Raw genomic sequence first — 62,175 nt, 5'->3', positions numbered from 1 at the left:
TGTGTGCCAATACCGAGAGGCATTTTGTGGGAGGAATATAGAATAGAGTTGCTTACGGTGTCTGTTCTCATGACCTTCTGACACTGCTTGACTTGAAACCTGATCTGCATGCCAGCCTGCGTCTCCTTCCAGCCTTCGAGCCCACCCGGTCCCTCTCGGGCTCGGTTTCAGCTCTCAGCTCCTGTGTTGTGCAGATGCACATCTGTCCTTGCCGTGGTGAGTGTGCTCTTTTACAGCTTCCTCACCTGCTTCACATGCTCTGCAGAGGCTGGAGGCTTATGGACGGGTTGGGAGGAGAGGGAGCGGCACTGTCAGAAAACGACATTCAAGAGGAGTTTCCAGAGTGGCCTTTGTTTGCTGGCTTGGTTTGCTTTGTTCCTTCGACCTAATTCCTCCGTATTTCTCCCCTTCCCCTACCCATTCCTCCTCCCCTCCCCGCCCCCAAATTGACTGCACGTGCTTAAAAGAATAAGCCTTCAGATAAAGGAGAGAATACCTGAATGGAAAAGGAGGATCTGGTCCAGAGCTCCAGGTGAACTTGAAAGAAGTACCAGCTTTGAACTACTATATTTTATATAATTTATAGCTGATAAAAGACTCCTTACTCTCTGTGACTGAACTCCTGAGAACTGCTAAGAGATAGCACAGTTCCTACCCCTAGGACAGAATTTGCTTTTTCCAGTTACTGCTTTGCCTAATCCCACATTATTATTGTATTATTATATTATTATTTCAAAAAAAATCTCTCCTGACCTGAGCTGGCTTTGATTCTAGCCAACTGACTATAGGAATATCCCCACCTATGTCTCCTGCTGTTTAAGTACATAAGGTAGGGCTCTTCTCAGACCCCTTTGGCCCACTGTGGACAAATAGACCAACAAAGGTCCATTAGTTGCTCCAGGCCAGTAGAGAGCCCAAGAACCTGAATTAGAGTTCTGGGACAGAGGTGACTGGAATAGTCGGCATTGATGGAGCCTAGGAACCAGGGTCTGTTTGGGTGGTCAGCTCTCTTTCAGGGACCCTTGGTGAACTCTTAAAGCTCTGGGTAGACCTGAGAAAGTCATGATAAAGCAGCCTTTCTAACTTCAAAGAAAAGCCAATCAGCTTTTTTATATAAGGCAAGGGAATTGTTCTTGGTCTCAAATCTTCTACTTTGATATATAGGCTTGACAAGTCTTTGTTACCCTTGGCCTTTCTAGGCTGTTTTTCTAGAAATGCATGCAGGAACCTATTTCATTTCTTCTTTGGAACAATGTAAAGAATCAGTCTGTTTCCCGGCACTTGTGGCCTTTCTAGCCAGACTTACTGTACACTCAGAGTGGGCAGCGGTGCTTTAGGGATGTTCCAAAGATAGTGGGCCGCCTGGGTGGCTCAGTCGTTAAGCGACTGCCTCCGGCTCAGGTCATGATCCCAGGGTCCTGGGATGGAGTCCCGCATCGGGCTCCCTGCTCCTTGAGAAGCCTGCTTCTCCCTCTCCCACTCCCCCTGCTTGTGTTCCCTCTCTCTCTGTCAAATAAAATCTTAAAAAAAAAAAGATACAGCTAGAAAAGAGTGGCCACAGGGCTTCCTATATAAAAAAAAGGGGGGGGGTGTGTTCAAATTGAGAGACTTGGTGCAGCTTGCTGAGCTGAGCTCCCCCTCGTCGGTGTTCTGAGTACAGGAGAAGCAGCTGCAGCACAGATGCCAAGCCGGTTTGCCTGTTTTCTTCTGGGAATGTGTAAGGGAGGTTGGGGCATCTTGTCTTGTGAGGTCTTAAAAACAGGGCTAGTTCTTGGCTTGCAGAGAGGTGGGACTGGTGTACTATTTGAAATTGTATTTAGGGCTTCGCTTTCAAGTCACCTGTGGCCTCAGGAATGTGCTGGTGTGGTCTAGGAGGATTTGAGTTTCCTCTTTGAAGTCACTTTTTTTAAGAGGCTGGTTTGATTTTAACAAAGTTGCCAGAGCCCCCCTCTGTACCCTCACATACACAAAGGGTGCATTGTTCTTGTACCCAGTGTGCTCTAAATAAGACACCAAATCAGATGCAGCAACCCAGTCTTGCATAAGCCTTAAAATGTAGTTTTTGAAACAACTAGGCCAGAGTGGAATTCTTTAAATGGGACAGATGTCGAGAGAATGGTCTCCTCTCGTACCCTTCCGGAAAAAAAGCAAGTCTGGGATTACAACTTCCAGTGGCCTACTTTAGATAGACACTACTCTGGAAGATGACTTTATTTATAAATATTTTTAAACATAAAATCCCAAAAATAGATCTCCGTGAACATTACAATGCATGGTGACTTGGGATCTGCTTGACCTATTGAAGTGGCTTTGCACCTTTTACATTCATGATGAGTTTGAGGAGTTAACAGTATTCTTAAACATGATAGAAACTGCTGTTAAAAAGGAGGCTGTAGATTTATCAAACTGGAGAGGATTTGTATAAAAATAGGAAGATACTTTAAGCACCCAATTAGCTTTGGGAGGAAAGGGTGCTATTAAAATGCTCTTTCAAGTTTTCTGATACCAGCTTATAAGAGAGACTCCGGTTTGCTTCAAAATAGGATGTGTGCTTGTGGAGTGTTGGGGTCTTTTCTCTCTGTGGGAGGAAGATGGAGCCTAGTGGTTGTGTGGGTATTTGGTGGCAGTTTACAGCCCATTCCCATATACAGGCTGGCCTGTCCCTGCATCACTTGTGAGGTCCGAGGGTTGAGGAGTTTACACATAGAGGGAGCTTATTAGCTCTTGTGGTTGGGGCTGGGCAGGGCCTAAGCCCCAATAGGGGAGTTGAGGAAAGTAATCTTTGGCTTCTGTTGATTGAAAGTCTTGAGAAAATGTGGGTCCCATGATAGCGAATAAGCCCCAAGTTTTATGGCTGTGGGTAAGAAAAGGAGAGTGTCAAGCTCTATTACTGAAACAGCTTATTCCTTAGGGTCAAGCTTTGAAAAATTTCGAAACCCAGTAAAAAGTATCTTTATTCTCATGTTAAAAAAGTTTTTGTTTGATGATGCATTAACAATACAAAAATATTTTGAACACTACAATAGTCCTTTTCTTTCAAGACTTCTTGCAACACTACACTAGAATATATGTTCTTTGGATTCTGAGAAGCCAGTGGCTAAAGTTAGGAACTAAAGGCTTTTGTTGAGGGATGTACGGGTATAGGAACAGCCCTTTTTCTTTGGATTCAGGCTATGTACAGTGAGGAAGAGGGGGAAAAAATTAAATTAAAAGTTTGTTTTTTTTTTTTAAGGCTCAGGGTTGAAGCTTGGCTCAGAAATGGGAAAGTAGGCTGTGGTGAAAACCCACTGACTACCACTGGAGGTTCTCTGGGCTCCTTGCTTTGATGGTGATGGTCCTTCCTGCAGCCCCATCGGGAAACTGAAGCTGGCCTGTTTCGTGCTGAAAGGTAGACACTGGCTGTCATGAGGTTTGCCCTCAGCTGCTCAAGAGCTGCCAAGACTGACACGGATAAAGCAGAAAATGGAGCTGTGACAGAGGCTCTTGGAGTAGGGAGGGATGCACACCGGGTTTTGGGCCATAATTTCTTTCAGCTGTTGAGTTCAGCCATTAGAGACAGGCTTGGGACCTTGGTAATCAGAGCTTCTGGGGAGGTTGAGTTTCTCTTGAAAACATTTCCAAGTAATCTGAACCAGAGCCAGGTAGGTCTCACTGCCCATACTTGCCTGATAAGGTAGTGTCCGGTCATTCCTGTTGCCTAGGGTGATAGGCCTAGATTTAACCCATTCCATTCCCTCCTTGTCTTGCAAGCTCTTGAGAACATGGCAAGAGGCTTCCTTCTGGTCCAGCTTAAGAATGATTACTCCTTTTCTGTCAATGGGGCTTCTCCGGGCCTGAGAGAAGCATTGTCCTCTTGAGCATGTGGTTGTGACCATGCTGAGGTGTTGTTTCATAAACCAGCTCATTCTTGGTCCATGAAGTGTCTGGTATGGGGAGGGTGTGGCAGTGGTGGGACTGGGGAGGTGTAGGGTACGGAAAGCAGCTGGGCTCAGTCCCGCCCATCTATGACCTATAGCAGAAAAGCAGAGGAGGCAGGGGGCATCTGGCCAGCAAGACAGGTGATAAAAGGAATAGATGCAGGCTGCTGTAGGCACAAGGGATGCCCTTAATCAGATGACACAACACCGATCTGATTCCCACCACTTGGAGCAGTTGGAATTGATGGCCCCAGGTTCAGGCAGAAGTTGTGCAGCCTCGGAAGTCTCCTGAGCCTGCTCCCTGAGAGGGAGGTAACAGGGCCCCTGGCCAGTGTCCACGTGCTTTGGGGCTCTGTCGCTTCCTCTCAGAGGATGGGCCCCTGGAGGCGGCCAGGTGTCCTGTGCATGCTAGGCTGCCTGTCTCTGAGATTCCTGTCGTTGCACCTGTGTACTCTGCAGGGTGCCGGGGAGGGCCTGGGGGGGTCCAGGGGGCTGGGAGGCTGAGAGCGGCTGAGACCCCTGGTGATGTAGGCGCCGGCTCCGCAGGACTAGCAAGCAGTTCTGTGGGGAGGTGGGGCAGCAGGAGGTATGAGGGCGAGTCCTGGGGGGCTGGGGACCCGGGGCAGCCTAGAGCACTGTCATCGGAAGGAACGGGGCTGGGGCAGCGGCCTTCTCCGGGTAAGTACCGAATGCATTTCTTTTTCCTCCTAGGAATAGTGAAGAGAGTTATCTGTAAACAGAGGGTGAATTCACAGTCATACACCACAACCAGAAAATGCTGTCCTTGCACAGGCCTAGCTGACCTCTCGTCCCCTGTCCCCAGGACTTGGGCAATGTGCCTGGGCCTTCAAACCTAGCATTGCAGTTCTGCTGGGCCTGGCCCAGACCCGGAACAGGTGTAGTTCCCAGCACAGCCACAGGGTGGCACAGGAACCTCTTGCAGGCTAGCCCTGGGGGCTGCCTCCTGTTTTCCAGGGGAGCCATCTCCTAGTTTGGGCCTTGGAGCCTCTGCTTCATGTGTTTGTGGGGCTCAGATCTGCAGTAAGGCAAAGGGCTGCACTGCTTGTGGATTCTTGGGTGGTGCTCGGGCAGAATAACACAAATGCGTCCAACATGTGTGTATATGCACACACTTACGGACTGCCCAAGTTCCTCTTTGCCCTTGGAGAGGGAGCATGGTGGACAGTGTGAGGGACTGGACAGTATTCCTTAGAGTCTGTGAGCTTACTGCCTGAGGTAGACACTCAGCCTTACCAGACCTAGCCTCCACCTCAGCCAGGCAAACTTTGGCCACCTGGTGGTTATACCTTCTTTTTTTAGCCACCTGGTAGGTATAGCTTCTTTTCACATACACACTTCTCTGTTGTATGGGGAAACACATGGGTTTAGTGCCACAGAGCCTAAGTACGGCCCTTTTGCTAGGACAGCCCAGGGGTAGCCCCTCTTCCTCTCTCCCTACCTCTGCAGTCCCTGGTCTCAGGTAGAAGATGAGGTACGTGACCACTTGGCATCCAGGTGGTTCTCTACCACAGTCACCTTGGTTTTTTTGGTCTTGTTTTAGTTTTTTAGATTTAAGCCTTCAGGATAACACAGGCAGGGATCCTAACTTGAAGAAGTGAGGGAACTGGTGGACCATGGTGAGTTGTAGGCCTGGTAGCCAGGGGCTCAGGCCACTGAATGGGGTACATGAGATTGGCCTGCTGAAGATCTGCTACACTTAGTCAGCATCAGGTTGTCACTAACAGAGGACCCTAGGCACCAGGGGCCAGAACTACCTTCTTGAGTCTGCCTTTCTTTTCTCGAACATTCTCCATTCTTAGGAGACATGGGTTCCCCAATCTGTGGGTATGCTATGGGACTGGGGGACCAAAAGGAGGGCTACAGGCCCAGCAGAACATGTGCAGAGTCAGGGAAGCAGCTTGAAGCAAAGGGAGGATGGTGGTGGGGACAAACCCACCTGCACGGACCACACCAATCCGTCTGCTGGTTGAGGCCAAAGCGAGCACGGCATTTCTTAGGCGAGCCAGGGTCTGCTCACAGCCATGCCAGAGGGGCAGAGCAGGGCAGAGGGCGAGCAGGCAGGCAGCAGGGCAGAGCAGGGCCCAGAAAGAAGAGGTAACATCAGTGTCAGCCAGTCACAGATTCCCCATAGGCCCCGTAGGCAGCGGGCCTCTCCCTGGCACAGCCAGCCCCAGTGGGAGCCCCAGGACCCAGAGCCAAGTTATCAGGAAAGCTGGGCACCTAGCTAGGTAGGAGAGGCAGTGGGAAGAATGGTGGAGGGAGGGAGGGGATCCTAGCAGGTTAGCTCCTCTGCCTGGCTGCAGCATGGGAGCTGCAGGAGAAAAGCCCAGGGGAGGCCCACGGGGATCCAGCCTCTACTGCCTCAGGGCTGCCCACCCCCCATAATCTCCCTGCCCACGTTACCCGGTTTTTCTTCCTTTTTGCCAGTGCTTAATCCACCTAGCCCATAACCCCCTCATGCTGTAGCTGAAGCCAGATGGACGGCAAAGTCCATACTTCAACCTCAGAAAAAGGGCAAGGATTCTACCCCGCCTCAGGCCTAGCCTCGAGCTCTCCTGGGTGGGGACCGCAGAGCTGAGATAGTCATGGATGTGGAGCCTGCGTTACCAGACTTGGGGCAAGAATTCCCCCACAGGGGGGAGACCTGAAGCAGTGTGTGGCTTCCTTGGGTCCTCCATACAGAGCACTTTGCACTGCCTAAATAAACAGGGATGGGGGTGGGCAGGTGACCGAGAAATGGCCAGGCACCGAGCAGCCGGCTGTGGGACTTCTGGGCCTAGGCACAGCTGCACCTCCACCCCCACAGCCCGCATGCCCATCTCAGCAGAACCACAGGCTCAGTGTCTCTGGCAGAGGCTAGCTGTGAGCAGGGCTGGCAAAGGTGCGAGGGTGCGGTGGGTCAGCACGCCAGTGTTACACTGTTAAAGGGATGTCGTGTAATTGTTCCTCACATGGGGATTTGACATGTGAGAAGTGGGCCTTGTTTCCAGAGGGCCCAAGGCCTGAAGGTCTGTAGCTAGAATTCTGCCCCTCCCTCTGGGCCAGAGCAGGGTGCTCATGAAAATGCAGGCTTGGAGAGCAGTCTCTGCTGCTGAGAGGAGGCCTCACCTGTGTTGGATTCCTGGTGCTTCTCCCGTGACCGCCTTTTCTTCTTCCCCTGCAGGGAACAGAGGGAGGGATTCTGCTCAGATCTGGGAAGTGGTCCCTTGATAATTCCAGTGAGTGTGTGGTTGGGAGACCTGCAGCCTTAGCCGGGCTGTTGCTGAGATTCTGGGTACACAGTTCCCTCCTCCCCAGGAGGCCTGGTGTTTCTTGATGGCACTTTTTGCCAGGGCACCATGGGGCAGTTAGAGGCTCCTCCTCCCTTTCCCGTGCGGGTCTCCCTTCTGAATGGAGGCGATGACTTACAAGGCCCCTCACTCCCCTCCTGCCTATGTGGCCAAATACCAGGCAACAGCCCTGTCGGGGGAGTGCATCCCAAGTGGAAGAGGGGACATGGGCCTGCCTTCAAGGGGCAGCTTCCCTTGCTTAGCTCTCTTCAGACCAGCCATGTGAGGCCTTGGGCCCCTGCACTCCACCACCTGCCCTCCTTGTCTCTACCTTCAGGACAGTGGTCTGGCTTTCCCTATGGAGACTGTGGCCCGGGGCATGGCCTCTTGAAGGTTCCCCTCCCCGTCCCTACTGTGTGTCACTGGCCACTCACATAATTGTCCCGCGCTGACCAGCCTGGGTACAGCTGCATGTGCAGCTGCCTCTCCTTTCGGGCCAGCTCATAATACTTGGCTTGCTCTTCCCGAGACAGCGCGTGCCACTGCGGTGGGGGAGAAGAGGTAGATATGGGGTGCACCAAGGAATCAAGAGCACCAGGGTGGAGGTGGTCAGGGCCCACTCCCGCCAGCCCACCTGCCCATGGCCTCACCCTTCGGCCTAGGATCTGGTTGATGGCCGCGCTCTCCTTGAGTGTGCACTCTGCGATGACCTTGGCTCTCATCTCCTTCATGTACAGCATGAAGGCGTTCAGGGGCTTCTTGATGGTTGGCTTCTTGGCCTCCTTCTCCACCTTGGATTCTGCCTGCGTCTTCCTGAGGGGTATATGTCCAGATCACTCAGGAGCCCCCCCGGTGTCCACCTAACGCTCCTGCCTTTTTCTAGCGTGTGTCCAGTGTGTGGGTAAATGCGTGGAAACGGAGGTTTTGTAAACGGTATCCTTCCCAGCTGCTCCAAAATGGGTGATCAGAGCTACGTAACCCTTCCTTCCAGGAATACTGCAGCTAAGAGGAACACGTTTAAGGACTTCTCAGCCCCTCCCCTGTTGGCTCAAACCAAATCTCTGTTCCCCACCCCATCCATCCCCTCCTCCTTCTGAGGATCAAAAAACACTGGCTGGGGGAGGTGGGGGCCGAGTGCTGGCTGGCTCACTTGGAGGAATCTATGACTCCTGATGGTGGGGCCGGGAGTCCGAGCCCCACACTGGGTGAAGAGATTGCTTAAGTAAAAAACAAAACAAAAACCAACAAAAAAAAAGCCCGAACAAAACACAGGTCAGCCAGTGGCGAGAACCACGAGATGGCTCAGCCGAGGCCGCCCCTGGCAGCCCCTGGAGCTTCTAGGTGGCAGGCGCAGAGCCGGGTGGGAGGAGTGTGTCTGGCTGATGGACAGATGGGACCCTGAGGTCTGCCCCCTTGTTCCCCTGCCTCCTCCACATTGGGCGCCTTCTCACTCACAGGCTGCGGTCATACGGCTGCAGCTCCTGCTTCGCTGAGGGAGGTATGATGGCCGGGTGGGGGATGGCCGCGGGGTGGCCAGGCACACCAGAGCCTAGCATCAGGGGTGGGTGGGTGAACCTAAAGGCAGAAGGAGAGTTAACACTGAGCCAGGAATGTATGGGCCACACCTTGGACACCTGGCGGCCCCTGCACAGTACACGAGGACGGGGGCACATGCCACCCCCACAAGCTTGCACACAAGGACACAGCTACACACAAATACCTGCTCCCAACACACCACACACACACTGCACAAACCCGCACACATGTCATTCAGGTGGCTATGAAGTCAGTCCTCAATAGCTTTGGAATCTGTCCCCTTACCTTACGCTTTCACCAGCTCAGCCTCCTGGGGCCGTGGCTGCCCTCTGAGTCTCCTTCCTCTCCTGCTTGAACCCTCCAGGCCTCTCTCCACACAACACGCAGAGTGACCTTTGTAAACGCCTGAGTGCTCTTGGCCACCCCTGCTGAAATTCCCCCGCAGCCCACCGAGTGAGACCCAGGATCCTCCATGGGACCTACCCCGCTGACACTATCTGCCCCATCCTTTCCCGTTTTCCATCACTTTACACCTCTAGCCGTCCCCGACCAGTGCTGTTCCCCTTGGCCGCTTCACTCAGGACATGTGACTCTTCGTGAAGCTCTCCCGGCCCATGCCCCTGCCCTAGCCCGTTTGACTGTTCGCGCTCTGTCCATACCTCCTGCCCTGGCCTGTGAACTCTAGCAGGGCTGGACATATCTGCTGAGCTCTTGTTCCGTCCCTGGCTTAGCTCTGTCACTGAGGGAGTGAGTGAAGGGACACACATACACACACCTGTCACTTCACGTTTCTGCTCTTCTGGGGAAACCACCAGAAGGGCCCGCGGTTGGAGACACATGGAAAAGGTGGTGCCTCGGCGCGGGCAGAGCTCACGGAAGGCCCAAGAGAGCGTGCCTGACCCGCCCTTCAGCAGGGAGGCACAAAGGGGTGAGTGCACGCACACGTGCACTTGGGCGGGCTCCCGCACGCACAGAAGCAGGAGCATGAGCGCACACGTGCCTGCACTGTCCCTGGCTGCCCCAGGGCGCTTGGTTGCAGGGTATGGCCCGGCCTCAGGCCCCTTGCTCTCCCCCTGGCTTCATTCTCAGGCACAGCGCAGCAGGGGGCTGCAGAAGGACGGACGGACGGCTGGACAGACAACTAGCACAGGGCAAGCACTGGCCTGGGCACGGCCTCGTGTGGGCACTGAAGCCTGGGCAACAGGAAGCAGGAGCCTGGCTGCAGGGTTCGGGACTCACCTGGGGTAGGGGGCGCCAGGGGCTGCAGTGGGGGCAGGGAAGTGCTGTCTATATCCGCAGGAAGGGGACAAGGGGTAGAGAGGAGGGCTGGGCCTGTGGTTGGGAGAGACAGCTGTTAGCAGTCTGGCTACCGGCCAGATGTGGGGCAGGACCTCCCCACCGGGTGCAGGGGATCGGCCTCTGCTAGGACTCTCCAGAGTGTGTACTTGGCATCTGCCACCAGAGGGCACCCGTGCTCTTTGCTCCACAGACTGCTCCTGGCGCTTAAGGGGCAGAAATGGCAGCATCCTCCTAGGACCCAGCTTAGGAAGCGCGACACCCCCCCCCCCCCCCCCTGCCGCGTCAGCTCACCTCCAGCCTTATTTCCTGGTCAATACGGGGTTGACATCTGCCTTAGGGCTTCTGCATCCACTGTTAAAATGACTGGATTATTTTGCCCCCTTTTGATTCCTGGCCTGCCTTCTGGCCCTGCTTGGCTAAATGACCTTTTCTCCTGAAAGCCCTTGAAATCCCAAGCTGGGTGATTACAGTCCCCACTGAAAGCACTAACACGGCCCTGTCACGGTCAGGCCTCTGGCGGATCAGGCCCCGAGACGGCAGGGGCCTGAGGGTCGGCCCGCGTCAGCAGTGCCGCGCTGGCGTCCAGAACCCCGCCCGGCCAGCTCCAATCCTGGGGGCATTCCTAGGCGGAGTCCTGATTGGTATTCAGAGTGGGGCACTGTCTGAGGAGAATCAGGCAACGGAGTGAGCTGAACACGGATAAAGAGCACGTGGAAAAGGGCAGGCAGGTCTCAGCGTGGGCCTCTGGCCTTCCCTTCCTTCCTGGCAAACCGTGCTTTCCTGCTGTTGGGTGACTGCCCCAGCCCAGAGAGGCTGCAGACCTGTCCACCTCACGCTGTGGGTCACGAGCAGAGGGCCAACCAGCCTGTCGAGGCCCAGCTCCGGCTGAAGACGGGCCCTGTGGCCCACAATTGGGCCTGCTGACTTAAGGTCCAGGCTGCCTCGGGCCGGCACAGTCTTCACAGACTCCAGGGCTCTCTAAGCAGCTGGCCAGGGGCTTGGGCTTGGGCTCGAGCAGGTGCCAGAAGGGGGGCGCAGGAGAACTCTGCTCCTCAGGGAGCTCGGCCAAGGGACCGTCGGCAGGAGGCACTGACGGGAGAAGGAAGTAGCCCCTTGCCCACCACGTGGCTGAGAGGTAAAAGCCTGTCTCGTGGCCACTCGTATTGTCCCCTCCCTGCCCAGGCAGGTCTCCCTTTTCTTCCTTACCTACTCTTAGAACCCTGGGCAGCTCGCCGTGCCCCCCACCCCCACGCCACTCGAGGCTCTCCGACATGGAGGCAGAGTTCACGTGCGGCTGGACTGAGACCAGGAGTCAAGGGGAGTGCAGCGGGCCGCCTGGGGAATAGACAGAGCTGCTGGACGGCCCCCAGTGCCGACACAGGGCTGGCAGCAGAGTGCCGGCAGAGCAGGGTGCAGGAGGAAAGGGACCCGGCCAGTATGGGTCTCCCCAGCGCGAGGCGCCCCCTTCCCGCCGGGCCCACACTCACCAGCTCACAGTGTGGGGGAGTTGTCCCATGCTGCCTGAGGTCAGAGAGTAGAAGCCAGAGAGGTCAGGGGTCTGCAGAGGCCTGTGAACTCCTACAGGGGAGAGGGGCCGAGTGAGTGAGCTAGCCTGACCTGGGACTGCACCCTAGAGCCTCCTGTGGGGCCTCTAAGACCCTCCCTCCATCTGCTGGAGGACCAGACATACCGGTTTGTTCAGGACTATGCCAGTGTGATGACAGTGCCCCATTTACAGGGCAGAGAGGCTGGGTGACCAGCCTTAAGGATACTGGCTGGCCAGGGGAGAGGTGGAGACACTGAGGGGTGGGCTGGGCAGGCCAGGCCTCACCGGGCCCTGGTCCACGGCTGGTCTTCACCTGGGGCCTCTCGGCTGGGGGCTCTGGCCTGGCTTTGTGTGCAGGACGCAGGCCCCCTGGCCTGGGCAGCCTGGGTTCCACCCACCCCCTCTGCCCCCCCAGGGTTGAGTCAGCACGTTTCCCACAGCCGACAATGGCTGATTTCAGAATGACTTTCCCTGAGGCTGAGGTGAATCAGCCATCACAACCACCACTTTCCATTTTCTCACTGGGGGGAGGGAAAGGATCCAAGTTTTATTGTCCTCAGCTTTACACAGATGCCTGCTCCCACGTCCTGGCACTGGGAGGCCCCTCGGGATTAGGCTCCTACCTCAACCTGAAGCCTCCCAAGTTTGACCTGGCACCACCTGCCCTCAGGCTCCCCATCCACCTTCCTCGTGTTTTCTTTGGGCTTTGAGTTTGCCCAGCCCCAGGTTTTCCAGTTGTAAAAAGGGCCTAGCCCCTGGACTCAGAAGCTAGGGACTCGGCCCCCAGGCTCTGGGACTGCCAGGCCCCTCCCCTTCCCAGATCCGTACCTTGTTTCTGGCTGATGTCGGCTGGTGCAGGTGTAGGGTGGGGGCTGCTGAAATGTTCATAGAGAGGAGAGAGTTGTGGGACGCTGTGGGCTGGCTGGCTGGCCTTGTTGTGCTGAAAAATGAGGGGGGGGTGTGAATGTGGGGAGACCCGAAGGAGGAAGGCCCAGGGCTGGGGGCATACATATAGACAGAGCCTGTTTTAGCTGTGCGGGTAGCCCAAATGTCAAAGGAAAGTGGGGTGGTTAAAACCACAGGCCTCAGGGAGGGGGCACCACTCCAGCCATCCTATGTCCAGCGGCCCTGCCCACAGCCCCGCACGCTTTGCTCAAGCAGCCCTACCACCTAGAGAGCCTCTCGGTTTCTATACACTTAATCCCAGAGGCACATCTCCCCTGTCCAGGAAATTCTTTCTGCCTCTGGGTCTGAGACACTCCTCCCCCCGCCGGCCCCACCCCCTCATCCCCCGGTTTCTCTGAGGCCCTGGGGCTTGTCTGGGGGGCTGCTCACGGCCTCCAGCCCCAGACATCAGGTAATGGTCTTGAGACCTGGCTTACCCCAGGACAGCCTGGAGTTTTCTTTCCTCCTCCTCCAGCCCCCAGACTCAGGGTTTGGAGTCAGACCCACTATTCCACCTCAGGCTTCACAGGATTTGTGGAGACAGGGAAGGCTCCCATCCGCCCTTTAACTCAGAGCAGGTGGGCTAGGTGGGGCCAGGCTCCCTCCAGGGCCAGCCCACCCAGCCCCCACACTTCCTGCTTCCTCAGCAACACAGGACTCTTACTTTTCACACTAGTCACATGGATCTGTCATGAGATGACTCATGCCGGGAAGGGGGCTCCCCATGCGACCCAGCCACAGGGAGGTGCTGCTCGGGGCCAAGGCACAGCTCTGCATATCCCCAGCGCACCCCTGCACAAGCCGGGATCCTGGAGACATCATCTACCACTGAGGCTCAGCTTCCACTTGGAAAGTTCAGCTGTGGGGCTTCTGTGGCTAGGAGCACAGATAAGTGACTTCTGACTCATGGCACAGAAGCAGCAGGACATCTTTGGAGCAGCACAGTGGTGAGAGGTTGTGGCCTGGGCTCCCTTCCCAGGGTGCAATTTCCCACTGGGTGAATTCAGCCAGACTCCCTCCCATCTCTGGGCTTCAGTTCCCTCTCTCGTGTACTGGAGTTCGTGATCCTTCATCACCAGGTCTGGGAAAGCTGAGGGTAGCTCACGGTGAGGAGGCCTGGCACAGGTCCCCTTGGGATTGGCTGTTTGGGGTCCGGTGAGGCGAGAGGGAAGGCCAGGTGTGAGTTGCAACTCAGCCGAGGTGTGAGGCTTCCAGGTGGACACAGGCTCACCCCCTCCCCCTGGCAGCAGCCCTGGCTGCCCTGTCCCCCACACCTGCTGCCAGGGGAGCTTGAGGCGGGCCTACTGGCCGCAGCACCCTTCCCTCGGGGCCGCCACATCTGCAGTCCCCTGGCCGTTCATCGGCCCACGGGGCAGAGCCTCACATCCCGGGACTAAGCAGCCTGCGTTCTGTCCTCAGGCAGTCGGGGTGGTGTCCCGGCAGCACCACAGCCCCCTCGTGAGCACCCTGTGACCTTGAGGAGTCATCGGCTGGCCCCGTGGAGCTCCTGGGTCTAACGTGTGTGGCCTTCAAGAACGGACTACAGTATCGTGTCAAATGGAGAGGATCACAGGGTTGCTGTAAGGGCAAAGCCACACAATACCCAAGGGCTCAATTCCTCAGGTGCTGCGTCATGAGGAAGGGACACGCAGGGAGCCCCTCACGTGCACAAAGGAAATGCTCCTCACAGTCCTTCCCTGGCCCTGCGGTGCTGGCCTCACACGGGCCAGTTGTGGTCTGAATTTGCCAGGGGGGGGATCTGCCTGAGGGTGGAAGACCCACCTGGCAGCCCACTGGCAACCTCAGCCCTGGAGGCTGAGGACGGGGCCATGGTGTCCCCAGGCCGTGGGCGCGGCGACTTGCCCGCTGTTCTAAGGCAGGGCTTTCTGAGCAAGCCGGGAGGCTCCTGCCACACTCAGGCCTTCTTTATCCGCAGCCCGGACCCGGAGACACCACTGTGACAGAGCCAGAGTGTGTGTGGGAACGAAGGGTAGAACGGAGGCCCCTCAGGCTTGCCGGCAAGGGCTGGCAAGAGAGGGGAATTGGGCTGGGGCAGCTGCGGGGCGCGAGGACGCCGGTGGGATCCCTCGTGTACTGCGTGCCCGCCGCCTGCCAGGTACTGTGCCAAGCCCAGCAGCCTTCCCACCGGGGTCCCGACAGGCTGCCCGTTCCCGCCGTAAATGCTCCCTCAGCCACCAGCTCATGTCCCGCTCCCCTTTGTTGCAAAACGCAGCTGCGCCACCCCCATCCTCGGCTCCCGTTCTTCGTTCTCGTGCTGCCCTTCAGCCCAGCCGTCCCTCGCACCGTCGCTTCACCAGATGGCTCCTGTCGCGGTCCCCAGCGACTGCCACACTACTGAACTCAATGCTCAGTCTTCCTTCGGCCTGACCTCTCGGCGGGACTGGACACAACTCATTTCTCCTTCCTCCTTGAAACAGTTTCTTGGCTGGGCTTCCAGAATGCCACACAAACCTGACTTGCCTCCAAGCTCACAGGCTGCTCTCTGTCAGCCTGCTTCCTGCCTGCTCATCTTCCTGACCTGACCCAAGATGGGCCCTTGGCTTTCCATCTCCCCTCATTCCCAGAGTGCTCTCATCCAGGGTCACAGCTTTCCACGCCTTCATCTGATGACTGACATTCCGATCTCAGCCCCTGCTTCCTCTAGGGAACTGCACTCCCCAAACGCCTACTCACCACATCTACTCAGAAGTCTGAAATGCTCCCCAAACTCAGTATGTCCAAAGAAGAGCCTCTGGTTTCCTGCCCCAAATGCTGTTGTTCTCCGTCTTCCTCAGTTAATGGCCACTCCCTCCTTGCAGTTGCTCAGACACCCTGGAGTAGTCCTTGACTCTCTCACATCCCGCCTCCAGTCTGTCAGTCACCTCTCACCCGGGCGACTCCAGTGGCCTCCTGCCCCTCCACCAGTCCTCCATCCAGCAACCATGTAAATCAGATCACAGCACTCCTGCCCAGAGCCGCCCACGCCCTGAGAGAACCTCCAGAGCACCGTGTGGTCAGGCCCCACTCCCGCCTGCTCCTCCCGGCTCACGCCCAGCATTTCCATGTGTGCTTCAGCCTCCAGCTGGTCTAGTGATCGCTTTCAGGTGTGCCACGAGCGAAAGTGGGCAGGGGTGCTTAGGCTCTCTGACATTTATTTTAACCTTTTCAGTACAGGATCCTGGGCCAGTTTGCCCCTTGAATAATGACGATGAGAAAAGCAGCCCTGATGACCTCACTGACCACAGATACAAAAATTCTGCCTTATCTTGGAATTTGGGGGAGCAGCAGCCAAGGGCCTGGGAAGCTTCCTGGAAGCCTCCGGGGCCTTTTTATCCTGATAGGGTCCCCAAGAGAGTGGTAGCCAGACATCATCAGCCTTGAGCAGGCCTTGTGACAGACAGGGCCAAGGCCTCAGGGCCCATTCCCTCAAGAACCTGGGACTCTGGCCACCATTCGCCACCTAAGGGCACAAACGCCTGGAGCCCTGGCCCAGTAGGTGGGACGGAAACCCTCCACAGGTCCCTCCGGCCTGGGGGCTTTTGAATGTAAGCTCCTGCCTCCGAGAAGGCCTTGCCATCTAAGCCCTGACTCTGGCTCTTGGGCCCCCAGAACTGTAAGCCTGGCTGGTGGAGTGGGACCCCTGGAAGGAAGTCTTAGGACCAGAGCCTGGGGTCCAAGGTGCCAGCTTCAGGAAGACAGTCACAGAGTCCCACTCTGCCCGGGAAGTGGGTAGGGCCGGTCTGCTCCGAGGGAGGGAGAGGGTGGCCCCACAGCACATTTCTCAGCAACCTCCCCCCCACCCCCCGTCCCTGGGGAGGGCTAGCTTTGGCCAGGAAACCACAGAGAGGCCTCTCACCTGACGGAGGACCAGAGCTGACTGTCCTAGGCCAGGCTGGCTAAGCCTCACGGTGCGGAATCCAGCTCAGCCTACAGCCTGTGGCTGGGATGCATGTGTGGAACAGGTATTGAGGGGGTGGGAGGTAGGAGGCATTGCCCGATGGTCAGAGGGCTCTTTCTGTCCACCAGCCTTCCCTGGGAACTCGGGAAAAGCCTCTAATTAAACAGGAGTCTGCAGCAAAACCACAGGAGAGGTGCCAGGTGGGCAAGGGTGGGGCAAAGAGCCTACCATTCGCTGGAGGCGTCGGGGTGGCCAGGGCTCCGGGGCAGGGCACTGAGGGCCTGGCCAGTCCTTCCCACGTGGATGCAGGCTGCCCCTCAGCCTCGCTCCCCAGCCCCCTCCATGTCTGCGCTGGTAGCCAGGGGGAACCGTCTGGCACAGGGCCCTGTGCCCCACGCCCCCCTCAGCCAGTGGAACGTCCCGCTCCATGGCCTCAGCACAAGGCTGTCCCAGGGCCAGGCCGCCCAGACAACAAGGTGGGGTTGCCTGGGGCCTGGCATGTGTAAGGGGAGCCCCGGGACCGGCGCTCCCCCCGCCGCCTCCTCCTGAAACTGACTGCCCAGCCTCCACGGGAAGGGGGCAGGCCTGGGCCGACCATCCCCCCCAGGCCCTGAGCATCTCGACGCACAACCTCACCTGGCTTACCTGAGGGCAGGGTGCCAAGCACAGAGCTGCGCTCCCAGTAAGGGTTCACAACAGGGTGGAGTGCCTACACAAAAGACCCAACAGCAGTCCATGCTCCCTGGCCAGGACGCTGCCCGGCCCCGTGATCTGCCTCTGCCTGCGTGCCCCCATCTCACACTCGCACACACACCAGGACGCAGCGCCACACGACAGGTCCAGGACTCGGAGACCCTGCGGCTGGCAGGCCGGGTCGGCCAGAGTCTCGGCAGAAGTCATCCTTCCTGCTGGCGTGTGGCTTTTACTGCTTGGCACCCCTCCGACTCAAAATCCACTGTCCCGAAGGTGGTCCCCATTTTTCCGGAACACCTTCACTAGCCCATGGCTGGAAATTCCTCACTGTGCTGCCCTAGCATCGCTCCTCTCGTTGAGGAGCCCGGAGCCAGGAGGGGGATCCAAAGGCAGAGCGGGACAGGAGGAAGTGGAAATCCGGGACTCCGGGGGCAGGTCTCCTCTGCTCTGAGGTTGAGCTGGGGCCTGGCTGGGCTGCCCGCCCTCTCCCCCTCGCCCCCTTACTTCCTGCAGGCTCAGGTGAAAACTAAACACCGTCGGCATTTTCCTTGCAGACCGCAGCGGTCTGCTCACAGGCCGTGTGCACCCTGAGAGCCCTTGCTGCCGCCGGCAGAGAAAACTCCCTCGCCTCTGACGGTTGACTCTGAAAACCCCCAAACGCTTGAGCCCCACAACACTTTCCCAGCGAAGAAAGTTGCTGCTTCCTCTGGCCTCACGCATGGGGGTGGGGAGTGCGTGAGGCCCGACCAGGCCGGCCTCCCTGTGGGGGGGGGGGGGGGGGGGGGCGGTTGCTGTGCCAGGAGACGTGCCCCCCCCGCTCCCCCCCCAGATCCTCCACTGATCACCAGCGGCAGACACCGTCAGTCAGCTCGTATCACTGAGCGCCTGGGTGCCAGGCCAAACAACTGTTTCGGGCTGAGAGAAAAGCATTTCCTGACAGTAAGTGGGCGGCTACCATGTGTGAGGCAGGGTTCTGAGTGCCCTCCAGAGGGTAACTCCTATGCTCCTCAACAACAGGCATAAATATTCTCTCCCTCCGACAGAAGAGGAAACTGAGGCAGGCAGAGGCTGTGCAGTGGGCCCGAGATCCCACAGTAGGCGGCAGAGGCCTGCAGTTGTCGCACACGGACGTGGGGGCACAGAGGAGGGGTCGCGCACGGACGCGGGGAGCCCACCTGGTTTCCTTCTCCAGACTGCTTGCTCAGTTATCCGAGCCACTGCTTCCCTGACCCCAAAAATGCTTCAGCAGGCTCTAGCGCCGCTGGGATTGGGGTTCAGGCCATACCACCTGCCTGCCAGGGGGCACCGAGAGCCCCCCTGATGGCGGGAGCTGGACCTGCCAAGGCCTCGGTGCATGGGCACCCCGCTCATCCTGGCACGGCCACGCAGGCCCACCCAGGTGCCTAGCTCTTCTCTGCCTCGGTGCCTCTGCCCACCCCCTCCTCCGTCCCCTCACCATTTCCCACGCTTCCTCCTGCTCTCTGCACACCTCGCACCTTCTCATTCGGACCTGTCTAAGGGTCACTTCCTCGGAAAGCACCGTGACCTGGCTGCGGTCCCCCAGCCTCGCAGGCAGAGGTGCCCACTGGGTGCAGAGGTTGGCCTGGGGCTCCGGAGGGCAGGGCTGGCTTGTTAGTCATCTCCGCCTGTCCAGGTTCTGTCCTTGGCACGGCCACTAAGACTTGCGGAAGGAAAGGCCTCCAGAATCCCTGGTGCCCCAGGACCTCTGCACGCCCCACCCCTCATCCGCTCTGCCGTGGAGCGGACAACAGCCCCCCTTCTTCCCCATGCTCCCGAGCCGGAGCTGGAGAGACGCCCATGGGGACGAGCTCACAGGAGTGGCGGATCCACACCTCGAGCCTCGTGTTCCTTCCAGGGCAGGGGGGGCCGCTGGTGTAGTTACCGTTCTCTTCTGGGGGTGCAAAGAGGGGCAGTGAGTACTGTGGATGCCACGTGTGACAACCCATTCAAGAAAGGCATTCTTCCCATTTTACAGACGAGACACGTGAGGCTCTGAGGTTGAGAAGATTTCCTGTTAGCCATGCAGCCAAGTCCTCTCGGGTCCATGCTGGGGCCCCTTGATGGGCTCTCGGGGTCTTCGGTGATGCCAGACGGCCACACTGTCTCCCCTCCTCTCCTCTCCAGCCACAGGGGGCTGCTCGGCCCTCCCTCGAGAACTCCCCCGACTCGGCTTGGCCAATTTGCATCCATCTCGCAGGCCTCATCATAAATGAGACTTCCCCCTGGAAGCCCTTCCTCGCCTCCCCGTGTGAGCAGGGGTCCCCTGCTATGGCCCCCCGGCCGCAGCACTGACTACTGTGCTGAGGCGTCTGTTCACTGGTCTGTCTTCACTGCTTCCCCGAGATCGGAGATTGTACCCTGCACTGTTTGTTACCTCAGTTAAAGCTGGGCCCTCAAGGCTGGGTCTCTAGCGGGGGGGTGGGGGGGGAGGGTCCCAGCACGAGCCAGTGTTTAGGGAGGATGTGGCAAGCACTGGACAGAGCACCCAGGCTGGGGCTGGGCACAAGGTCACAGCAGTACCCGGGAGGCCGGAAAGAGTTGGGGCCACTGCTTGGAGTCAGGGACCTCCTGCCTGACACCTGAGACCCCACACGTCCTCCTACCCACCGCCCCATCTCCTGCCTGCAGTACTTTGGCAATCAGGATAACCAGAAAGTCGAAGCCAGGGCTGCTGCTCGTTTCATATGGAGCCTTTGTGCTCATTAGAAAAAGTACGTCTTCCTGTGGACAGATACCTGGGCCCATGGTGAGGGCACATGGCTCGGGGTGCATGAGTATAGGCTGGGCCTCAGCTCCTTGGCCCAGCTCCCCTGCAAAACCCCGCACATTGGCCATGCTCAGAAGTCCCCTCCACTTCTCACTGCTCTTCCCTGCCTTGCCAAGAGCCAGGCTCCATCCAGGGCCTGGCCCCGAGCATCCACTCTGGCCTTGATCAGTTCCTCCTGGCTCCTCTCTCACCTCTAGGGCCCACCAGGTAGTCCCACAGCTCCCCCAGACCCGTGTCTGGAGCTGGGAGCCACTGTCACCAGTGGTTGCTTAAGTGCCAAGGGATCTGGCCAGCTGCCGAGTGGGAAGCTCCCCCAAGGCCTGGGACACTGAGGGTCAGTTTCCGAGAAGAAAGCCCCCCAGACCTTCCAAATGGGACTTGCCTGCATATCAGCTGGGCCTCGATTTGTGGGTCCCGGCAGACCCTACCTCTGCAGACAGACCCTGGCAGGGCTCGTGCCATTTTATCCCCAGCCCCCACTCGGGGCCCTGCTGCCCAGGACATGGTGCTCTCCGGAGGACAGCCCGAAAGCTCCCCGCCCACAGCATGCCGGACACCTTGTGCCAGACACCCACCGCAGAGCACGGAGCCGTGGCCGTGTGGCTGGCTGAGCTGGAGGACTGGGGGATGGCTGGGCCACACCCTTGGGGACTGGGAGGCTTCGGTCCCACCTGCCAGCAGAGTACTGTTGCCATGGTTGCACAGAGTCCTGCCAGGTGTGTGTGGCCAGTCTACCAGCTGCCTGGCCTCAACATCAGATAACGGCCCTGCCACGGCAGAGGTGAGGACCAGAGTCCCTGCATGAGGCCTTGGCAAACCACAGGCCCGCTCTAGACCCAGCCTGGCCCCAAGGCACCCTCCGAGCTAGCTGAACCTCACTGAGCTGAGTGGCCTGGCCCACAGCCTCCAGTGGTTTCTGTGCGTTCGTTTACTTGTGCTTTCCTTCCTCCTCTTTGAGGTGAACGCCCCTCAGGACAGGATGTTTTCAGAGGAAAATAGAAGCTTCCGGGAGCTGCTGCAGCTGAGCTGCTCGTTGATGCTACTGACACACGGTGTGGGGACTGTGCAGCAGCCCCGCCCTCCCCAGCCAGGCAGTCCCTCGGCCTGCTCCTCTCCCGTGCCTGGCCGTTCGGGAGCCCGCCACGGGGCCGAGCAGGCCAGTACGACCTCGGAGCTCAGCCCACCTTTGGCAGGAGGGAGAGCACGGCTCTGCGGAGGGGGACCTGGGGAAGTTCAGGGATTTTGTTCCCCGAGGAGTAAAGCCAACAGGCTCTGTAGGAAAGGCAGGAAGGAAAGAGCAGAGTTAGAGACGGCAGCCCCCGCTAGGAACAGCCAGCGCCCACAGCCAGCGCCCAGCAGAGCTCCACCCCCGCCAGCATCCGACCAGTCTTCCCCCGTCACTTTACGACGCGCGCCGACAGGGAAAGCGAAGCCCAGAGAGGCTCAACAACTTGCCCAAGGTCTCATGGCAAGTAGCGACAAACGGGGATTGGAATCCAGCCCTGTGGGGTTCCTGGCCAGAGATCGTCACCGCTCAGGGGCAGACCTCGCAGACCAGCTGGGAGCAGGGCCAGCATGGAGACCACACATGGGAAGCCAGGGGTTCCCAGGTTCCCCTAACCTCACTCGGCGTCTCCCCAGCCAGACCTCCCGCCCACCGGGGACCTGGGATCTTAGACGCTGCTGGTAACACCATGCCGAGAAGCTTTCTGGCACTCACCGATGAGGCCTCTGACCCCCACCTAGCCCTACGTGAAGGGTGCCTTCACCCTGTCCTCACAGGAGCTGACTCAGTTTCTCAGTCATCAGTGACTAAAGGAAACCTGGGAGGTCATCCCTCCCACAGGGTCTGGCCTGTGCTCACCCCTCCACGTGTGACGGGGACTAAGGGCCGCTGCTGCCAATGGCAGCGGCTCTCACTGGGGCCTGTCTACAAGGACAAGCATGCTGTCTACGAGGGAGAGACCAGAGAGCCCTGGCAGCGCCTTGAAAGGCGGGGGGCTGATGGCACCACCGGGGTAGGCTGGGGAGGAGACCCGGAGATCTCAGCACTGCGTTTCTGCCCCGATTAATGTGAGCCAGCTTCTGAGAAGCAAAGTCAGGACGGGGGTTTCTGGTCAGCTGTCTGCACCAGCCCCAGGAGGACAGCCCTGCCTGGGCCTGTGGTCAGGAAGCTCCCTTGGGTCTCATCCTTGTAGCTCCTGCCACCCTTGGGGCCCTGCCTGGACAGAACCCAGCAGTTTACGCCAAGGGAAACAAGGCATGGAGCCGAAAGGAGCTGCTGCAGGCTTCTCGGCTCTCAGCAAGCCCTTCAGGACCAGTGTCCACAGAGGGAGCAGTGCAGGGCTGCTTCGGCTGCCACAAGGGCCCTTGGAAGACGGAGCCCCCAAGGAGGTTGAGTTAGACGGTTCCAAAAACCACACCAGACAGCTCTTACAGATACTCACCAAGGTGTAACAGTGTAAAAATACATGGGAGATGGGGAAATACCAAACTCCTGGCGGGGTGGGGGGATGAGGAGTGCAGAGGGAGGGGGTAGAGGGAGCCAAGGTCTCTTTTACCCCCAGCTAGGGCTATAACCCCCCCCTCCCCAAGAAGGAGTGGATAGGTATGTTTGTCTAAGAGGCAAGGAAGCATGGTGGTAAGGGCAGGACACACAGAAGCCTGGGTTCAAATCACTCCTCCAGCACTTAGAAGGTACAGGTCTCCCCAAGCCTTGGGCTCCTCATCTGTATAATGGTCCTATCTCATGGGGTTGATGTTGGGATTAAATTAATGAAGAACAAAATAAAAGAAAGAAAAAAGACAAAAGCAAGCACATCCCAGGCTTTTCAGGAAAGCTGGACTTTGTGCCAGGCTGGGTCCACTGGCCCTTGATTTCCTTTGGACTCCTGCCTGACTGCTATCAGGCCAGACTGCCGAGATCCTGACTGGCCTTCAGTGACCAGAGCTGGGGGTACAAGACAAAATTGCTCTTGAAATGCCCCAGCAGGATGTGCCCATGGTGGCGCGGGAGGCCACGCTAACAGACAGGACATACCATGCCCAGGGACACCTCCGCTTCCTTAGGCCATTCCCAGTGACTCAGAGCCTAGGACAACCTCCAGCCCAACCCCCCATCACATGGAGGAAGGCACCTACTCCAGAGAAGCCCGACCCTGAGCACCAAGCTAAGCCAGGACCGGAGCCACAAAGAGCAAAGGGTCCAAGAACAAACAGTTTTTAAGTTACATCCTGCACACTTTCATCAGGCATCAGACGTGACCGATCGTAAATGTTATTCGGAAATACTTTCCAGGGCAACATTCATTCTGGAAACCCTGGGCTCCTGCTTCCAACCACGAAACACAACCCTTGTGGCCCTAACAACGCTGACTTGTCAGATGTCCAGGGAGGAAAGTATCCTGCCCTGACCCAGGCCCAGAGCCGTGAGGTCATGCCCAGGAGGGGCATTGAGGGCCAAGTGTGTCCTTGGGGCCAGAGAACCCAGCTGGACCCAGCTCACGAGCCCAAGAGGAGTGGGGGTACCACGCAGCGTCGAGGCCTGCGGTGCCCCCATCTCCCACATTTGAGAGCAAAGCAGCAGAGCACCAAGGAGCATGGACCTTGGGGTAAGAGAGACCTAAGTCCAAGCCTTGCCTCTTCCAGGTCCTAGCGCATCCTTCACCTGAGCCTCAGCTTCCCCATCTGTGAAATGAGAGCAGTAACAGTCACCACTTTCTCGGCTTCCTGTAAGAGTCTTGATACTGGGACTTAGATACCGGGCATGGGCCAGCGCTTGGGAAGTTCTCGACACACGCACCACTAAAGCTGCTGCCACTCCCTCAACTACGGTTTGCTGAGCGCCTGCACTGCCCTGTGCCCTGTGCAGGGACTGAGAGGCCGGCAGTGGAGAGGACAGATAGGGCCCAGGCCCCGCAGACCTTCTCCAGCCCTTTCGGACCCAAACCACCGTCCCCGGAACCCCACCTCCACACGGCCACCAACCCTTGTGGCCTTGGCTTCGCAGCTTCATCCGTCCCTACACCCTGCGGACTATGGTCACCCCCAAGCCCCACCCATGGCCCGCCCACCACAGCTGGGCGGCTCCCGCCTGCACACTGAGCCAGCCGCCGCGCTGCAGGGTGGCTGCTGTAGCCCGGCACGCACGGAGCAGCCGCCCCGCCTGGGCCCCGGCTGGACCCAGCAGAGACCTCAGTGCTGCCACCACAGAGCTCTCTGCAGGCTGTCTCTCCGCGTCCCCAAGGGCCCACCCACCCTCTGCCCGCCTGGCCACTGGGCCAGCCACAGAGCCATCTGATTTGAATGAAACTTCAAACTTAATGACTTTCATGCTGGTTATTTAAAACGCAATGTAATTTTCTTAAACACCCTATTATTTCCTTTGATAGCTACAAAGCTTCCCCCAATCCCATAAGCATGTTTATTTTTAGGGAAAAGAGTGGTTTGCAGTTGGGTCACAGAGACCATAAGGAGAGGGAACCCACAGAAAGCAGGGCAAAGAGTCAACCCCAGAGGCCTGGAGATCTGCAGCTGCCCTGCCTCCCTGCTGGGGCCAGCCGTCCGCCGACACTACAGGGCCCGGGCCGGCCCCCACCCTTCTCGAGCCAGCACATCAGCCAGTGGCCCTCCTGTCCAGCACCTGACAGTGGCCAGTGCTCCCCCTCCACAGGGCCCCAGGGTCCTCATCTGTAAGATGGTGCCACTAGCTTCCCAATGAGTGTCCCACAGACATTCCAGGCATGTATGGGGCTGGGAAAGGGGTCCTGGGGCCACCGACACAGCCCCAGCTGCCTCCCTCCTGCTTCCTCCAGACATTCTGCCTTGGGTAAAGCCTTGGAGCCTGGAGCTTTGACCAGCCGGATGAAATCTGTGCCCAGATAGAGTGGCCCCAGGCAGGGGCTGCCCACACTGGGAGGGTGGGTGGGTGTGGCCCTGCCAGTAGGGGCTCCCTGTCAAGGGAGGTGGCCTGCTGGTGGGTGTGCGTGCCGAGGTCAGCTGAGCCCCACCAATGCGGGGCGTCCTCTGGGAGTGGCTATTTTTAGATTATAGGCTTTCATGTGGCCAAATGATGTGGAGTTTACAAAGCATCGGTAATGCGTTTCAGATGGCGGCCCAGCAGAACGGGAGGCTAGGCCTCTACCACCAGAGCCAGGTCAGAGTTAGTCAGAATGCCCTCAGCCTGGACTCCCATCACCTGTCATTCCCACCCCCTCCCATCTTCCTTGCCTGATGATGGGGAGGCTGGCCTGGAGCAGTCCTGGCAAGGCCCAGCAAGTGCCCCCTGAGGCCCACCTGAGCGGCAGATGCCTCTAGCCCACACTTATCTGAACCTCAGAAATCCTTCCTGGCCAGGGATCCCCACTCCCAATTTAGAGAAGGAAGTGGAGACCTAGGGAGGTTAACAGATTTGCTCGAGATCACACAGCCAGGAGAGACGGTGGCTCTGTCCTCTGGCTTCCTTCCCCATCACAGCTCCCTGCCCTCATGGGCAAACTGGGCTTTCTGGGAGGGGGAGACATGCCACCCTGGCTAGGCCAGCCCACACATGGTGGGGAGGGGCAGCCCTAACTGCCAATCCCCAAAGCCCACTGTTCCTGGGGTGGGCCATGTCCTGCCAATCCGTGCCTTAGCCACACATTCGTCATTTGGAAGCAGACAGTGCGGGGCCCCAACAACCTTCCTGTCCTGGAGAGAGAAACAATTGGTCATTTTCATGGGAGGGGTAGGGGAAGCTTATTTGGCAGAACGTCTCCTTCCTCTGACCTCCAGGGAGCTCTGGCTGTAGAGTTGGCTGTGCCCGAAAGCTCGGTCACCAGTCTTCCTCTGGGCTCCAAAGCCATGTCTGCTGGCAAAGCCTGGGCAGTCAGTCTCCACGGGACAAGCTACATGGGCAGCCCCCACCCCACGGGAGAGGGCCAGACTCACGCCCATCCTGGCCCTAGCCCAGGCCACAGCCCCTATCCAGCAGGGGCCATCCCTCTCCACCCGAGGGGACTGCACCAAGGGGAGCCCAAGGTTCTAGCGGGACCAGAACAGGCCAGACCCTATGACCAGGACAGAACCCAACCAGGACCCACCTGACAGACTGTGCATGCTAAGGCCACATCTTTTTAAGGGAGGGCGGTGGTGCCCAGGACCAAAACCCAAGCATCATGGATCTGTAAGCAGAGGCACCTAACTGCCTGAAGGAAGAAGCTACCAATGTCCTGGGTTCTCAAAGACCTTCCCCAGACTTGAGTCCTGCTAAAGACAATGCGGAGAAAAGGTACTCTCTATGCCCTGGCTAAATCACCAACGGGCTGAGGGTCCTGACCTCTGGGGTTCAGTTCCTCTCAGTCAACAGGAGGACAAGACCCTGGACTCATGACCCGAGAGAGAGACTGAGAGTCAAATGAAAATGCAATCGTCTACCTTCGAAGCTCTGTTGCCTTGCATGCGCCAGCACGCTGGGTCTCCCCTGCCCAAAACCCGCCCCTTCCCTTGGCCTTGCTCACACTCCTCCTCCCAGCTCGGGGTCTCGCAGCGTCCACCCTGCCCCGGCTGCTGGCCCTGTCTGCCTCTCCCTCCATGGCCAACTCAAACCATCTGCGACGGTCACCACCTGGCCCTTCGTGCTGCCAACACACCGTGTGTGCCCGCCAGCCACTCCCAGGCTCTGGGACCAGTGCTGCCTGCATATCAAGGTCACATGCTGGGCCCTCCCTGCTGGCTCTTCTCCAGCCTCACCTCGTGCTCACCGACCCTGGGCTTCGGGCTGCCCTTCCAATGACCAACAACATACTCACTTCTGTTCTCTGCTCAAACTGCCCCGCCCCCGGAGCCTTCTCTCACGTCACCGGTGCAGGGCCCCAGCTGGCCCTCTCAGGAAGCTCTTCTGGCTGGCCCCCAGCCGGCCTCTCCTTCCTCACTGCCCTTCATCCAACTTGGGCAGAACCGCGAAGTTAACTGTGAGCCCCCAGGAGAGTCTCTTTGCCTCAAGCGGACTGAGCTCCGGAGGGTAGAGACTACCACCCCTCTGTGCTGAGCCAAGGCCAAGCACGCAGGGGCTCGGAAATGCCATCAGGGGCCTGGAACCAGGGTTCCAGATAACAGCAGCCACGCTGTCAGGGGGCAGGCTGGACAGCTGCGCTCCATGGCGCCGCAGGGGAGCCGGCTGCTGAGCTGAGGAGGAGCAGGTGTGGGGGCTGCGTCCCAGCTCAGCTTCAGGAGCCCCTCCCCTACAACCTGGCATGGCACCCTTTGCAGGAGCTCTTCACCCCGGTGTTAGCAACCCACTCCCCGGTGCTTGCACTCACAGCATCGGCCACGTAGCTGGGGCCCCACACGTGCCGCCTCCTTCCATGCCCCAGGGACCCTCCTCCTTCTCCTTGTTTCTCGATGAGGAAACTCAGGCTTCCAGAGGTTAAAGAACTCACGCAGGGCCTCTCAGCCAACGAGTGGCAGATACAGTATTTGAGGGTGGGTCTTCCAGACAATGCCCTCCCTTTCCGTGCCTCTAAGGGGCCTTGGATAGGTCCCCTCCCTGACCTGGCCTTCCTGTCCCCACCAGTAGAGAAGGGTGGTTACCCAAAGATCTGCGCACTGTACTGTTGGGGAAGGGGGGAGCCCTGTGACCTGATAAAACACCTGTTTCCTCCACCCGAGTCTTGTTTGTACACAGCGGCAGGAAGCTACCAGTCACAAGGTGTGAGGGAGTGTGACTGTATGGCTTCAGGACCACAGGCCCCCGAGGAGCTCATAGGGAGGCCGTGACACCCCCGCCCCTCCCTGCAGCTGGACCCACCCTCATCCAGCCTGACCTCAGCAGTCATTTGACTTGAGACCAGGATCCCCCGAAGCCCAGGCTCACGGCTCAGCTAAACCTCCTTTGCTGCCGGGGCAAGGGGTGGGCTGTGGTCTCAGGAGACCCAGGAGGCCACGGGCTGCTAGCAGCCTCGAGGAGGTCACCACCAAGCCCACCCCTCTTTAGCTCCACTCACCAGCTGAGTCTCGGAGCACCTGGGGAGGTGGGCAGAGCTATGGAAGCTGGCTCGATGAAACCCTAGTATGACTGGGTAAAGACTACCCAGGCCTTGGTGACCAGCCTAGGGCTCTGTCAGCCCCTCCAGCCCACTGAGCTAGAGGAGTGGGCAAGGATCCTGTAACTACAGCCCCTGTGGATGGGGTGCGGTGGCGGCCTGCAGGAGGAGCCTCCTTTGTGGTGCCCTCCTGGCCCTGAAAGGCAGCAAGATGGGACCCTGAAAGTGAAGTCGCACCTTGGGGGCTGCAGATTTTCCAAACACCACAGCCAATACCACACAGCCTTCCAAGTCAGGAAGGAATGCAAGTCAAAATAACTTTTAAGTCCCATTTCCCACCATGAGCCTATTAAACGAACAACAGAAAAGAAGAAACTTCATGTTGGGAGTTTGCATGCTTCGACACTGCAAGGAACCCCACAGCAAACTGGGGCCAGAGGGAAGCAAAAGGCTGTAATTCTTCCTACCACTTTATTTTTAACATTTTATTTTTTTATGTAATCCCTACCCCCAGTTTGGGGCTCGAATGCACGATCCCAAGATCAAGAGTCACAGGCTCTACCCATTGAGCCAGCCAGGCATGCCTGATTCTTCCTGCCTTTTGACCCCATAATGCTTACGCGTATTGCTCCAAGAAAATAATCAAAAAGGAAACTAAAGAGTGATTTGGGGGCGCCTGGGTGGCTCAGTCGTTAAGCGTCTGCCTTCGGCTCAGGTCATTGATCCCAGAGTCCTGGGATTGAGCCCCAGCATCGGGCTCCCTGCTCAGCGGGAAGCCTGCTTCTCCCTCTCCCACTCCCCCTGCTTGTGTTCCCTCTCTCGCTATCTCTGTCAAATAAATAAATAAAAATCTTAAAAAAAAAATAAAGAGTGATTTGTACACAGCATCATTCCCACTGGCAAGGAAGGCAAGCTGTGAGCAAACAAGAAGCTGCCTGAGGGATAACAAATAAAGATGCTATATGTGGGCACCATCTGCGGGTGCAAACATGCACCCCCACACCAGGGGAAGAACTGGGGCAAGACAGGACGGGGTGCACACATGTATGACCATGTGAGCAAAGGTCTGAAAATGGTTTGGAAGCTGGTGACCAAATGGGTCTTTTCCCTATTTTTCTTACAAAAGAGCTTCAGCTCCGAACATCTTCCACAAAGGGCTTTTACGTGGCTAGGGAAGGGGGGGCTTCTTTCAGATGAATCTTTGAGCATGGCAGGAGAGGCTCTCAGGATGGAGAGAGTAGTGGGGCTTCCATCCTGGCTCCAAGAACTGTACTTCCCCTCCCAAGAATCCCTAGGTGAGGTACGGTAGCAAGAAAGGGGCCTGTAAACAGGGCGCCTGCGGGGCGGGGGGGGGGGGGGACGCTCAGTCATTTGACTGTCTGACTCCTGATTTCAGCTCAGGTTGTGATCTCGGGGTCTTGGGATCAGGCCCCATATAGGACTCACTCCCCACTCAGCAGGGAGTCTGCTTGAGATTCTTTCCCTCTCCTGCCCCTCCCCTGCTGGCTTACTTGCAAGCGCTCTCTCTCTCTCTCTCTCTCTCTCTCTCAGAATAAATAAAGCTTTAAAAAAAGGGGAGGGCCTGTACACCTGTGTTCCTGTCCCAGAGCTAGCCCCCAGGGTTCAGACCCCCAGACCCCTGTGGCCCAAAGTAGAGATACAACCTTCCAGATGGGAGTCTATGTGGGGCCTGCCACTGAGCCACCACTAGTCCCAAACGAGCCAGGAGAGCAAGGGAGAAGGGATCAATTATGGCCAAACCCCAACCTCCCGAGCCCAGGACACCACTGGCACCTTTCTGGGCACCTCCCTGGCACTGCTGCCTCCAGTCCACACTCCCAACTCTGGGAGGAGGGCTCACCACTCCCATTGTGCAAATGAGGACACTGAGGTAGAGAGATACTTTTGACAGATGGGCTGCCTTTGGTCTCAGTACAGCGAGTGCATTGTAAAGCAGGGCCACCCACTGTGGCCTGGAGAACCAAGGTGGGTGAGGCAGCAGAGGCCTGGGGGAATGACAGAGGGCCCCACTTGGATGTTCACAGGAGGTGTCTCTGGGGAAGTGATATTTGGATTCAGCCCTGAATGACAAATGAGAAGGCGGCAGCTCTGGGAGAGCTGGGGAAGAGAATTCCAAACTGAGGGAACAAGTGCAAAGGTCCTGAGGTGGAGAAGAACAGGACGGGTGTAAAACAGACAGAGACACTGCAGTAGCTGCTATTTAGGAAGAGAGGAAGAGTATGGCACAGGTGAGGAGGGGCTGTCAGCAGGGCCAGCCACCCAGGCACTAGGGCTGTGGTAAGTGGTTTGGACCTTACTCCAAGAGCAATGGGAAGCCACTGCGGGGTTTCATCTGATTGATGCTGGGCTGGTGTGTGGAGCCTAGATTGGGGGTTAGGGCAGGGGTTCAGAGGGGGGCCAAGGTTGAGGTAGAGGGAGCCCGGGGCGGCCGTTACTGTCTTCTGGGTGAGGGATGGTGGTGGCCTGGGCTTTAGGTGGAGACTGAAGTAGAGAAGTGGGAGATCTGGCATGTTTGGAGGGGAGCCCAGGTACTCTTTGTGCTCATCAGCTGGCCGACTCCGCATCTTCAGAAAGCTGCTCAGCAGACCCTCCTCCACAGCCCACAGCCCACGTGGGGGCCAGCTCCACCCAGGACGCCCCAGCAGGGCCTTCTGTGACAGCACTCCTCCAACCAGGGCCTGGTTCCAGTCTGTTCATCTGTCTCCTCCACTCAGCTAGGCACTCCCAGAGGCGGAGGCTGGTTGTGATCTGTCTTGTGCCCAGCCTGGTGCCAGACCGCTCCTAACAAGGTTCACTCCAACCGGGGCTGGTGATCAACCCTCACTAACCGTCCCCAGCAAGACCCGGCCACTCCCTCTCTCTGAGGCTATGGAGGGCTGGGTGGGTGCATCTCTGCAGAGCTTCCCTGGACATGGTGGCCGTGTGTCAGCAGCACTTCCTTCCTCTGCTCAAGTCTTGCTCATACCTGCACCTCCTGCTCCCCACAGGGCTCATTAGCACAGCCCTCATCTGACCTCAGACCTTGGAACCTGGGAATGTGAGCTCAATGGCCTGGAACCCAAGCAAGGGTCCACTGCCTCAAAAGGGCTCCCCCAACACTGGAACTGATGCCCGAGCCCCTAGCTTGGGGCAGGCACATACACCAGGACGGCTGTGGAGATCAGGCCTGGGGAACAGTCCCAAGTCCCTGCAAGAGCCAAAAGGCTCAGCCTTTTTATTTTTTTTCAATTGAGATGTAATTCGCACATCATAAAATTCACTGTTTCAAAGTATACTGTTCAGCGGCTTTAGTATATTCACAGGGTTGTGTACCCATCACCACTGTCCAATTTCAGAACACATTCATCACCCCAAAAAGAAACCCCATACCCATTAGCAATCACTCCCCATTCCCGCCTTCCCTCAGCCCCTGGCAACCACGCATCTATGTTCCATCTCTATAGATTTGCTTATTCTGGACATTTCATCTAAATGGCTAAAGGCTCAGCAGCCTTCCAGGCCATAGACTCCGAGTGGAGCCCACACAAGGGGCCACAAGAGCAACCGGGCCTCATCTCCTTTCTGAGAAGATTTGCGCCCGGCTGGCAGTCTCACACATCCAGGAGTCTGAGTTTCCCTAGGGAGCGATGCCTTACTCATCCCAGAAGTTCCTCAAAGTCAGGCCCAGGACGAGCTCACTGCTCCTTCCACCCCCACCCCCACCCCCAATCTCGGAGCAGAATAGAGCAAACAAAACAGAAACAAGGACTGGCTACTGGTCGAAGCCAGAAACAGTCTACAAGCCTACATCAGATGCCTCACAAACAGCAGCCATGAAATAAACTTTGACCTAATTCTCCCTTCCCAAAACAGAGTTCACAAGAAGGCACGTACCAAAAAGCAGCACGCTTTTAGGGGAAAAAAATCTCCCTCTGCCCCCTGGCAGCTGGCTGTGAGGTAGTCATTTGGTCCATTGCCCCTGGCAAGCTTTGAGTCTGCCCGGTTTGAGGCATCCAACATGGTAGCCACATGGGCGTGCCACCCACACGTGGGTGGAGGACACCTTGGCATGGGCTTTCCCCACTGTCTGGGGAGGTTAAGCGACTGGCCTTAAAAACCTGTCAGCACAACTGCTGACTGCCTGGATTCTCTGAGAAAGGGCAAAGGGGGCTGGGTGGCCTAGATCTAAGGCTCATGGGCAGGGGCTGGGCAGCCTGACATCTGTCCCCTGAAGAGGGGCTCAGGAAAGCAGAGCTTGGGAAGAAACCTCCAAAGGCAGTTTTTCCTCAGGGCCCTACAATGGACTCCTGACCCACTGTAAGAGTATCTTTTCTGATACTCTGATACATATGCTCCCAAAACATGGAGTCAATCAAATTTGCTTTTTAAAACCAACCATATTTTAAACGTTCACACAACTTTTCGGGTAACACAAGCCACTACTCCGACTTGCTATTTATTTTGAACTATCAGGTTTGCTTAAAAGAGGCTCCCCTATATTCATGGACATTTTCCTTACCCGGTGTCACCCCAACTTAGGCCCTTGCCTCTGTCCTTGTCCCCAGCCCCACAGAACAGCTGGTTCCAGCACACAGAACATTAGCTCCAGAGCCTGTCTTCCTCCTCCCATGTTCCCAGAAGCCAGGCAGTGGGAGGCTGCAGCTGGGTGGGGAGTAAGGCAAGGGGATTTACGTCTATAGGAGAGAGTATGATATACAGAAAAGCCTCTGCTATAGCTTAAGAAAGATGCCCAAGTTGAAAAAACAAATGACCGCAGGCCAGGAGAATAATGGTGTGCCTGCCCTCGGCCCCCACCCCCAATCCTGACTGTTGGAGTTGGCTGTCTGTCGCCTACACTCTGATCAGTGTGAGCTTAAGGACACCAAATGGTCTCATCACCACACCCTGAAAGAGAACGAGGCCCTCCCACTCTGGGCACTCTCCCACTGGCCCAGGCCCTGAAAGGAACGCAGAAATCCCGCCTCTTCCCTGCACCACTGTGGAATCACAAGAGGCTGGAGCGGAACAGTCCTTCCTAGGACTGTTCTTGGGCCTAGGCCTTTTGTCTACCCAAGGCCGTCACAGTGACCCCAGCACCCTCTGCAAGCAACTCACCTGCCAGCAGTTTGGCAGCGCTGCATTATGTCAAGTTGGCCCAAAATCTAAGGGTTACACGTTGTAAGGGACCCAAAAGCATCTACGTTAAGCATCTGCTTATGCAGGGCGGAGGTCTCTGAGGAGAGGTGCTGCATCAGGTGGCAAGGTCAGAGGGCAAGCCCCCTGCCCCATAGACTTGAAAGAAGCAAGCACCTCACGGACGGAGCCATCCTAGAGCAGAAAGACCACTCAACCAACACGCTCCTTCTGCCTCTGAGGAAATGGGGAGTCCAAGCAGCAAGGAGCTCATTTCTGCAGTCAACAGTTTACCAAGTTTTCCATTCTGGGGTTTGTAGAGAGAAGCCTCAATCTGCCTTCTCACCTCCCACCAGCTTCGGCATGAAAACAGCTTTCCGAACCAACCCTCCTCCCTCCTGATCTGAAACAGCCTGGCAGTCACCCTCCTCCCTCGGAGTGATCCTCCAACTAGCCATGTGAGCCACCTACCTGCTGGCCCCTCCTGCACTGGACCTCCATTTGCAGCCACCAGAGTTCCCCAAACACTTCGTGTACTCTAGGAGCTCTAATCTCACCCTTGATTTAGGCCAGCTGAGGACAGTCTGAAACACTAAGCTCAATTTTTTTTTAAGCGCAGCTGTACTGCTCCAATGCACTCAGAATAGGCTCTTTACCTTTAGATCATCTGTACCAATGAGGCAGAAAAGCATGGTTTGTAATGATCTGGGGCAGAAAAGCATGGTTTGTAATGGTCGTGGAATCTTTTCGAAGCACCTAAACATATGTAATTAGTAAAATCATTAAAGGGGCCCCTTACCCACACCACTGATTTGAAACCACCTCCCAGAGCTTATGAGAACAAACCAGTCTCATAAAAACCCACTTTCTACACATAGCGTTCAGGGTCTTTCTCTAGCAAGGGGGCATTCATGCCAATAAGGATAGAGTGAGTAGAGCATGTTTCTCCTGCACAACCAAGAGCTCTGAAACACACTACCCTTTCTGCCCATTCTTCCAAACACCCAGGCTTGGGGAGAAGGCTAACTGCAAAACTCACAGCTAAGACCACACTACCAACACCACCCTCAGGAGGGGAGGGGATGGTGTCAGCTCAAAAATTCTGGGAAAAGACTCTACCCTGGCATTACCTAGCACCAGGACAGGGCCTGCACCTGCTTGTGAGCAAGCTAGGAAGACAAAAGCCAACAGCTGGAGGGAAGGGGGGCGCCTAGGGCAGTCTCTCTCCTTCCTTCTGCAGAGTTCTCCCGGTTCAGATCACACTGGGCGTGTAAGGGAAAAGGCACCAAAACACAGTTCTCACCTATCTATCTTCTTCTAGGCAAAAGTCACTTGTTGCCCATGCCTCACATACCTGGTCAAGGAGGTAGCAGGCACAAGGCCTGCCGGGGCCACTTACCAGCGGGGGCTGCGGCTGGGGGTGCTGCCCTGCTCCCGAGTGGGGCGGGTAGTGCATGAGCAGATTGAAGGCGGAGTAGACGGTGTCTTTGTACATGCCGCTGGCGCACTCTGGGGCCTTCAGGCCTGGAAAAACCACAGCTGGGTCAGATGCGCCCGACCGGGTGGCTCGGGCTGGAGGCAGTCTGCTCTCCAGAGAAAGAATTGCCGAGGGGTCCGGCTCACGTGTGTGGCCGGAGAAGGCACGGGCTGGGGGTGCCTCAGTTCGGATGCAGGACCCCGAGTCCAGGCCTCCCCTCGGCGGCCCCTACTTGACCCCCAGCCCGCCCTCCGGGCCAAGGAACCTGGGCCAACGCTTTCTCCTCAAGACTGGGGATTAGGCAGTCACCTGGGCAGGAGGGGAGGCAGAGATGGCGGGGGTCTGTTTACTCCTATAAAGGTCAGGGCACCGGAAGTGACTCGAGCCCGGCGGCGCCCTGGAAACCCGCCCCCACTCCCCCCGCCCCGGCTCTGCCGCCTCCTTTAGCTGCCGTGGGGGCAGGCCCCCCGGCCCCCCCCAACCCCGTCCTCGGTGGCCCCCTGTCCCACCCGGGCCCTTAGCGGGTGGAGGGGAGGCGGACCGAAACTCACCGTCCTCCAGAGACTCTGGAAGTTTGTCGGGGAAAAGTCTCTGCGAAGTGTGCTCCCGTTCGAGCGCCTGCGGGGAGATCCAGAGGGGCCGTGAGGGGCGCCGGGCTCGCGGCCCGGGGCAGGAGGGGGCCGAGGGATGGGTACCCCAGGGGCCCGGGAGGGCGGGGCGGGGCCGGCCGGGGGCTGGGGGCGGCGGGCGCGGGAGGGGCGCGGGGCGCGGGCCGGCGCTCACCTCAGCCCCGACCTCCGCCTCGCCGCGGGCCCCGGCGCCGGCCCCCGGGACCTCCGCGCCGCCCGCCGCGCCCTCGGACTCATTGACCAGCGACGACTTGAGCTCGGCCAGGTCGCGCTCCGGGCCCGCGGCGCTGTCGCGGCTCTTGTCGTCCTGCTCCTCGCCTTCGTCCTGGAAGGCCAGCAGCTCGTCGGGCGCGCCTAGGTCGTCGCCCCCGCCCGCGCCGCCCCCGCCGGAGTCCAGCTGCGGCATGGTGCGCTCCGCCCGGGCGCGGGGCGCGAGAGTGCGGGGCGCGGAACCGGCCCAGCAGGCGGCGAGCCCGGAGTCCGGACCTCCGAGCCCGAAGCGCGGCGGGCGGAGCGCGGACTGACTCCGCCTGGGCGAGCTGCGGGCGCGGGGCGCGGGGCGCGGGGCGCGGGGCGCGGGCGCCAGGCTGAGCGGCTCCGGGAGCTGGCGGGTCCGAACATCAAAGGCGCCGCCGGCCGAGCGCGGGGGGCGGGGCGGGGACGCCGGGGGCGGGCCCTGTTGGTGGGCGGGGTCAAGCCGCCCCGCCCCGCCCCTCCTCTCCCCGAGAGGCGGGGACGTGAGCAGCGCGCACAATCTTAAAGGGCTAGCTCTCCCCGGCGTCATTCTGGGAGGCGTCCGGCAAGTTTGAAAAGCATCACCCTTCTTCCGAAATATGGGAACTCTAAAGGAGACTCCTGACCCCGCTTCCTCACCCACAATAAGGGATTCCCGCTCTGCGCCCGGGGTTTCTCCCCCAAGTGCCAAGGGAGCGGGTCTCCTAGGCCCTGGGGCGGGAACTGGAACGCAAGCCAAGGTGTAATCGCTTTGGCGCGCCGGACCAGTACGTCCAGGGCTTGAAACTGGGGACTTCCTAGAGGTTGGAGGCTGTTCGAGGCTGCGCGCGAACCCCGCCTGGCAGGGTTAGGATTCCTCAAATTCCCGGTCTCTGCCCTGTTCTCCAATCTTAAACCGACGTGGGACCTCCTTCCAGGCTGCCCAGATACAACGCGAACACAAGCATATTTCCCTCACACATTTATTGAGCGCCTGTTGCGTGCGGGGCTCATGCATCACACATCTGCCATGTGGCATCTCCGAGGCTCGAACAGAGCCAAGAGGACAAGGAGGAAGGATCCCCCAAACCCCGTGAGGATCCTCCAGCCACCCACCCCCTCCCTCCCTCCCAACTCGGTTCTACGCCTAGAACCTGCGGCCCAGGGATGCGAGCCTTTGGGCACCCACGTGGGCCGCGGGATTCCGAAGAGGGGTGGGTCGTCAGAAGCAACTCAGCACGGGAAGTCGCATTCCCATGGGGCCAATTGACTCGGAGCCTGACGGCCGCGGACTCTCGCAAGATCCAGGCTGCAGGCTCTATTAGAGCCAGAGGAGCGCGGGAACTTGCGCCAGCTTCTATCACGTCTACAGGGCACCAGGGGTCCTGTCCACGCGGGCCTCCACAGCACGCTTGGCCCCCGCTCCACCACTGTATCTGGGAAAGACACAGGTCCTTTAGGATCGAGGCGCAGTGAACCGCAGCCCCCCAGCAGTTTTCTGAGTTGGGTTCAGTGTAGACTTTCCCATCTCTCCGGAGAGCACAGGGAAAGAGGGTATTTGGGAAGGAGGGTGTCTTGGACGCCTCTCCCGCTCGGAGCCCCACGGGACCCCTGGCAGCCGCGCAAAGCCGGGCCGGAAGAGGGCCGCGCCGCCCCTCCCGGTCCAGGCCCAGCCTGGTTGGCTGCGGATCAAAGAGCCAGGGCCGTCCTTCTCCGCGTTCAGATCCTATCTGCGCCGGCTCAGCGGGGCGGCTCGGCCTCCTACTGCACCGCTGCAGTGCCCGCTTTTCCTCCCTTCCGGGGGCTGGGGGGTGGGGGTTACTTAGCGCTCAGTTTGGGGATGGACATGTGGAGAAGATCCTGCCCATTAGGTTCCCCCAGTCTCCTTTTCTGAGCGTGAGCTTGCTGCTGAGTCTCACTATTATCGCCACTGGACAGTGGTGGTGGTGGTGGGGAAATCCAGCAAATCTTAGCCCAGTAGAGAGGGGAAAGGGTACAGGAGGAGGGGCTCATGCCCTCCCCCACCTCAGCCCCTGAGGTTATAAGATCTGACTTGGGACGAACCTCCTCTGGGAAAGCTGAATGGGAAGATGGATCTGCCTAACTCAAAGGTTTTGGGGGTCCTCTTGCCTTTCAGGGTGACCCCAGCTTAGCAGGGACCTCCTCCAGGATAAAGGTCCCCAGACCCATGAGTGGACACAGGACAGTGGGGGTTGTTTTCTCTAGTCCATGGAGAAAGGAGAGAAGTCAGGGCAACAGTGAGGTGGTTTGTTTTTCTCAATAAGGCTGAATTTTTTCAGCTTAAAGTATTAGCTTTTAATCAGAGATTATGGATTTTCTACTTTATTGGTGTAAAACAGCCTTTCTTTATAAAATAATGGTGGAAATTGATTTTTTTAAAACGTCCTTATTCGGCAAGAGAAAAATTTGGCCATTCTATTCACTCTCCCACCCCCAAAACTCTTTGGACATTTTCTAGGGCTGTGAAATCCCAAAGTCTGGGAACCACTACCCTACAGGATCATGCCCTGCTGGGTGGAACCAGGGGAGGAGGCAGGTGAGCAGGGAGAACATGGGTGTGAGGAAGAGAGGTAAGGGAGGGAGAAACAAGCTGAGTACCGGACATCTACAGCCATACTGAAATCAGCTTGAATGCCTGCTAGGGAGAATCTCCCATGTACCTAATCCTGGACTCAGGCTGTGGAGAGGGGAGAGGCAGTGATGGGGTTCCTGTTCTCCAGAAGGCATTGTCTGCTTGAGAAGCTGAGAAGTTATTAGAGCCAAGTTTGTTGGTTATTAGTCTATGCAGACCATCGGCAGAAGGAGCTCAGATATGGTGAAATCAATGTGGCTGAAGTGATCAGGTGGGCTTCCTGGAGGAGGCAGACTTCATCTGGACCTGGGAGGCTCTGTAAGGTTTGGAGAGATAGAGAAGAAAAGGAGCTCAGGCTTGTCCACCAAAGGCAGGTGTGGCCCTGCAGCAGCCTGTTGTCTGGTCAGCACTGATTCCATCATCATCATCCTCATTATCACCTGCAACATGACTTCATATTCCTGAGTGATTGCTATGTGCCAGGCATCATGTCAAGAGCTCCACATACATTATCTCACTTAATCATCAAACCAATTCTGTGACATTGGGACTATTATCCCCATTCATGAACGAGGAAACAAAGCTCAGAGAGGTTGAATAAGTCACAGGATCTCACAGCTTAGAAGTGAGAGTATCAGAATTCCAAAAACTTGACAGTCTGACTCCTGGACCTGCACCCTAACTACCACCACACACTCTAGTGTTGCATCATGACCTCTAAAATTCCAGAAGGGGGTTCTTACCTGCTTTGTGGTCTCTGCAGAAAAATGCTGATGAATGAACCGTGACTAATAGAGTCCTGACTTTCCGAGGGGCTCATGTTGCTTGGAGGGACCACCAGGAGGACTGGGGAGTCTCTCTTGTTGGTCTGTATAGGGTGGTTCAAGCTCTTTGCTAGATAGGAGGGCCCAGAGCATCTCCCTTGAGTCAGACCTCAGTCTGTACCACCTCTGGGCCCACCCTGGACTGCCCGCTCTGGGCACCAACTCAGATCCCATACAGTCACTGTGGCTCTGGGGTTCTTCCCCAGAGTGGTGAGTGGGATCTGCTGCGGCTGCCCTTCTGGAGGTGACCAGGCAGTTTCAGGATGAAGGCCAGAGTCTTCTGCAGGAAGGCCCCAGAGTCTTCTGGACCCATGAAGTCCAGGTCAGAGCTGAAGATTTATTTATTTATTTTTAAAGATTTATTTATTTGAGAGAGAGAGTGTGTGTGTGCACATGCATGTGGGCACATGCACATGCAAGTGGGGGGGAGGGGCAGAGGGAGAGAATCTTCAAGCAGACTCCCAGCCTAGTGTGGAGCCCGTTGGGAGCTCCACCTGGGGCTCGACCTCACGACCCACGAGATCATGACCTGAGCTAAAACCAAGAGCTGGACCCTTAACCGACTGAGTCACCCAGGTGCCCCCAGAGCTGAAGAGTTAATGAGGCTTCATCTTCATGCACCTGAGCCACAGGTGGGACATGTGGTGTCCTCGGAGGCTGGACACAGGACAAATTCAGAACTCACAAGGGTTGAGGGTCTGACCAGGAGAGCTCCAGCTTTAGATTTAGGCAGATCTATCTGAGTTTGCATCCCTGCCCTACCATTTACTAGCTGGGGGATTCCAGACAAATCACTGACTCTCTCTGAGCCTCGGCTTCCTCCTGGGTAAAATGGGTATCACCCCCAAAGCTGCCTAGCACTGCGGGAGTGATCTTGAGATGATTTCCATATCCTAGGAAAGAGCTTAGCTCAAGGCCTGGCACATTCCAAGAGTTCTAATAAATGGGTGCTCTTGAGCTAGATAGTTTTCGGAAGTTGTTAGGCTAATTGGCTCTTCATGTAACGTCATGTAAGTGTTCTCATGGCCTGGGCCCACCTCATCACAGCTAAGGCTGAAAATGTACTTTTCCTTTCCTTTTCTTTCAAGTTCCTTCACATGAAAGGCCTGTGTGAACTCTCTGACCTTTTCTAACGGGGAGACCCTTGAAATGTGGCATTTCCAGAAAACAACTCAAAGGAGCCCCAGAGGGGTTTGGTAAATTACAACGGGGAGAGGTTGGAGCGGCATCTCTTCCTGCCCGTCAGCCCGCCTGGCATCCTGTCGGGACATGCCGAGCACAGCCCGGAGGCCTGGCTGCTGGCTCTGGGCAAGCACACTTCCCGTGTGAGCCTTCTCGCTCAGGGCAGAGCCTGGCCACACATCCTAGAGGCAGACTGTGGTTTGTTACTAGAAACACAGTGTGCTCTCTGGAAACTGTGTAGTTTCACTGTATGTTCATGTGTGTGTGTGAGTGTGAATGTGAGTGTGAGTGTGTGTGTGTGTGTGTGTGTTTGCATGTAGGTGGCTGTGGCCTGCAGAATGGCAGACACACAACTGTTGTGATGTGACTACTCTGGGTCAGGTACCACTCAGCTGCCTTCAAAATGAAGCAAGGGATAGGGTGGACCTTGCTGGCTCAGTCTGTAGAGCGTGCAACTTTTGATCTTGGGGTCTTAAGTTCAAGTCCCATATTGGGTGTAGAGATTACTTAGATAAATAGGTATTTTAAAAAATAAAATAAAATGAAGCAAGAAGGGTTTGGGGTCATTTTTTTCCTTCTTTATAATCTTCCACGGGTTCCCCTCCCACCCCATTCCTCAGACTTCATGCAATAACCAAGAATTGCTCTTCAAATAAAAATTTAATGAGGGCACCTGAGTGGCTCAGTCGGTTAAGCGTCTGCCTTCGGCTCAGGTGGTGATCCCGGGGTCCTGGGATCGAGTCCCACATCGGGCTCCCTGCTCTGAGGGGAGCCTGCTTCTCCCTCTGCCTCTGCCTCTCTCTCCCTCTGTTTCTCATGAATAAATAAATAAGATCTTTTTAAAAAATAAATAAAAATTTAATGAAAAAATGTAATGATAAAGCTAGATGTTAGCTATTCCTGGTGAAACCCCAAGGAAGTTTGGCCAAACTGGCTTGCGGGGTGGTGGTGGGGAGACTCCAAAGAGCTGCCCCTCAGCTTCAGAAATCTTGTTAGGACAGTTTCCCACAGGCTGATTTCCCACATCATGCCAGCCGCGGTTCCCAGTGAACGGGGCTGGGAGTTGCTCACCAGGAAGAGGAAATCACCCCGGGGTTTCCACAGGAAGGGATCCGGACTCAGAGGCACCAATGTGTCGGCAGCGAAGGTAGGCTGTGAGTGGCCATTGTATGCCATGCACTGTGTGTCAGAATGCATGGGTCTCCAAAGAGCTTGGGAGTGCGGGGCCTGTGCCGCGGTCCCTGCACTACCCCCTGACCCGCTGCGTGAACTCAGGTAAGTCCTCTGCCTTCTCTGGGTTCAGGGTCCCTTACCTAGTTCCAGAGAGGTAGTGAGGAGCCCACAACTATGAGACCAGAGGGGAGACAAGAAGCATCACAAACGCGACAGGAAGCGAGGGACACAGAGCCAGGGTCCCTGTGGGAGTCGCCTGCCGTTTCACAGAGGAAGGTGCCCATATTAACTCATGTTTGGATTGTGAGAACAGCCCCGGACACGTGGATAGAGGAACCTCTTACCAGGAAAGTACCGCTAGATATCTAGTTGACACAGGGTTGTAATGGCTTTGCTGCTTATTCCCACTGCCTGTTATAGAGCTGGCAAAGTGCAGTGATCAGAAATTTTTAAAGATTATTCATTTATTTATTTGTCAGAGAGAGAGAGAGCACATAAAGCAGGGAGAGCAGCAGGCAGAGCGGGAGAAGCAGGCTCCCTGCTGAGCAAGGAGCCTCACCAGCGGTGGGACTCCATCTCAGGACCCTGGGATCATGACCTGAGCCAAAGGCAGCCGCTTAACCAACTGAGCCACTCGGGCGCCCCAGTGCTCAGAAATGTTTAGACTGAATGGATGGATGGATGGATCATTCACAGCAGTGATCACTTAAAATCTGGGGAGGAAGTACTCTGCCTAGTACCTGCTTTCAAGGAACTCTTGTGGGACACATCAGGACAGATAGAGTTTCCAGGAGCCAAGGGTTCAGGCTTTTGTATATATGTCCTGGCACAAAACTGGCAGTCAAGGAGGGCTTCCTGGAGGAAGAATGTCAGCCTAGGAGGCAAGTAGGAATAAAGAGAACAGGGCTGGGATGCCTACCTGGCTCAGCTGGTGGCGCATGTGACTCTTGATCTGGGGATTGTGAGTTCAAGCCCCACGTTGAGTGTAGAGCCTACTTTAAAAAAAAGAGGACAGAGTTTTGATCAGGTAGAGCAGTAGACACATCTGGGTTATGGTGGACTTGGACCCCATAGGGTCTCTGGGGCTTAGGTGAGACAGGATCCTGGGGGAAAGTTTGGCCATCTATTTGGCATTGCCCAGAATGGCATATCTTCATGTCCCAGGTCCTACAGTCTCCCTACCCCCATCACCTGGGACAATTCCTCTCCTCCCCAGACACTGGCTCTCCCTGATTATCCCCTCACCAGAACAGACTCCTGGGTGCATAATCCACCATCTTCCACTTGGAGAATGCCCCCTTTTATTCTGAGCACCTGGCATGTTGCAAGAAGGACCAACGGCACGGAGGCCTTGAGAAGAGCCTGCACCAGACCCTGTAGTCCTGGTCCCAACGTGCACAGCCAGTAAAGGCTCTGAGAAGCCCTGCACCAGAGACGTCCTGTCTAGCCTTCTTCAGTCAAGTGTGTCCCAAACTTATTTGACCATAAAACTATTTTTCCATGTGTAATTTTCCAAAGAACAGAATTCCTCTGGAAGTCTTTTGGGGAATGCTGGTATCCCTGCTTTCAGTAGGCAGAGAGGGGCACTCCTTATCCAAAACATACTCCAGTTTGTGTCCCTGATAGGGAGGACATTAGCGGTAGCTGAACCCCAAACTGGTCATCACAGCTCTAACCAGACTTCACTCCTGCCCTACTGGGTTGTCACCTTCTTGGGATCATGGACCCTTCATCTGTGCCCTTGCTGAGTGCTAACATGGACCAAGCATACTGTGGTGCTTGATAAATACCTGCTGCCCATGAGGTGAAGCTCTTGTGTATAGGTCCAACCCAGCTTGGTTCTTCAAGCTCCCAGCGGGGAAGCGGGGGAAGAGGGCGGCACAGTATTCCCATTGGTTTGTTAGTTGGGAATTCTTATATTCTTATGGGACCTGGACTTATTTCTGGTCTTTCCCTCATATGGGACGCTTTCCCACCTGCTCCTGTCCACAGGGGTCTCTCTCCCTTCCAGATTCCCATGGCCTGTAGAATTGGAGCCATTCAGCTTCTCCTGGGCTGCTCGGTGTGCTTCCTATTAGCGAGTCTCTTGTGTCTCCACTGCTATCTGCTTTGTTGTCTGGCAGTCAGGAGCTGGGCTTGAAGCTCATAGCCTGTGTGGAAACGGGCTTCTCGGGTGCCTGGGTGGCTCAGATGGTTAAGCGTCTGCCTTCGGCTCAGGTCATGATCCCAGGGTCCTGGGATCGAGTCCCGCATCGGGCTCCCTGCTCAGCGGGGAGTCTGCTTCTCCCTCTGCCTCTCTCTCTCTCTCTCTCTCTCTCTCTGTCTCTCATGAATAAATAAAAATTAAAAAAATAAATAAATAAAAGAGGAAAAACTGGATTTAAAAAAAAAAAAAAAGAAACGGGCTTCTCCACCTACTCATTGTGGGTGGGAACTTGAGCCAGTCACCGCTCTCTTAGAGCCCTCATTTGCTCGCCTGTTCAGTGGGGCAATAATGACACTTGTCTCAAAGAGCTGGGAAGAGGGGATGTGCTCTTGCTTGTAAAGTACTTAGCACATCATAGTCTGGTGAAGAGTAGGTTCTGGCTAAGTGGTGTCCAGTGTCACTTACTACTATTGGTCCCAGCCAGCCGCGCTGTGCTCAGGACCGGGCCCTTAGAAGAGCCCGTCCCTGCAACCCTACAGTCCTGCTAATCATGGGTGGAACATGGGGACCAGGGTAGGGAAGGCACTAGGAGCCCTGCCTTCTGAGGCCAGCCTGAGTCTGCCAAGCATTCAGCCTGAGTGAAGGCTGCTCTTGCCAAAAGATGGCCATCTCCAGATGTCTACAGGCTGGAGGGAGCCGGCTGGCCTGTGCGGCCTGAGGGCAGAGACAGGACTAATGGGAGGAAATTACATGGAGAGATTTCATCTCAGCTTGAGGAAACACGTCTACCAGTCAGAGCTGGCCAACCATGGCCTGCCCAGGCTGTCAACAGAGGCAGTGAGCTCCCCATCACCAGAGGTGTGCGAGCAGAGGCTGGAAGTTCCCAAGGGAGGGAAGCTGCTGAGGAGGGTTTCCACCCTTGAGGCCCCTCCGAGGCTGTGGGCAGTCCCTTATACTTCCGTGCGGCTCTGCTCCTCACTTGGCTTGGTGGAGTCCACTGCAGGCATCTGAGCTCTGGCAGCCTCTGAGGTGAGCATGAAAGCAAAGCGTGGACATGTCCAGCTCCAAATTGGTACAGGAGGCTGCGGAGGAGTACTGCTGTAAGAAGCTGATTTCAAGGGAGACGAATGACCACATTACCTTCTTGAGGAAGCAGCTTAATGCAGTGGCTGGTCGCATGGAGCCTGCACCGAGTCTGTGCCCAGGCACCCCCTACCCCAGGTCTGCTGGGGCTGGGGACAACAGAGATAGGCGATGGGAGGGGGCTTGTTTTTAAATCAGCTTCCCCTCACTTGCTTCAACTTCTAAAACCACAGGCTGGAAGGAAAAAAAAATGGGAAGGAGGAGAGGAGAGAAACTGAGTTTCAATTTCGGCTCTGCCCCTAGCTAGCTCTGTGACTTTGGGCAAGCCACTTAACCTCTTGTGCTTCAGTCTTCTGGTCTGTGAGATGGAGTGATAATCATACCCATCTTGCTAGTTCTTGGAAGAATTAAGTGGGTTATTATTGGTAGAGTCCTTGAAAGAGCTTGTGGTCCCTATTAAGTACCATAAAAATATTTGTTAAATAGATAAAAATTAATTGAGCAACTCCTATAAGCCTAGCCTAGTAAACATACAAGGGGTTTTACAATAATCATCTTGTTTAGTCTTTACAAAACCCTAATGAAATTGAAAATCCTATTATTAGGGGAACTATACCCAAGAAGGTCAAGTTCCTCGCCCAAGGTCACACAGCTGGTGAGAGGCAGAGCTAAGATTTAAAGTCAGGATGTTCTGCCTCCTGGACCTGGGCTCTCAACCACTCAGCTCCGTCACACCGGGAGTTTGCAGCCACTCTAAGGGAGGTAAAGTGCCCACAGGAGCAGGGCAGCAGATCAGCGGGCAGGAAGGGGTCAGAGAATCGCTCTCCCTGCCCCTTCTCAGGCCAGAGGTTCCCTCTTAGTTGCTGCTGCCCGGGGGAGATTTTTCGGACTAATTGGTGGCAACATTGCTGGGTGACTCTGATGACAAATTGTGGCCTTGCTTCCTCCAGCTGAGTAATCTCCATTGTGGGGTCCTGGAAACACCTAGAGCTCCGGGCTACTGGTGTTGGCTTTGGCGGTGACACCGCTGAGGGAGATGGGCCACCTCACACAGCCTCTAGAAACAGGGACAGGAGCTGGGACACCTGGGTTCCCTATACAGTCTCTCTGGGTGTGGGTGAGGCTGTGGGTCTGGGGTGTGCTGCTCACTTCCATTCTCTCTGCTGTCTCAGCAGGACCCCTCTGTCTTACTCAAGACCATGTCCCCTGGGCTGAGCCAGGGCCTGGCTGAGGGTAAATGTCCAATAAATATGTGTTAGACCCAAGAATATCTCCAGACACCTGCACTGCAGTTTACTGTTTACAAAACTCCAATCTTATCTATTATCTCATCTGATCCTCACAACAGCCCTGAGAGGTAGGTCTTTTAACCCTATTTTACAGAGGAGGAAACTGTGGCTCCCAGAGAGGAAATGACTCGCCCAAGGTCACAGAACTCAAACTCTGGTCTCGGTCTCAGGGCTCTAAATTCAGTCTAGCCCTGCAGTCCACGGAGATGTCTTCCCCTTCCTTGTGTGAGGACTGTGAGGAACAGAAGGGACCTCTAGTTGGTCTTGGCTTCTTCAGAAGGCTCCTCAGAAATGGGAGATGGGGTTATTGGCTCCCAGGGGACAGCCTCCAGGGCTTCTGATGGGGAGAAGAGGTGCTCAGGGAGCTAAGGATCATTGATTCATGTAGCAAGTCCTTCCCCCGCCTCTCTGGGGCGCCAGGACAGGTGGGTCCGTGGCCTCAGGCTTTCTGTCAGGGAGGTGGGTCCGAGTCACTGTCCAAAGGTGTGGCATCAGAGTTTTGCCTCATTAAGGGGGAACAGCGCTCTGTTTCTTGGAGACAGAGCCCCCAGGAGAACTTTTGGGATCCCTCTTAGGGCTGTGCTAGGACCTGGGGGTACAGAGCCAGCTCCGCGGAGCCAGCCTCCCTTCTGCCGAGGTGAAAGTGTGTCTCTTCAGCTTTGGGTCACTGGTGGGCCTCTGCTGACTGCTGTGGTTTTCCTTGTCAGCTTTGCTGTTTTTACTTTTTGTTCAACACTCTATTATTACTGACATCTTAAAGGGTTTCCCCTCTGGTGAAGCTTGGTCTTTGTGTTGATAATTTGAGAACTTCTCTCTTCTCCCACTTTTCTTTCCCTTCTCATCCCATGGTTTTGGAAGATGCTGAAGCAGGAGGTAGGTTGGGGGCTGGTTTAAAAGCAACTTCTCCCTCCATCCCGCATCTCCCTGCCCCTGATCCCAGCGGGCCTAAGGGCACCCCCCACCACCCACCCACACACACACACACCCACACACACCCACACACACACACACACACACACACACACACACACACACTCGGGTAGACCCTGCTCTTTGAGCTGGGAATTCTTTGTCCTTTTCTGAGTGGGAGGCTTGCTGCCGCTAGCCCCCTTTGTGTCCTGACCCATCCATTCTCTTTCTCTCCAATATTCTCCCCTCTCAGGGCTGCCCTCCCTGCTTGGGGAAGTTTCTGGCACAGCTGAGCCCATTGGCCATAAGCAAGTCACCTTGCCTCTTGGGGTCTATAGTGCCCTGAGGAAGTGGGCACATGGCAGAGCCTGACAAACTGGGGGATAGGAAAAGACTTCCGTGAGGCCCTTCTCATCCTGATTCAGAGTGGGACTAGGCCCATGGTCAAAAACTCCCTTTCTGGAATTCACAGTTCCTCTGGTTTGGGGCGGGCGGCGGCGGGGGGGGGGGGGTTTCTTCAGTAGCATCAGGTCGGGCCACAGGAGCTGGCCTGATGCAGTGGATTTCCAGCTGTAGTCCAGGGGCTGGGACAGACTTTCCATCCTGACGGGGGCGGGGCCAGAGCTTGGCACTTGGTTTCTGGGAACCCAGGACTGCGGACCTGAGAACCACCAGTCTGTGTCTGCCGTGGAGCCAGAGAAATGTTCCCCGTTTCCTGCCAAGCCCTGTCCCCAGGACCCCAAACTGGGGAGGAACAGAAGTCTCAAAGCTTTTTTGTCCCAGCTCCTACACAATACTCAGGGTGGGACCTGGCTGGTCCCGGAACTCCTCTGGCATGTGTGGCTGAACTTGAACATTTGCATTCAACGATGAGATTCAGGTCCACCGGGGGAAAGCACTCAAAACCCCTTTGGTTGCTGGGACTTGTACACGAGACCGACCCGCAGTGCGCCTGCGCCCCAGCATGGAAAATACTGTCTTGGCCTTTCCTTTGCACCCACAGAAAGTCCCAAAGCTCCCCTGGGCGCCAGGTCTCGGTGCTCGTCAGGGAGCTGTGCTTGGATGCCACACAGGCCGGCTAGGCCTGTCTGGTTCGCTGCTGGTGCCAGAGCTCCTAGAGAATGGGCAAGCGTCAGGGGGCAGTTAGAGATCACCCTGTATGGAGAAGGGCCTGGTGTAATGAAGCACCCTGGATGGCAGAGTCGAGGCTATGCAGGCCCTCAGGGGACAGGAGAGCAGTGCAGACCACAGGGGTCAGGAGGGTCCCCCGAGGAGGGGCCAGAGCTGCACGGTGAAGAGCCTGTGAAATGGGAGGCAGGGAGTTGGGGGCCTTGTGGAGAAAGGTTGGGGGGTGAACCTCCCCTGTCCTACCTTCCCTAGGCCAGCCCTGAGCACTGAGGAAAGCCAGCCTGCTAGAGCTCAGAGAGATGTGGGAGATGGCCGGTACCCCCAAACATGCACACAGGGGAAACCGAGGCCCAGAGGGGCAGGGACCTGCCTGGGTCTCACAGGCCCCTGGGACTCCCCCTTCCTCTACTTCATAGCCCCAAAAATTTAGGAGCCATTTGTCCTAAGCCCAGGGAATCTTGAAACATGCAGCAAAACAAAACAAAAATCCGAAGAAGACAGTCCATGTGTTGAGCATGAGTTGCTTTTGTAATAAAAAAAAAACCCATTTAATGTTATTTAAAAATGCTGGTGGAAATAAAAGCATCAGGGGCCGGGTGGGGGCTTGGGCCTTGCTCGTGGCAAGCAGTTCACTAGCTCAGGGCGACCAGGTGGCTCCTTCCACAGCCTCTCTTGTGCCCTGGGTGGTGGGGAGGCTGTGATTCCGCTGGAGAGCACCCCCTGGTGGCTGGCTCTGGAAGAGTCTGCGTCTGAACTGCAGGGAGGGAAGTAAGGAGGGTGACCCTTGGACACTGAGCCCCTGCCTCCCCCACAGCTGCCACCACTGCATACCAGAGGCTGGACTGGAGTCGCTAGCAGAATTCATCTCCCTCCTGAAGGAGCTGTGACAGGTTCTCACCTGGGCTTTGGAGTAGGCCTCGTGGTCTGATGTTCTGATTCAACTGAGCCCCAGAAGGGGGTCTTTTAGAACAGAGTCGCTTACACGGGGGCATAAGCCGGGGGGGGGGGGGGGGCGCTTCCTGACTGTGCCCTGCCTTCGGTGTTGGTGACAGATCCGTGACACACAGCTGGTGAGGCCCCACAGTGAGGGGCAGATTGAGGTGTCACTACTGGGATGTTGGGGGAGGGTTGGTCAGGAGGGCTGGCTCTTCCCTGGCTCACCTGCTCAGGCTGGCAGGATTGTGACAAAGATAATGGCAATGACAGCTTTAGCTCACGTTTGCTAAGTGCTCCCTGTGACCAGCACCAGGGAGGCCTCACAACGGCTCTGTGAGGCAGGTGGTCCTTTTCTGGTGTTGTTAACAAAAAATCTCCAAGGTAGAGAGAATAGACCCACATATATCCCCTCATTCCAACTGCACCATTATCAAGATGTTGTCACACTTGTTTTCACTCATTTCATCTTTCTTTCTTTTCTTTCTTTTTTTCTTTTTCTTCCTTTCTGTTTCTTTTAAATTAAATATATTAAAGCAAATCTCAGACATCATGTCATTTCGCCCTTATGTGCTTTAGCATGTATTTTTTAAAAATAGAGATACTTTCTTACATAACTGCAAAGCCATTATCACATCCAAAAAAAGTGAATGATAATTCCTTGGTGCTAATCTAACACTTGGCCCATGACATGGATGCTCTTACTGCCCCCATTTGACAGAGGAGGACACAGAGACCCTGGGGGGACAAGTAACTTGGTCCCAGGTCACACAGCTTCGTAGTGACGGGGATGGCATTTGAACCCAGGGAGTCTGACTTGGGAGCCCACCATTAAATCTTAGTTTCCCTCTCTGTAAAGTGAGGGGTAAGGAGGACTTCTTTGCTACTTCGCGGGATAATGGGTGAGTGGACCATGTTGTTCTTGCTTCTAACAATAACAATGAAAACAATAATGAAAGAAAGCAATCAGAAGAATCATTAGGACGTTGGCCTAATTGTAAAGGAATATAACAATGAAAGGAAATTAAGGTTTGCTGAGTCCCCACACTCCTCTGTCAGCTCTCCCTCATCTCATTGAATCTTTACCCCAATCCTGTTTCTTTCCTTCCCCCACCCCCCAATCCTGTTTCTTAATTACCAGCTTCCTTTTTACAGGTGAGGGACCCAGGGACTCAGAGGGAGGAAGTGCCACCCCGAGGTCAGGCCACTGGCAGGGGCCAGGCTGGTCTGCTGGGGGTGGCAGAAAAGCCTGAGGTATGTCAGAAGCTGAAGGTGGCCTTTGCTAAAGGCTTTGGAACATCCTGTCTTCATGGGGAATGTGCCAGTTGAGATTACTGCTCATAAGCAACAGAAATCCCCTTTGGTGGTCTTAGGCCGAATAGCAATTGACTGCAAGGATATGGGACGGCTCACAGAATGGATTGTAAGGAGGAAGCCAGGCTGGGAAAAAGATGAGCCTGGAGCAGCCCTGGGGCTTGGAAGCCACAACTGCTCAGAAGGTCCATCTGGGCTCCCCACTGGGATGAAGCCACTTCTGACTACTTCTCTGCTTTGACGTGCTTTCCAAGACCCAGAACCCTGGGACAGACTTCAAGGCACCCAGCATGGGTGGCATGGCCCCTGCCCACCATGGCTGGGAGAGTGTGGCACTTTTCTGGAAGGTGTGAATGCTGGGCCATGCCAGGGTTTTTTAAAGGAGTGAAATGGGGAGGGAGCTCGAGGGGATTCCCCAGAGAAGACTCAGCCGGCTCTGGTTTTCACACGTAATTTTGCTTCTGATCCTGGGAGTGTGAGTCACATGTGAAAGTCTCTTGCTTTGCGAGGCCTGTGTCTGCGCTGCCACCACCTTCACAGTTAGCTGCCACCTCAAGGCAGGAGGCCCAGGTAATGGGCAGGACTCCCCGTCTGCCACCGGCTGCTGCAGCTATGGGAGCAAAAGCATTAGGGACTCTAACTTCTGGGCCCAGTGCCCAGGGGGATTTTCCATCCCATACATTACGTGAAAATAGAATGCAAATGATACGTAAATGAGCCTGTGCCCTAGAAGCCCTTCCACTGGGTAAGATGTGAAGGGGCTGGAGCTCGGGATGGTCTGTGCCTTCCAGAAAATGCTTGATCCTCTCGCCCCCAGGGAGAGGCACAGCCTCCGGCAGATCCACAGCCACCTACTCCTCCTGCAGGAAACCTGCCTAGCTATCGCCAGGGTCTGTACCCCTGGGCACTTAGTACTCCCCAGGGGCCTCAAATCCTTAGGAGAAGCCGGTGGTAGGTGGTACTTAAGAGTCTAAATTAACAAATAAAAAAGAGTCCTGCTGCGTCTGTTTTCTCTGCCTGTGGCCCATGCACAGGGCTGGGCACAAGGACCTACCGGGTTGACCCCGGGCCAGCCAAGAGGCCAGGCTGTATGAGCAAGGCCTGGGAGAGGAGGGATGGCTCTCTTTCCACTCGGCCTCAACCCCTGGGTCTGGCCCACAGCTTCTGGTGAGACAAGGAAGCTGGCTGGAAAGGCTGACTCCAGGGTGGGGGTGTGGGGGCTGCTTAGCAGTTGGCAGAGACCCAGCAGACTCCCCGGATACAATGTCCTCCTCCGTCAAGGCTGTGCCAGGCTGATCAGATGGGAAAGTAAGCCAATGGGGGAAGTGGAGGAGCAGGTAGTGAGAGGGAACCCAAGGGCCCCAGCCTCTTCACCATACATCTGAAGGGAGACTCCAGGGCCCTGAGAATCAGGAAAGTTTTAACTTCTGGGAAGTCAAAAGGCAGGTCCCCTCGAAGGTTAATTCTGCAGCACCCAGAGGGCAGGCCAGAAGAGTCCGTCCCCCAAGCCAGGTCCAGCCAGATGCCTTTTTCTAGTGACCCAAATTATAGTCCTCCAAAAAGCCCTCCTTCTCAGAGTCTGGGCTCAGCCTGAAGCACACCAGGCTCTGACTGGTAAGTTTCAGTGAATTCTGTCTTTCCTGCCTGTCTCTCTATGTCCCCTCCCTGTCTCCCTTCCCTCCCACCATCTTCTCTTCATGAGGCTCTGTTTCTCCTCTGTCTTCAGGTCTCCCCCCCCGCCCCCCCAACCTGGGGCAGCCCCAGCAGCGTCTGACCTCCTTGTTCATCACACTACAGGATCTGAGCCTAGAGCACAGCCTGCTTGCTCACTGCTCCTGAATAGGCTTAGGCACCACCATCACAGGCCTTAAAACAACTTTAAATCCAGAGCAGGCTGGCTGGGTTATTTTCCTGTCTGTTATAGGTTAAAACTTGGCACCTTTGGACTTGGCCCCCTCCCCAGTGCCTCAGTGCCTCTATCTGAGCCTTCAGGGGTGAGGGTAGGCCCTGGGCTGGCCCTGGTTACCACGACCTTAACCCGCTCCTTGTGCAGGCTGCACGCAGTGCCCAGGACACTATGAGGCCAAGCTCATGCAAGAAAGCTTCAGGAGCCTGGAGCCAAGGATCCTCCTGTGACGAAGATGGGGCTGGTAGTCAGGGCCATGCAGGGTATCACCATCTGTCTGGACACAGAGGGCTGCAGGGTGAGAGGGGTTGGTGCATGAGAAAGGAATCCCTGGTGTTGGCCAGACCCGTCCTGTTTGGGTCCTCATGCGAAAGCCCCCAGGAACCTGGGCCACAGTTGCAGGAAAAATGAGACAGTCACCTCCTATGGGACCAAGCCCCCTGCAGCCACTAGACTGACCTCTCCAGGGTGAACCTTAGGGGGCTGCGGGCTGTAGGAAGAGGTGGCTTCCCTACGCGGGTGCCCGGCCACGACTGGAAACACACCCTCACCATTTCATCATCCAAAGATTTTTTTAAAAAAGAGTTTTGTGTTGTGGCGGTTCTGGGTGAAGTCTTGACGATCTGATTTTAAAAGCCTTTTCCCTGCTGCACACTCTGTGAGTTACCATAGAGATACTTTAGAGGCAAAGCAGACTTAATGAGCTCGGTTGGGCCTTTTGTGTTCCTGAATGTTTTCCATTTCTGAGCCCTTAACATATAATTAGAGAGATTATTTAGCATGGACGTTTTCTTTTATTGTAAATTAATGTCAAAACCAAGTTCTGAGGTTAAATAATGATTGTATTTGTTAATCAATCCAACCTGGATTTCCTTCCCAAAGAAAACAGGATGCCATTGTCAAAATGTTGGGAACAGGATGTTTGAGAATTTGGGGGTTTCATTTATGGCAGTGATGTTAAGGCTCCTGGCAGTCAGTGCTCATCTGAGCTGATGTCTTTTTATTAGACAGGGATGTGTTCTGGGAGGAGGTGAAACTGGAGATGCTTTTGGGAAGGGGTCCTGGGGGTCCCGTGACCCTCCAGGGATGGCCTGGGCCCCAGGAGAGTCACAGCTTCCAGAGATGGGGGGCCTGCCAGCGCCTTGGCCAGGCCTCAGGTTGGGGAGCCCACAAAGGTCTAACCAAACGTGGTAGGTGCATAAGAAGGGCTTGCCTCAGGCAGGCGGTGGGCCAGGCTCCAGCAGCTTGAGGGCCTCATGCCTCTCCAGCCCTGTTGGCCTGTCAGAGTAAGTGCCACTGTTTTTCTCAGGGTTTCTCAATCTTGCTACTACTGACATTTTTTGGCCGGACAACTCGTTGTTGTGGGGACTGTCCTGTGCGTTGTGAGATGGTTAGCAACGTTCCTGATGGCGGCATCACTAGATTCCCGTAACAGACACGCACCCCCTCCCTCACTGTTGTGACACCAAAAGTACCTCCGCATGTTATCAGAGGTCCCTTTCTGGACACATTTACCCCTGGTTGCGAACCACCGAGTTAAAAAGTAATACATACTTATTGCAGAAAATAAGATAGAAATAATCTGGGATTCCAGGATCCAGAGTGAACCCCTGTTAAGCTTTTGGTGTACTTTGCAGACCTTCTCACGCATGCGTGTCTGCGTTTTTGCTTTTTCATGAAACCCAGGCCACAGAGCATGCAGCTGTGGAACTTGCCAGGGCACGGGCTGCCAGGGATCGTTGCCCTTGTTGCTTCATCTACCGTGCCGTGTCTTCTTCTCAAGCTCTGTCGGAAGCACCCCTCTTCAGTCAAGGCCGGCTGGAGGGCCTGGAAGTGTGGTGTGACGCTCAGCAGATCCCCATGGTCAGCTTTAGGGGTCCAGGGACCAATGTGATCATTCGCCCAGGGCTGATCTGCGGGGACTGACACACGCTCACGCTGGCGCGCTGCTTACAATCAAGTCACCCAGCCCCGTTTCCGCCTGGCCCGGGGCCTGGGCTCTGCTCCACGGGGCCTTGTGTTTTAGTGGTCAGGCCTGGCAGAGAGCCCACCTCGCAAGGAGGGGGATGCAGGGTGGGCCAAGGCAACTGGGAGCTCTCAAGTGCCGGGCAGTAGTGGGAGGAGGGTTCTGCCCAGGTGACGGATTGTGGCCCCTCTGAGGGTCTGACAGAAGCAAGACGCTTTCTCAGGGGAAATACCCACATCTGCCAAGTTCTGCATGCAATTCCGTAGACCCTAAGTTAGGAACTTCTGAGGGCAGGGATTTTCCTGGGGACTTGTGGTGACCTAGAATCTTAATCTCTCTCTTCCAGGAATATTTGTCAAGGCCCTGGGAAGGCTCTGACCTCGCACAGGGCAGGGCCTCCCTCCCAGAACAGGCAGCATCAGTCATAGGCAGTAGTAGAGAGGATGGGCGTCCGGATGCCTGGGCCTTGAGAACCGGGACCAAGAGCTGAGCTTCTCCCGGGAGCATGGTGACAAAAGCCAGCACTGGCTGAGCCTGTATTATGGGCTGGGCAACTCACCTAATGTGCTCTCTGCATCACTCGATCTGACGGAGAGGAAGGTATCATTATCTCAGTGAGTTGCCACTTGACTGAACTGGAAACAGGCTGAGACTTGCCCAAGAACATACAGCTTTGTGAATGGAAAGCCGGAATGTCCACGCTCCCAACCCTGAAGCTATGCTCTCTCTAAGGAGGGTGGGAGGGAGTTGCCTGGGCTGAGAAGGACAGGTGCACACTCTGCCAGGACCTACTGGCACCTCTGGCCCCGGGCCTATCTTCCCAGCCAGGACCAAGAATGCTTCTGGCATAGAAGCAGAATGGAGGAAGCTGGTTGCCTAGGGCTGGAGGGATGCGGAGGAGGGTCAGTGTTTTCTGGGCACTGAGTTTCCATGTTGCAAGATGAAAAAGTCCTAGAGATCTGTCCGGCAATAAAATAATGTGAATATACAAGCACGACTGACCTGCACACTTAAAATGCTTACTATACTCAATTTTATATTATGTGTTTTTTGTACCACAATAAAAAACAAGTGTGGAAAAAAAGGTTACTTGTGGAACTCTGAATGCTTCTGGCTTCAGACCTGGCCTCTTTTCCCTGAAGTTGGGCAACAGCCTGCATGCTCTTCCCCCTGACACCCACCCCCCCCTACCCCCCCGGCCAGCACCCTGCGGTGTGTCTAGGCACTGCAGGAAGACGCTGAGCTCCTGGGGCTGTCTCCAAGTCACCGGCAAGGGTCTTCTGGAGCCAGAGAGAAACAGGCAATCTGGGGGAGCTTGGACCAGCCTGGGGGCAGGAAAATGGGAAATGTGTGCCTCAAGGAGGTTTTCTTATATTTTATTTCATTTCTCTTTTGAAAAGACTACGCAGGTAGTAGGAAAAACTTCAAAGGGTGCAGGAAAAAAGGTACAAAAAATTATGCAGTGAAAATTGTTTCCTTTCTACCCCTCTCCCTGCCTCACCCCTTCCCTGAGGCAGCCGCTCTGCTCTTACTACTTCCCTGCGTATCTTTTCAGAGCCGGTCCATGCATCTGCAAGCATATGTTTACATTATGTGCAATCTTCTTTTTTCTGGCACGAATAGCATATTAAGCATACTGTCCTATGCTTTGGTTTTTTTCCGCTTAACAACACATCTTGGAGATCATGTCCTATCAGTATATAGAGACGCCTGTCCATCTGCTTTAGAAATGGGAGAGCATCCACTGTGTCCAGGAACCTTCCGTTGATGAATCTGGCCTCTCTGGGTGATCATATAGGTTGTTTCTTTTCTTTCTTTTTTTTAAGATTTTATTTATTTATTTATTTATTTATTTATTTATTTATTTATTTGACAGAGAGAGAGACTGTGAGAGAGGGAACACAAGCAGGGGGAGTGGGAGAGGGAGAAGCAGGCTTCCCGCTGAGCAGGGAGCCCGATGTGGGACTTGGTCCCAGGACCCTGGGATTGTGACCTGAGCCGAAGGCAGACGCTTAACGACTGAGCCACCCAGGCGGCCCATATAGGTTGTTTCTGATAGGTGTTTCGGATAGGTGAGGATCGTCTTATCCATTCACCATTTCACGCACGGTCAAGTACATCTGTAGGCTAATTCTCCACTGTGGAAATGCCAGGTCACAGAAGTTGTGTGCTTCTAGCTGTGAGGGCGATGGTCAAGTTTTCCTCCACAGGGGCGGTTCCCATTCGGAATGATTCCTGGCTCATCGCTGCCTCATCCACACTTAGTTGTCATTGTTGTTTTAAAGATTCTATTTATTTATTTGAGAGAAAGAAAGAGAGAGAGGGGGAGAGAGGAGCCCGAGCAGGGGGAGGGGCAGAGGGAGAGGGAGAAGCAGGCTCCCCTGTTGAGTGGGGACCCCAAATGCAGGACTCTATCCCAGGACCGACCCCAGGGTCATGACGTGGGCCGAAGGCAGATGCTTAACCGACAGAGCCACCCAAGTGCCCCTCAACACTTGGTTTTATAACATGTCTTAGTCTTTTCGGTTCTGATAGGAGACAGATGGCATTGTGTCGTTTTTACATTTCTCTCATTGTACTGAAGGTAAGAACCTTCTCGTGTGTTTAAGGGCTGATTTTTCAATTCCTTATCCGTGCAGCCTCTGTGTCCTCTGCCCATTTTGCGGGGGTCGGTAGACTTCTCACGAGTCTGTAAGAGTGCTTATTCGAACTATAGGAATATGCCGATGACTTCGGCTCGGGTCGTGATCCCAGGGTCCTGGGATCGAGCCCCGCATCGGGATCCCTGCTCGGTGGGGAGCCTGCTTCTCCCTCTCCCTCTGCCTCTCTCCCTGCTCATGCTCTCTCTCTCTCTCTGTATCTCTGGAATGGATTTTTAGAGAAAGGGCCGCAGAGCCCTGAGGTTCCAGTCCGGCGCCCCGCCCCTGATCCTCTGCTATGGGCTCATTGAGGAACTGGGTGAGGCCCTGGGACGGGGCCCTGGGACTGCCCACTCTAAGGCTGGACTGGAGGCTGAAACAGCCACTCCTGCTCCCAGGGCCGCTGTCCGAGGCACAACTCCAGGAGTGTCACTGACATGGACTCTGGTGTGAATGGTGCCCCCTGGAGTTCTGTGACATGGTGGCCCTGTTGGGCCCCATTCAAGCAAGCTATGGGCAGCCAGAACTGGTCTCTGCTTTCCTGTTACTGGGCAGGCCCTCTAACTTCCGGAGCCCCTAGTTCTGGGCAGGGCAAGTTTTATATTCATGGGTGCATCGACCTACATCTTGGCAGAACAGGACAGCCACACGGAGTGTCTCTGTTGTTGCGGGCTTGGCTTCCTACAGAGATTAGCTTCCCAGCCTAGCCAGTTCACCTGGAGAGGAGTGCCTGGGATCGTTTTTCCTGGGGCAGGGCAGAAGCTTTAGGGGAGCCTCGAGATCTGAGGACAGGCAGAAAGGGCCTGGGTAGACTGAGTAGATCTGACCGCTGCTCTGGGCATTGTGTGTGGCCCAAGTCTGCAGAGAGCTGACGAGTAGGGGCAGCTGGTCCAATCCTTGGGTCCAGAGTATTCCTCAGCAGAAGCCCAGTGGTGCCTGGGCCCATTCCCAGCTGTGCGGAGGAAGCAGTGGACAGGGGTCTTTGGCACAGCCTTGCTAGAGGCCAACCCCCAAAACAGCTCACCAGCTCACCAGTCTCAGAGCAGGACTGGCCTGGACAGCAAGGGGTCTGGGATTCCATAGGGAAGCCAGACCCCTTTTCTGTGTTTCCCAAATAGCCAGCATGGAGGGAGGCCTGTGGCATCTGCTCGGAGGAAGGCAGGGACATGGAAACAGAGGATCCTTGGTCGCTGGGATGAAGGAGAGACAAACGGCCCACAACCCCCGCCCCCCATCTCCCCACCTTCTTGCTCAGCCCCCAGACTAGGGATTTCATACTGCTGAGAACCCTGGCAGAAGCAGCTTCCAGAACCTGCCTCAAATCCTGAAGCTAGGGCTCCTCAGTTGAGCCATAGACCTCGGGCCTGGGCTCAGGGCTCGAGGCAGAGGCAACATTTTAGGCGCCTCGTCACCCGGCCTGGAGAGTGAGGGCCGCTTGGGACTGGTGCTCTTCTGGGGAGCACGGGCATGGAGGGGGACAGGGAGTGCAGTGGCTCCTTCCCCAGTCAGCCAGTGAGGCCTGGGAGGGCCTGGGAAGGAACCAGAGTGTGGGAGTCAGGCCCTGGAGACAGGAAGCATGCTCCCCGCTGAAGTCCCAGGGAAAAGCCTCTGTTCCACCTGGGGAGAGTCTGACTCAGTAGCTGGTGCCCTGTGGCTGTGTATGGCTCAAGGAAGGCTGGTGGTCAGACTCTCTGGCCGGGGCAGAAGGCCAGAGTTACTCTGCGTCTTTCCTAGAATTCCTGTGTAGCTCTGGGCTTGTCTCTCGGGCTCTCTGCGACTCTCATCGGCACTGTCAGAAAGAACTTTCTGCAGTGATGGAAATGTTCTCTGGTGGTCTCTTACCAGCCACACGTGCCTTGTGAGCACTTGAAATGGGGCTGGTGTGACTGAGGAGGTGCATTTTCAATTACGTTTAATTTTTTTAAATTTTTTATTGTTATGTTAATCACCATATATTACATCATTAGTTTTTGGTGCAGTGTTCCATGATCCATTGTTTGTGCATAACACCCAGTGCTCCACGCAGAATGTGCCCTCCTCAATACCCATCACCAGGCTAACCCATCCCCCTCCCCCCTCCCCTCTAGAACCCTCAGTTTGTTTTTCAGAGTCCATCATCTCTCATGGTTCGTCTCTCAATTACGTTTAATTTTAATCAATTTCAGCGTGAACAGCTGCGTGCAGCAAGTGGGCCCTGGGAGAGCGGGGAGGGGGTGGCAACATCAGGTATAGAAGCACGTCCCCTGATGATTTCAGTAAACCCCAGTCCTGTGATAAAGTCCGAGAGAAAAAGGTCAGAAGCAATCCGCGGATACAGCTTACTCCGTTCTTAGATTTTTGAGAAGCATAGTCGCATGTCAAATAAAAGCTCTGAGATGTTCTGCTCAGAAGAAACCCATTTGGTTTTATTTAAGCTGAAATTTTCCAATTGTATTTGACTACAGTACAGTTTTTTTGTGTTTTTTTGACCACAGTACATTTTTACGTGGCACGTCTATCACTGTTCTGTGAACACCTTTGAAATGCTGGACAAGGGGGCGAGACTCCTAGAAGAACTAATGCCCCCAAATGGGGCTCCTCCTGGTTGCTGCAGCCTGTGTAAAGGAAACCCCAGAGCTCTTGGTTAAAACTGAAGGCACTGCCTTGGGTTGCCACAGCCATTGCCGGCCTGGGCAGGAACCCAGCCGTGGCCTTGGGAGGCCCCATCACTCTGTGCTCGGCCCTGGACAAGGAAGCGGTGGGGCCTGGAGCAGCTCCCTCCCACTGTGTCCACTGGCCTTAGAGCGTGGGGACAGGGGCCTCTCTGTGGGGAACGCAGGGGCAGCGGCCCCCCTTTCATGTCTTTCAGTCCTACTGCTTTGACCGCGGTGCTTGCACTAGGAGAAGCTCTATCACTCTTCCAGGATCTGAGCCTGTGGGACCCTGTTAAGAAAAGAGGAGAGGTGGGCTAGCTATATGTTAAGGGCTCCCCCCCTTTGCCCAGGTAGGCAGTTTGGAGGTCGAGGCCCAGAGCAGGCTGGGATTTGCACCCTTGCATCCCTGCAGGGAGACTGCAAGAGCTCCTACGGGAAACGCTTCATGCTTGCTGGGATGAGGTGGTGCCCAGCCCCGGGGAATTCGTTTTTAAACCAAGTAGCTCGGGGGTGCCTCGGTGGCTCAGTCGTCGGGCGTCTGCCTTTGGCTCAGGTCAAACCAAGCAGCTTGGCAGCTGCAGCCCCACCCACAGCCCGGCTGGCCCCCGCGGTCTGGGATCACACAGCCCCAGTCTACGGGGCACCTCAGTGGGCTTGGAGGAAAGTAACAGTTACTCTCAGATGAGGCAAGGGATTCCAGCTGGGGGAACGTTTAAAGGTTTCCCACAGTGTTTCCCAGAATAGGGAATGGCCAGCAGGAGAGAGGGGCTACTGTGGCTACTTTCTATCCGTCTCTGGAGGGTTGTGGCCTGGCAGCCGCCTCTCCCTCCGGGGAAAACTGGGCAGAGTGCCCTTGCCCTGACTCTACCTAGAACTCTGTGGGCGCAGGTCTCTGCCCTGCACAGAGGTCTATGCTCCCCTGCCCACCCCAGGGCTCTGAGCCTGATAGGAGGGGCATTGATGGGAATTCTGGAATGAAGTCCCATCTGGGAGACCTGCTCAGGCCTTCTGGGCAATTACAGGCCTGTAGGGCTTGGGCTTATATGGGATTCTCAGCTCTGCCTTGTCTAAGGCCAGCCTGGCCCGTCTCCCCACGGACACACTGTGCTCACACGCAGAGCTACCACGGCATGGTTCTGTGGGTACTGCTCACAAGGGACCCGCGTGGCTGTGCTGGGGACAGACACACATGCGTATGGGTCAGCCTGCCTTGTCCCGGGGTACATCTTCCTCACCCTACCTCAGTGCTCTCAATACGTGGAAGCCCCCACCTGCTTAAGAATAGGCAGTGGTCTTAGCCACCGCAGAGGGGAATAGCTTCCCCTAGGGCATTTGAAGCAGGCTGCGTTCACATCTAACTTTGCAGGACCATATCCAGCTCTATTGAGTGAGGTGCACCTGTGCTCCGATGACTCACACACGCCTTCAGGTTTGCCAGGGGCCGGGGCAGCTGCCATTCCCAAACACAGCAGATTGCTAGTAGATATATGACTCAGGGTCGGGAATCCATAAATCACCATTATTCCCTGGAAGGATGATTGCGCATGAGCTTGAGAGAGGCCTTGGCTGCGGGTGGCTTTGGCAGGACTGGGTCAAATCTGTGAACTAGCCAACTGGGAAATTCCACCAGTTCTGCTGGTCCCTGAGAAGACGCAGAGGCCACAACCAGGAAAGAAGATGCGCATAGACATCTCTGATAACCTAAGGCCCAGAGTGAATTGACTGAACTGTAGGTCTGTGCTTTGGTATAGCACCTCTGTTCCTTCCAGGGGGGGGGGGCGGGGGGGGATTGGTGAGAGGAACAGACACGCTTTATGAGCTCTAAAGTCAGGGCTGGAGATCACCCCCGAAAGACCCGTACGTCTTCTAGATGAGGACACACATCCGGAAAGGTCAAGGCATGACCCCAGGTTTGAAAAGCATGTGAGAGACTAAGCCAGAACCCAACGTTGGTTTTCTAAGCCCGGCCCCTGTGCTGGAGGCTTCTACACACAGCTCCCTCTCCAAAACAGAGAGAAGCCCAAGACGGTGACTCAGAGGCCCCCTTGGCAGTTTTGCTGATAAATTCTCTGTTTTGAAGTGAGATGTTCTGCCTCCATTAAAGTCTTTAGGAAATTATAGTGATTTTGACTTTTTCAGACATGTTTGAATTACTCACAGTCTGGAATTCCCAGGCAGGAGGTGAAACCCAGAGAGGCTGCAGAGAAGTTAGGGGCACGGAATTTGGGGTCAGATGGATCTGCATTCAAATCCCCACTCTGTCATTTGCTAACTGTGTGAGTTAGCCTCTCTGCACCTCGGCTTCCCTGCCTGATTTTATAATTAAATGCTGCACTTACTTCAAAGGTTGGTGGGCGACTAAATGAAGTCATGAGCAGAGAGTGCTTGGCCTCTAGGAGGCGTGAGTAAATGGGCGCTGGGGTCATTCCCTGGGTACCCGACTGAGCAGGAAGGCCAGGGTCTTGGTCAGCAAGCACAGAATCAGCCAGAAGCACTGAGGCCTCAGGCAGAGTCTGCCGGGCCTTATCAACCAGGAGCCAGGCTGCCTGGCTTCAAATCCAGCTCTGCCGCTGACCTGGGGCCAAAGGACATTTCCTCTCTGAGGCTGTTCCCCTCAAGGAAAAATAAACGTGATCAATGACATCTGAGGTCTGCGGCAGAGACCTGGTGTTCAGGGCTCAGAATGGTGCCTGGCATACAGCTGGTGCTCATAGATGATCGTTTTTATTACGGTTCTTTCATTTCATCCTGTGCTTTCTGCAGAGTAGCAACCGCTCGTGTTTCTGTAGAGCTCGTGGAAGAGTTTTCATAGCTCTCTTTCAGCCAGATATGGCGTGAATTTGCACTTCGCCTGTTCAGTACGTGGCTGAGCCTTTGCCCATGCTGTTCCTGTGGCCAGGAAACCCCTACTTCTCCAGGCCCCCTATCAGCGTCCTTCCCAGCCCCTGCCTACAAGACTGTGGGAAGAACGTTCCCGATCTCTCCAGTCAGGAATATTCCCTGAAAGTCTAACAAATATTTATGGAGTGTCTACTTCTGTTCGAACACTGTGCTAGCGTCAACCTCCCCATT

The 62,175-nt window shown here is 56.0% G+C and overlaps 1 protein-coding gene across 1 annotated transcript; it reads right to left on the bottom strand.

The window, feature by feature from the left end:
* Positions 1-2,285: 2,285 nt before the first annotated feature.
* On the bottom strand, positions 2,286-35,731 carry TCF7 (transcription factor 7). The gene is given in 13 exon segments (XM_073878495.1): positions 2,286-4,399; positions 4,401-4,454; positions 4,456-4,624; positions 5,875-5,947; positions 7,047-7,095; positions 7,642-7,749; positions 7,858-8,020; positions 8,663-8,782; positions 11,530-11,620; positions 12,417-12,528; positions 34,466-34,590; positions 35,095-35,161; positions 35,327-35,731. Coding segments are annotated over 13 exon segments (1,500 nt in total). The 5' UTR covers positions 35,579-35,731; the 3' UTR covers positions 2,286-4,282.
* Between the last annotated feature and the right edge of the window lie 26,444 nt (positions 35,732-62,175).

The sequence above is a fragment of the Callorhinus ursinus genome, unplaced genomic scaffold (genome assembly GCF_003265705.2).
Source record: "Callorhinus ursinus isolate GAN/ISIS: 27379988/994484 unplaced genomic scaffold, GSC_fseal_2.0 scaffold30, whole genome shotgun sequence".
Taxonomy (NCBI): Eukaryota; Metazoa; Chordata; class Mammalia; order Carnivora; family Otariidae; genus Callorhinus; species Callorhinus ursinus.
Note: the sequence above shows the minus strand (reverse complement) of the source record. Positions and strands in the feature narration are given on the sequence as shown.